Raw genomic sequence first — 72,089 nt, forward strand, 5'->3', positions numbered from 1 at the left:
CACAACTCATATTTTAATATCAGTAGTCTTACCTTTCTAAGGCAATAGATGTGCCCTCTCTCCCCTGCCACAGCAACCCCCAAGCTGGGGCTGGAAAGGAGGTCATCTCTCCCCGGCACTGCAGCCCTGGAGCTGGGGAAAGTCACCTTCTTCTCTGGCCACTCCTGCCATGCATGTCCCAAATTCCCCCCACCCCATCTTTTCACCCCTCTGCCCCCTCCCACCTAAGGCCACCACCTCACCTTACATGTACGTCTTCTCCAGGGTCCAGGAACCTACTTAGTGACTCCACTAATTAGGTGGGTGGCCCTTCATTCTCTTGTGTGCAGCTGCCCAGGTGCACACCTTAGGGGGAACAATCCGCGGACCACCTGAATGGAGCTCGCAGACCACTGGTTTGAGAACCTCTAGTTTAATGAATAAATCTGAAGCTATTTTGCTCTGACGTACATTCTTTCTCCAGATAGCTGAAAAATCCTTTCTATTACTTTACAAAGAGATACAAGTTATAAGGGGCAGCAAGGAAGGGAACCTTGAAGAAATAACACCATAGAGGAAAGTTTTTACATTGTCAAATGTAAAATAATGTAATGTAATGCCATCCTGATAGTCTAATTATTATCTTCTGTCCCTTTCTATATGTAACCTTGCTTATTTATTTATTTATTTATTTTACCATGACTCTGCACTAAGCAGAGGTTTTCATTGAACTGTCCACAGTGAAGATCTGGTCTTTCTTCCTAAGTGATTACAGTTAATGTGGAACCTAGCAACGTGTATAAATAGTTTACATTATTCCTTTATGTGCATTATTTTACATTTGTCAATGCTGAATTTCATCAGCATCATGCTGTCCGTTCACCTAATGTTGTTAGGTCTCTTTGGAGTTCTCCACAATCTTTTCTAGTAATGGCCATACTAAAAAATGTCATATGCTCTGCAGATTTTGCCATCTCACTCTTCACCGCTATTCCAGAACCTCACTGAATATATAAATCAATACTGAACCTAATATGGAGTTTTGGGGGACCCAGGCCAACACTGTAGTCCAACTCTTTGTTTCTGTCTCTCAGCCAGTTTCTAATTCAGGACATAACTTCACCTCTTCTCACAGAACTACTCAGTTTCCATTTATGAGGGAGGTTGTTAAGGATTTTTTGAAAGTCCATGTGCATTGAATCAATCAGTTATCTTTTTTTCCCCCTCAAAGGCTATGAGGATTTTGAGCAATCCCAAGATACACCAAGCTGTTACAGAGAAGTAGAAAAATATGCAGTTATGCTCATGAAATATGGACAGTGTAGAGGCTTGAACACAATGTAACGCTGTACCCTTGTCTATTTGTATTATGTAGTATTGTAGTGTTGTTACGAAGAATATGTAAAAGTAACCTGTTTGTAAAAGTAATATATAGCTGCTTTCAGCAGCATTTCAAAAGTAATTTCAGTTTATGTGGGTTATATGGCATGCTGGTAAAGTTTCAAGGCCTTGCTTCAGCAAAATATTTAAGCTTCTGCTTAAATGTTTTGCTGAATCAGAGCCCATAACAATGTAATTATGTGCAGTTTACTGTAAGTTACTTTCACAAAATCAAAGGTTATGTCCGTTAAATAATGCAGCTGTCTCTGAATTTCACAGGACAACAACGTGTTTCTGTGACCAGTCTGCTGGTGTGCCATGGGTTATTGTTAGTTGGAACAAATCTGGGTATTATAGTAGCACTACCAGTGCCTCGTTTGCAAGGAATTCCAAAAGTAACGGGTGAGTAAAATTTTTCATATATTTTTGTAAGATAGTATGCTGAAGATTGGCTTTTCAGTACATTATTTAGTCAATAAATCAAGTAAATATGTAAAATGTTGTGTATTGTATAGACATGGGTTGAGCTTTTTTATGAGTATTTGTTGATCCAACTTAGTTTTATAGTACATCTGTAACATATTTCTATTGTCTTCTGTTGTTTTTGCTTTATTAAATCAGCATCCATGACTACAACTGTTGTTCTTTTGAGGCAGAGTGGGACAGAGGTTAGCTCTTCAAACCATGTATTATGGAGGGAAAAAACCTCTGTGTTTAAGATTGGAACAGCCTTTCCACTGTAAAGAGAAATGATGTGCTCCTCTACAGTTTTTTTGGCAATGTTATATCAGAATGCAAATTGGCATGTCGGAGGAGAGTCAAGGGGGTGTTTATTTCCAAATCTGGAGAGAAACGGCATACTTGATTTGGAGAGATGAGTATTGAAAGTTCAGTGTTTTTCCTGATTGGTTACTTTTGTGACATGATCGCTCCATAACATTGAGGCCTTGAAATGTAAAATTTGACTTATTGATTAGCTTTTGACAACTATAGCATTTGGGGGCCTGCTGAAGTGATAAGGCATCTTATTTTTGTAGTTATTCGTTTTTGAGATAGGAACATCAAAACTCTGCCAACATTTTGAAAACATTTCAATTCTGCTTTTAACTACCATAATAAAGCATGGTTCAAAAAGGTGTGCTGGATGTGGCATATGTGAAGCTACAGTTTAGTTTCAGAACTTCACCTAGAATTTCTGAGTTGTGGATGGGTTTTCAGCATGGGAGTCCCTATGCTGAACATGGGACCCCCACCAGAGTGCAGAATTTATAACAGACAGGGGTATTTTTCTCTGCTGCTCCAAGGGCTGGTTGACCACTGTGGCAGGTGTACAGACATAAATGAAGGGTGGTCTGAAAGGGTCCATGATATGAGGATCTTTCGGAACTCAGTTCTGTTTACATTAACAGAGAAAGGACTATTTGCTCCGAGGAGCACTATGGACATTAATGGTGTGGAGATTGATCAGGTATTCTGGGAGATCCAGCTGACCCTCTGATGCCCTGGCTAATGAAGCCACACAGGCCACTTAGACAGAAAGAGAGAACATTTCAGCTCTTGCCTGAGTAGTTGCAGAATGGTGGTCGAGCATGGATTTGGCTGTTTGAAAGGCAGATGGTGCTACTTATGGAATTGTTTGAAAGCATCAGATTAAAAAGTCCCAACTGTTATAGCTGGGTGCTGTGTTCTGCACAGCAGGAAAGCCTTAGTGATGGGTGGGAGATTGAGGTGCAGAGACTTACTCAGTGGTTTGAGCAGCTAGTAAAGCATCCCATAGAGAATGTTAACCTCTGGGGGAATATTGTCAGGGATGCCTATTGTTCATGTTTTGAGTGTCATTCTTGTACATGTGTAGCTGGACATCCAGCTGCTAATCCATAGAGGTGGGGTTGGGATAGTCTGTGAGCATTGCAGTAGTGTTTATGGATGGTGGAAGTGAGGCATTGCCCATATACCTTTTGTAAAACTGAATGAATTATTTTAGTTTTATTTAGCTAATTGTATGTATTACTTGCAGTGATGAGTCATAATGGACCAAAATGGATTTTAAATTGTTTTTATTATGAAACAACAATAACAAAGCCAAAAATCAAGTTTTCATTGAACTGGTGGATAAATAACCATACATTTAATCTGAAAATACAGTTATCAAAATAATCTACTGACTCACCAGCAAAAAGCGACCCTTTAAATAAACCATCAGTGCAAACCAAACTGAAAGTGCAACAGTGCAAAGAGTTTAGAAATAACAAGGCTGGAGGTGGGGGGTCTTAAAGTTACAGGTGCATATAGGGACCCTTTGCTTCTTCATGTACATGGAGATATTACGGTTGAGTACGATGGCTCAAAATTGTCAACTGCATTGGAGGGCTCAAAAGTGCTGGGCTCCCAGAAGCCAATGTTCTTGGTAAGCAGATGTTGTGCCTGAGAGAGGAATGGTCTCTAGTACATGCACTGTGTGGGCACAGAGGAGAGGAGTTGCTTCTAGTTCCAGTCGCCAGTATTGTCCAGAGACTGAAGGATCCAGCAGGGTCCTGGTTTGTGGAACTGCAGGACCTGCTGACCTAGCAGGAGCATGTTTTGTAGGAGAGGCCTCTGGCTCAGGATAGCATCCATGAGTTGTCTGTGCATCTCCCTGTCTTTTTCCGTGCTGTCCCTGGTCATGGCAATGCTATTCTTGTCCCGTGTCACACTTCTCTTGGTCACTGCCACACCCTGCTGGGAGACCTCCATTTCTTTCTCCCTCAGGATCCTCATGTACTGCCTCCACCTCTCAGCCAGTGTGGTTTTCCTCTAAGAGTCTGCCATAAGATCTCCAAACATCTCCTCCCAAGTCTGCCTGTTTCACCCCCTTAGGTTGGCCAGCCTCGCAGCAGTACATGAAGGCCCTTTCCCTGACAGTCTGGCTGTTGCAAGCACTGTGGATATGGGAGTATGAACAAAAATCTGTGGCTTATAGTTCCTATTCCAGACAAGCCATGATAGTTTTTATTTTTTTTAGTATGCATATGTGACTTCACCTCCCTGAGACTCTCCCAGTCTTGGGGGATCCTCAGAGATGGTTAATGGTCTGTCGTACAGTGACCAGATACCCTGATATTAGGGGCTTTGTCTTATATATGCAACTATACCCGCCCCTGGAGAAAAAAAAGGTCCCAATTGTTCATACTTGCTATGTGGTCCCTCTGTCTGTGTATGAGGAGGCACTTTGAGATATCTGCACTGAGATATCTGTCTGCTGTATGTGTTGTTTGCCACTGTGCTTTAACAAGTTGGGGTGTAAGATGGGTTGGAATTATGCTGCTGTTTTTGTTTTACAGTTTTGTTTGTGTATTTGAGGCACTTCTATGGGGTCAGAGGGATTGGGCAATAGTGGGGACCAAACCGGATAGTGATTCACATTAGACTGTCCTGATTCATAATAATGTCACATGCGGGCGGCTGGCACAAAGGCAGAGAATAGTCTTATTCAAAAAGGCAAAGGGCAAACAAGTGAGAGATACTCTGTGAAGTTATTCACCAGGATGACCCCCACCGAGAAGTGCGGCAGGAGTGGAAGGGGCTTGTCAGCTATAATGGGGTGTGCAAACTGTTCCCTATAATGTGCAAACCAAAACTGAGGAATTCCTCACTCTTAAGTTCTGCTTTATGTCCCCTGCAGAGAAAAACAGATAAATTCCTGCAATGATTGTCTGCTAGAATGCATGTTACAGGACATTTAAATGTCAGTAGGAAACAGGACTGTTTGTACCTTTACTGGTCATGCAGTATCCATGTCTACCTCATGTAAACTATGAACATTAACCAAACTTCTTTTCCTGTAACCACTGTCTCAATAAACTGTTGCATTTTTCACAAAAGAATGTTGTTTATTATTTGAATGTGCCACAGGAGAGGAGTGGGCTAGAGGTGGATTCTGCACAGGGGCGGCTCTGTTTTTTGCTGCCCCAAGCACCGCAGTCAGGCAGCCTTTGGTGGCATCCCTGCAGGCAGTCCACTGGGAACAAGAATTCGGCAGCGTTTCTGCAGGTGATCTGCCGGTCCCATGCCTTTGTCACAGATTCACATAATCTGTCTATCTTTGGGTATCTCGCAACATTCTCGCATTCCAAATTATGCCTCATTCTTCCTGGGGCCGATGATCTTGTCTGACATATAGACACATCTCAGGACCACATCCCCCCACCCAGGTGGGAGTATGTATGGCAGAATGTTGCATCTTTTCTCCACTCTGTAGAAAGATCCACATATTTTCAAGTTTTTGAAGATCTTGTGAATTTAGCCCTAGCAATTTGCTTTTGGTGCCATCTTTTGACTGACAGTTTAAATCCTTCTTTTCTCCAATGTCCCACAACCTAAATCCTTTTAAAAAAAAATTAAATTGAGATTGTTCATTCACCATTTGTCCTATGAATGCACCACTGCAACTAGAGATCAACACTTAAGGTCAAATCCAACCCCCTCCTCTGTGGGTGTGGAGTGCACTCCTGCACTGGAATTGATGTGTTTATACTATTCAAGAGGGGAGGAGTAGGATTAACTGAAAACCTTTCATTTTGTTGTGGAGTCTTGGAGAAAGCAGGTAATGTTAAGGTAGTGACAATGCCAGTTAAAACAAGTCATCTGAGGATTTCTTTACTCTTGCTGTTGTGAAAACAGAGTACAAAAGTATGAACTAAATGTCAGCTTGCTCGGTATGCCCTACTTTTAGCAGATTTCTGTTCCAGCCCTAATGCATCTTCAATGTACTGTAGATTTTTTTCTAAATTATGCTGCGTTTAATTTCAGTGAATATATGAAGAAACTGTTATGTGCTGTGTTTCTTTTGACAGGGTTATGCAAGTCTAACTGAAATGATTTGTTGTGAGAATGAACTAGTTGTGGTGTAAAATAGTGGTCCAAAATGAATGAGATTAATATTACATAACCTTTTCTTTTTTCTTTGGCTTCAGGAAGGGGAATGGTATCCTATCATGCACATAATGGCCCAGTCAAATTCCTTGTAATGGTTACAGCTGTAAACAAGAAAAACAAAAGCAAATCAAGAAACAGTCTACCTCCTAACTCTGAATCTAAAGAAGATGACCAAAAAAATGTCCTGCACAATGACAGACCAAGCTCTTCCCTAAGTAACACTCATGACACTGCAGTGTGGCTAGGTGGTTCAGTAGGATCCATTGCACAAAGAAGTGACATGTCTTCATCTTCTGGGTCCCTAACATTGTCTCATGGGTCAAATTCCCTAGAACGTAGGCCAGAGGACAGCACCATTTATGAGCTCTTGAAGGATCAAAACATCTCACTTAAAAATAAAAGACAGCGATCCAGGAAAATGAAAGCAAGTTCAGTATTAGTCATCTCTGGAGGACAAGGACATAGAAGGGTGAACAAGAAGTCCAAGCAGCAGCGACAGGATGAACTGGTGTCTTCTGTGATGGTTTGGCAGATTCCGCTATTAAACATCTAAGTGACTAAAACCATGTTAAATGGTGACTTTTTACAAAGTCATTTGATTTCATTTCTAAACTCTACACGTGTTATGATGCTTTGTCTTTTAAAGGGATTTCTGATGTAATCTTACTACAATGAATACCAAGGACCAAACCCTGCAACCATTACTCATGTGAGTAGTCCTGTTGAAGTCAATTGGATTGATCACCTGGGTAAGGGCTGCAAGATAAATTCCTAACCTAGTTAGAACATCCTACCTTATTATGGTATTGAAAATATTTAGCTGCTGCTGAGGGCTCTGCTACTTAAAATATTGGGGATATATCAGACCCTTTTAAATGGTTTTAGAATCTCCACTTTATTTATATTCAAGTTTATATCTGTCATTATTATGATTCATAGCACTTAGGAGAGGCAGGGAAGATATACCATTTCACATGCTGTTTTTTCCTTTCTTAAGTCAGCACTTTTTTCAAAAGTGATTCTTGCATATACTGTACATTTTAACAAAGTAGCAAATATTTTGAGCAATAAATATACTAATAAAGGGTAACAGATTAATTCAGTAATCATTATATACTATAATTCCACAAGAAAGTGTCTGGGTTCGACCAAAAAAATTAACAGTCAGATAGGTTCATTGTTTTGTATCTTTCACAGCAAAAATACATTGTTATTTTCTAATGCTCAATATTATTAAAAAAACAAGGCTGGTGTGTTAACAGCATTGGAAGATGTGATATCTATCTATGTGGAGGCCCTTGCACATGATGATTTGGGACAAACAGAAAATACAATACAGGTTGAAGTTACAAAATAGATGTGCATTCTGACTAACTTCTTGGTGCCAGTACTGGCAGTGCATTCTGTTTCTGGCAGTGGAGTGTACTTCTAGCATCACGGGTATGTAGAAAATCTGTTTGCTGTTTTTAACAATACATAAATTTTCATTCTGTGATGGCAGTGAAACAATTAAAACATGAAGAGGTACATGGTTACACAATGAATAAATGCAGGGAATTAATACTAAGTATAAGACCATCTGAATATATCAATATCTACAGGAAGCGCACATAGTAATGCATGCATTCATCTGAAATCAATTAATGTGCACTTTAGGCATGACTACAGGCTAAAATCCCCTACGTAATGTCAGTACATAGAAGTGTGCTCTATTGCTCATCTGCAAGCAGCAGGGACATGGCCATCTCTCAGCAGTAGTCACCCCTCCTAAGCCAGAATTTCAGATGAACAGCTTCTTTTCCTAAAGTGAATACCGAACTATAAAGACAGAGCCAGATTCTCTGCTGCACCCAGTCTTTACTGATGGTTGTGGGGGGGGGGGTTCAAATGAATTAACTGGGGGCTTCACTAGACTACATCAGCTGGTAACTAACCCCAAGGGGCTGTCCACCAGCTGAGAATGTCTGGATCTTGGGTCACCTGCCAATCCACCTTTCTGGCAAATCCTGTCTCACTCCCCTTCCATGTCCAGGGCCAGCGTGGAAGAGAACTATTCTGGGGGAATTCTCAGCTAGAAAGATCCAGGCATTTCTAGCCAGTTTATGCCACTCCATAGTGCTAAGGGGCCAAACTGCAAGAGAGAATGTGGCCATATATTCTCATTTAACAAATAGAATTGTATGTTGCCCCATTAAGTTAGAGTGCAGAGGGAATTTTATTAGAATTTAGGGTGCTATAGGTCAAATTACTTTATGGGAGGGAGTAGCCACCTCATTGGGTGTGAGAACAAAACAAAGCTTTCAGTTCAGAAAAGGACTGTACTGAAGCATGTTTGTCTTGAACATGGATGCTTTCCTGAACTGGGGTCTAACTAGGGGATAGCCTGAGTATTAGAAAACATAAAAGAGGCCAGTAAATCTATGCCTATCAAGCTTCATTTGGATGTGGTAAACTCTACAGCGCATGACCATCAACAGAATGTAAGAGCATAAAATATGAGTAAAACATTTCCTAAAGCAGAATAAATACAAATGTTTGCATTGGCTAGAATCAAGTAAACAACATAAAGTTTTGATTACCTAAATAAAGTGCATATCCTTTGGGACATTTTTATTCCAGCTTGGGAAAAAGGGTTTCCACATATTTTAAATGATGTCAGTCACCTCTGATATAAACTGCTTAATCTCACCAAGCAGTCAGATCTGGGTGGGCAGACCCTTGTGGCAGCACAGAATCCCACTGACTTCAATGGAATTCTCCACAAGCGTAAAAATCCACCTGTGCAGATCTGACTGCAGGGTCAGGGCCTAAATTCTTATCTCATACCCATTGCCAAGGTATTTGATTGTTTCGGTTGGGTGTTGTCCATTGCTTACTTTAATAAAGTATTGTGATTAAAATTTAACTTCAGGATAAAAAACAAATGTTGACAGGCTTTTATTCATAAACTATATGTAACCAGCCATACCATCACTGGTTCATTCACCTGCACGTCCACCAATGTAATATACGCCATCATATGCCAGCAATGCCCCTCTGCTATGTACATCGGCCAAACTGGACAGTCACTAACGGAAAAGGATAAATGGACACAAAATCAGATATCAGGAATGGCAATATACAAAAACCTGTAGGAGAGCACTTCAACCTCCCTGGCCACACTATAGCAGACCTTAAGGTGGCTATCTGCAGCAAAAAACTTCAGGACCAGATTCAAAGAGAAATGCTGAGCTTCAGTTCATTTGCAAATTTGACACTATCAGCTCTGGACTCAACAAGGACTGTGAATGGCTTGCAATTAAAGAACCAGTTCTCCTCCCTTGGTGTTTCACACCTACTGCTAGAACAGGGCCTCACCCTCCCTGACTGAACTAACCTCGTTATCCTTAGCTTGCTTGCTAGCATATATAACTCGCCCTGGAAATTTCACTACCTGCGTCTGACGAAGTGGGTATTCACCCACGAAAGCTCACGCTCCAAAACGTCTGTTAGTCTATAAGGTGCCACAGGATTCTCTGCTGCTTTTACAGATCCAGACTAACATGGCTACCCCTCTGATATATGTAACCTTTGTCCTTCTGCTTCTTTGCAAAGAGAAGAAACCAGTTCTGATTCTGCATGGTGCCCACGTTTGGAATTCTATTGCCAGGCATGTCTGGTATGAAGGATTGCACCCACTCTTACACCGCTCTTTATTATTGGTTACAGTGGGCTGAGTCCACAAGCCCCCGCCATGTTGAACTGGAATTCCATGCATGGAAGATTTGCAGGATCCACTACAACTACACAACTATCTATTTTAACATTTTAGGAGACAACCTCCTTATATTCTAGCCAAAATATACTTTTCTTTTGTTTATAAATAGTAGAAAACACAGCACAGTCGTGCTCCTATGAAAGACAATGGGAGTTTTGCTGCTGACTTCAATAGTAACAGGACTGGGCCCATTATTTATTTTTCTTTAATTATAACTTTTTGCAACTAAGCACTATGTAAGTATTACTAGGCTATGAGTCAAAGAGAAGCTTTACAGCATGTTATAAAACTATACATCAAAGTTCTAGCCAGTGGTCATACTCAATGTCCAATGTGTGCTTTGTGATATACTGCTAACTTGTATTACATTAACACCAAACGCAAGGCAAAGGTACTTTTACAGTCGATAAGAAAACTTGATAGATACAGTTGACTGTGTTGCGAGGTAGGTCAGATTTGGATTCTAATGTCACTTTAAGATGTGGAAAAAACTTAAGAGGAAAGGGGAAATAGTGTAACCACTACAATACATTACATGTTATGTTTTTAACAAATAATATCTATGCTATAGTGTGAGCCATAACTATGTATTTATGTTCAAAGTAAACTCAGCAAAATGTTTGTTTAAAAAAAACTGTGAATAAAAAAATTAAACTTCAAAAATATATTTCTTTGTTAATCATTTTACCAGTGGAAAACCTGAGGGCTACAATTTGTGGTGTACAGAAGTATATACCAAGAATGTGCATTCTTTTCAAATGGATATGTGGAGGGGAAAGTAAGACACATACCTACGAGACCAAAGAGAGATATTTTTGAATTTATTCCAGCTCTAGGGACCTAGTAACCACCAAATACACTTTCTGTGGGTGCCAGATACTGAAGGCGCCATGGGCTTTCAAAACTTGGCACAGTGTGTCTGGACCTTAATGCTGATCCACAGTAAAATTTCCACCACGCTGTCCCCATGGAATAGAATGTCCAAGTCTGCAGAGCATTTATGACAATGCATAAAAAGTGAAATCCATTAATGAGGGAAATAAGCATGGAGAGGGAGTCAATTCATGTTAACACAGGAAATTAGTTTTCAGAGGCTGCCTGATAATTCTATTGCAGTTAATCAGCCCTAAATGGTAAGTAGAGGAGTTCATGGTCAGGGCTGGATTAATGCAGGGGCTTTAGGGGCTACAGCCCAGGGCCTCAGGCTAAGGGGTGCCCCAGCACAGGAGGGCTCAGGCAGGCTGCTTGCATGCCGTGGCCCCACACCACTCCCGGAAGCGGCCAGCTGCTGGCACGCTTCCCCCACCCCACTACCATCCCTGCAGCTCCCCCATTGGCCAGGAACCAGACAATGGGAACTGCAGGGGCAGTGCTTGTGGTCATGGGCAGCAGCACATGGAGACACGCTGTCCCCCTCCCCTCCCCTCAGGGGCACGCAGAGATGTGCCAGCAGGGGGCTGCTTCTGTGAGCGGTGTGGAGCCATGGCATGCAGGCAGGCAACCTGCCTGAGCCCTACTGCACCGCTGGCCGGGAGCCGCCTGTGGTAAGTTCCTCCAGGCCAGAGGCTGCACCTGCCATACCCCCTGCGCCCCAACCTCCCCGCCCCAGATCAGAATCTCCTCCTGCATCAAACTCCCTCCCAGATCCCGCACGCCCTCCTGCACTCCAACCCCCTGCCACAGGGCAGAATCCACTTCTGCATCAAACCCCCTCCCAGAGGCTGTACCCCACACCCCCTCCTGCAACCGAACCCCTACCCCGGTCAGAATCCACTCCTGCATCAAATTCCCTCCCAGAGCCCGCAGCCACCACCCTCTCCTGCACCCCAACACTCTGCCCCAGTCTGGAGCCCCCTTCTGCACCTAAACTGCCTCCCAAACTCTGCACCCGCTCCTGCACTCCAATCCTGTGCCCCAGGGCAGAATCCACTCCTGCACCTAAACTTCCTCCCAGACCCGGCACCTCCTCCTGTATCCCATCCCCCTTCCCCAGAGCAGAATCCACTCCTGCAACTAAACTCCCTCCCAGAAAGAAACTAATATAGCAGCTGTTCTAAGGTAAGAAGTAGGCTATTTTGAATTAACTTAACTATATTCTACATATTTTAAGACTGAAATGTAACCATAGGATGGCTTTATGTTACTTAAAAGTCAAGTTTAGTATAGCATTAATAGCCCCGAGGCCAAATTGTGATCATTTTGTTTTAAATTAGGAAAAAGACTTGTGTACAGGGGCCCCACAAAATCTAATAGCCCCAGGCCCACAGGAGAGTTAATCTGGCCCTGTTCATGATTACAGTATTTAGATTCAGCCATGAGGCTTGCATCTAGCATGCATAACTTTGTGGTACCTGGGACTGAGCCTAAGAGACTTAGTCCCTTTTGTCTGTATGTGCACTACCATAAACAAATAATAAATAATACTAAGATGAGCTATTGATTCTTTGCCACAATTAATTACTACTAAAGCTCATCTTTTTAATACTGTTACCTTATTCTCTTTGCAGTTCTGATCAGTGCTGCACTTTTTTCTTACTTGCTTTTCCCACCTCTCTCTCCAAGGGTAGTAGGTATCACTGATAGTTTTCTTGTACATTTTCCTATCGTTGCTATTATTACAGCAGGAATTTGAGGACTTCAATAACTCAGACATTGGTTAGGGGTTTGTTACAGGAGTAGGTGGGTGAGATTCTGTGGCCTGCATTGTGCAGGAGGTCAGACTAGATGATCATAATGGTCCCTTCTGATCTTAAGCTCTATGATTCTAATAGAGACCCCATACAAAATCAGGGCCAAGTAGTGCTAGGCACCATAGATACACATAGTAAGAGACAGATTCTGCCCCTAAGAGTTTACAACCGTAGACATATGTGACCGTGAGCAAGTCCCTTATTCTTTCTTCGTCTCAGTGCCCCCATCTATAATATGTCTACAGTTGTAAACTCATTGTAGATGGGACACTGGGACACAGAAAGAATCAGGGATTTCCCCCTGGTCACATATGAAGTCGGTGGCAGAGCACAAAATTGAACCAGATCTTCTGAGCCCTATTCACAAGACCATTGTTCCATTCTTCCTGTCCAATCTGGTTTTCTTTTCTTAAATGAACACACTACTGTGAGCAAAGTGCATTTGGATGTATGCAAAATACAGCTAGGTTTGAAATGGACAGTTAATGCAAATGCTGTACAGGAGTTAGTTTGAATTGCAGCACACGACTTTGTGTATGGAATTGATTCAGTGTTATATGGAGCTTTACATCTTCAGTACATTTGTATAATAATACCCCAGTGAGGGAGATATGTTAGTATTATCCTTGTTTTACAGATGAAGAACCTGAGTTACCAAGAACTTAAATTACTTGTTCAAAGCTACACAGTGTGTCAGACAATGAATGCAGATTAAAACTCAGGCCTGGTTCCCAGGCCCATGCTTAGTCCTCTAGACCAAGCTGCCTATATGGCTGTAAAAGTACCTCAGCAACATGTAGATTCTGTTTCCAAAACTTGACCTGACTGTTGATAGGGCCTTAAGATAATGCACATCAACTAGGGTCTGAGGAACCTGGATATTTTATGCCATAGCACAAAATGGTAGCATTAAGTCATTTCATCATCCAGGTTTAGGAATTTTCAGCAGCTGTATTGGTTAATCCTGCCTCCCTCAAACATGAAACGTGTATCTGTGATCAGTTTGTCTGCTATTTGATGCGAGAGAACTAGCTCAAGATCTTCAGGAGGTTTCAGTTTCTTCTGCTCTCTCTTACTTAGACTCACTGAATACAGCATTTTCTTCAAAGGCATGCTTAGAAACCAGAGAACTGCCTCTGCCAGCAATATCCTCCTTTCACCTCGTGTCTTGTCCCTTGGAAGCTAGCTAGCTTGTGTTGGTACCCAACAGGAGGAGAAAATCAAAATGCTGTAATGATGGCAATGAAACTTAGGCCTCAGATTAAGGCATCTCAGTACTGACTACCCATCTGAAGTCCTAAAAACGGACTCCATTCGAAATCAACAAGGTGGAGACACACACACGATACCCAAGAGGGATTGGAATTGCTCATTTCTGAGCATAAATTCAATCTAGTTGGCATTACTGAAACCTGGTGGGATGATCCCCAAGCTTAGAATGTTAAAATTAATGGTTGGAACCTATTTAGGAAGGATTGAGTGAGCAAAAGCGGAGGCCTCTCTCTCTGTCAAAAATGGCATTACCTGTTTCTGAATCACTGATGGTTAAGAATGAAATTATCTTGAAAGCATATGGGTCAATATCCTAACAGATAAAGCACAAGATAGGGTGTTGGTGCCTACTACAGACCACCAAATCACACTAGGGAACAGGATGAACATATCTATAAAGTGTAGGGGAAAAAAGCTCTGCAGTCATGGGGAACATCAGTTTGGGTGACCTATGCTGGAGACCTCTTGCTGCTGTTACTAAAACATCCTTCGACTTTCAAAATATTATAGATGATTAATTCCTAGCTCAAAAAGTTGCATCCAACACAGGGGAATTCAATATTAGCTCTTGTCTTGACAGATAAAATGGAACTGATCACAGAACTAAAAGTTAATGATCATTTAGGTACAAGTGTTCATGGCTTGATCACATTTATAATATGAAAACACAGTCAAGTCCAGACCAGTAATATATATACTTGGTGCCTTAAAAGGGCCAATTTCACAAAGTTGAAAACGATTATGAGCCAAAACACCTGAGAGGAAGAATTTAATCAGAAGAATGTGAGTAATAACTGGAAAATTGTTAAGAACATTTTATTAGATGCTGTGATGGACTGCTGGGCAACAGTAGCTGTACCAGCACTCTGATCACTGGACCACCAATTAAATCAGCCCAAAGTTAACCAGAGGGGCAAAGATGTGCCTGACTGATAGACTGGGGACAGGCTGAAAAGATACAAGGCTAACTAATCCATTACCCCAGAAAGTTGACAGGCACAGGGGAAAAGTGCTTGCGGGAGGCAAGCTTTTGTGAGTTAGAGCCAGAACCAGGAGAGACTTCTCAGGGAGAACATATGGGCTGTCTTCCCGCCTCCTTGGCAGAGTGAGATAGGAAGTGTATGCTATTGTAAATACTGAGCAGCAAAAGATTGTAAGGGTGGTGGGGAGAATACTATAAATAAATTACATAAGGTGTTTGACAAGGAGAAGGTCTCCGTGGGGTCTAAGGCTAGAAAAGAGACAGGAGTTGAATGCAACCCTGTCACAGATGTCCTAAAAGTCACAATCCAGAAAGAAGGCCATAGTGGTTTAAAAACTGGCCTTGTTTAGAGAGGATGTGATGGCACCTATAAAAAACCCACCATAACAAATCAAAGAAAGGGGAAGTTGATAATAATGAATATAAATCAGAAGTTAGGAATTGCAGAACACTGATAGGGGAAGCAAAGGAACATATGGAGAAATCTCTCTGACCAATAGAGTTAAGGACAATAAGTAAGCATTTTAAAGTATATTAGGAACAAATAAACAAACCAAAAGTCCCAATGGCATTGGTCCATTACTAAATAGAAATTGCAGAATTATAGATAATAATGCAGAAAAGGTATAAGTGTTCCATAAATATTTGTGGGAAAAAGATGATGTGATATGACTTTCTACTGTACTAGTATCTCAGGAGGCTGTTAAATAGCAACTAATAAAGTTAAACATTTTAAAATCAGCAAGTCTGGATAACTCTTGTATCCAACAGTTTGAAAAAAGCTGGCCAGAGCTCATTAGACTGTTGATTTTCAATAAATCTTGGAAGACTGGGGAAGTTCCGGAAGACTGGGGAATTTCCAGAAGACTGGGAAAAAGCTAGTGCTGTGCCAATATTTTAAAAGGGTAAATGGGGTGAATTATAGGTCTGTTTATTATAGGTCTGTTAGCCTGATGTTGATCCCAGACAAGATAATGAAGCTGCTGATATGAGATTTGTTAATAAAGAATTATAGGAGGATAATATAATAATTACATATCAACATGGGTGTATGGAAAATAGCTCTTGACAAACTAACCCGATATCTTTTTTGATGAGTTTACAGGTTTGGTTGATGTAGGGGACTACGGAAGACTGTGTCACGGCCTAGCTAGGGTGTCTCCGCTTTCTCGGCGGCCTTGTGAAGAGCCCCTGCTTGCTAAGTGGCCGGTCATTGTAGGACACAGCATGCCAGTTATAACTTGCTTTTAACTGGTTGAAACCAGTTTGTATGGCCTTAGGCCAAAGGGCGGACATAGCCTGTGGGAAGTCCCTTTTTGCATATGTATGAGTTGCTTTTGTATTGTGTATATATAGCTGTATGCTCCCGGTCCGCCTTTGGACTCCGACCCAGGCCGAGCTGAGCTTCGGTGCTGGGTTCCCCGCCTAAGTGACAGCAACGCCCAGGGTCCCCGTTGCGGATGTCTCACTTTACCTTCATTAAAGCCAAATAACTCACTGTGTGTGTGGGCCTCGTCCTTGCAGAGCACTCAGGCACGTAACAGTTGATAAAGGTAATAATGTTGGTGTAATATACTTGGACTTTTGTAAGGCATTTGACTTGGTGCCATGTGACATTTTGATTAAAAAACTAGAACAATATAAAATTAACATGGCACACATTATATGGATTAAAAGTTGGCTAACTGATCAATCTTAAAATTGTAAATGGAGAATCATCACTGAATGGTTGTTTCTAGTGGGATCCTGCAGAGATCATTTCTTGGCCCTATGCTAGTTAACATTTTAACAATGATGTGGGAGAAAACATAAAATTATCAATGGTAAAGTTTGCAGATGACACAAAAATTGGAGAGTGGTGAATAATGAGGACAGGTCACTGATTCAAAGCAATTTGGATTGCTTGGTAAACTGGGTGCAAGCGAACAATATGCATTTTAATACAGTTAAATGTACCTATCTAGGAACAGAGAAAGTAGGCAATACTTATAGAATAGGGGACTCTATCCTGGAAAGCAGTGACTGAAAAAGATTTCAGGGTTATGGTGGATAATCAGATGAACATGAGCTCCTAGTCCAACATCATGGCCAAAAGGGTTCATGTGATCTTTGAATACATAGGCAGGGGAATCTTGAGTAAGAGCAGAGGTTATTTTACCTATGTGTTGGCACTGGTGCAACCACTGCTGGAAGGCTGTGTCGAGTTTTGGTATCCACAATTCAAGAAGGATGTTGATGAATTAGACAGGGTTCAGAGAAGCACCAGGAGAATAATTAAAGGATTAGAAAACATGCTTTGTAGTTGTAGACTCAAGGAGCTCAATCTATTTAACTTAACAAAGAGAAGGTTCGGGGTTTTTTTGATCAGTCTACAAGTACCTACATGGGGAACAAATGATTGATAATGGACTCTTCAGTCTAACAGACAAAGATATAATACGATCCAATGGCTGGAAGTTGAAGTTGAACAAACTCAGACTCGAAATGCATACATTTTTGACAGTGAGGAATAATTTACCAACGGTTGTGGTCTAGTCTCCATCACTTTTATGATGGGTCGATTCTCCATCAATTTTAAAACCAAGATTGGATGTTTTTCTAAAAGATATGCTCTAGGAATTGTTTGGGGAAGTTCTATGGCCTATGTTATACAGGAGGTCAGACTAGATTATCACAATGATTCCTTCTGGCCTTGGAATCTATGAATAAAACCTGAGGGAATGTCTACACTACCCGCTGGATTGGCAGGTAGTGATCAGTTTATTGGGGATCGATATATTGTGTCTCATCTAGACGCAATACATAGATCCCCAAACGCGCCCGTCGACTCCGGAACTCCACCAGAGCAAGTGGTGGTAGTGGAGTAGACAGGGGGAGCCGCGGCCATCGATCCCGCGCCATGAGGATGGGAGGTAAGTCGAAATAAGATACTTTGACTCCAGCTACACTATTCCCGTAGCTGAAGTTGCATATTTTACATCGACCCCGCCCCCTAGTGTAGACCAGGCCTGAGGCACTGTTAAGTGCCTTGGCCTGACTCCATGAACTACTCTGTGAAGGAGCTTAGGCATACATGGCATGGCCTTCAAAAGGTGTATCTAAAGAGAACCCATTCTCAAAGGGTTCTCTTTATATTCAAAAGGTGCCTCAATTGCAGAGCTGCAGGACTACATTCCTATGGAATGCAGCCTCTGATATCCCAGAGGTAATCATGACCTTTTTTAATACATCTGCTAGCCCTAAAGATGAGGAAGAAGACATTAAGGTAAACTCAACCTTTGAGGTGAAGAGAATTGTGAGATAATTCATTAGGGGGGCAGAATTTTAAGGTATTTAGACTAGTAGACACCTCCTGGGATTTTCAAACGTGCCTAGGTGCCTAACCCCCATTTGGGTCTGCATCTTTAAGTGCATAAATACTTTTTAAAATCTGACCCTACATGTTTAAATCCTTCTCAAGATACAACTTAGTTATAGGGTTAAATAACTTACACTCTGTCTTTCAGAGAACTGTCACTGGGGATCCTGACTCTAGGAGTCCTATTCCTTTGCACCTTGAGTATCTGAGCCATTTTAAATGTCAGTACATGTGGGGTGAATGCACTTTGACCCACAAATCCAAACCTCCCAGTGGTAGCTGTAAAAGACCTTACCATTGATTCTCACTGTTCCCATTTTTCTGCCTGCACTGCAAGTCACAGGACAGTCCTTACAATCCAACTCAGAAGCATTTTTAAGGTAATTTTTTCATGTTTTCTTTCTGAAAAGACTTTTGCACAGGCTGGTGTGTACCATTGAGGATGATTCCTCATCATGGACTGACCAAGACTGGTAAGTACAACAACTTTGCCATTAACACTCTTGGGGGCAGATTCCAAAACCCTTACTTCCAATGAAGAGCAATTTACACCATGAGTTGCTGCCACCGAAATAACGAGGAGTCCAGTGGCACCTTAAAGACTAACAGATTTATTTGGGCATAAGCTTTTATGGGTAAAAAAACCACTTCTTCAGATGCAACAAAGCTTATGCCCAAATAAATCTGTTAGTCTTTAAGATGGCACTGGACTCCTCGTTTTTGTGGATACAAACCAACATGGCTACCCCCTGATACTTGTCACTGAAATGAGTCTGAGTGAGGATCTCTCAGTCTGGCCCTTGGTGATTACCTACTAAGCTATTAATGAAGAGGAAGTTTCATTAATTAACTTTTTAAGAGAAGCATATTCACCACCAGGTTGGTTTTCTTGGAGAAGGAAATTATAGTTATGGATTTTTGTGGGAGAAATTAGTAGAAAAAGACTTCCAGGGACAGTTATGATTGGGGAGGAATCTTGGATAGATAATTTCATATTGAAAAGTGGGAAAGAGGAAGAAAGGAGGGAGGTGGTTATTTTTAATTTTTTAAATAAGCTTTGGAATGATTTGAAAATAAAAGCTGGCAGGTTGGGTTTGAGTTTTATTTTTCCTGATTCAATCAACTGTAGAAAATAATACCCTCCACTTGTCTTTTGCCTGGCAATTTATATCTCAAAGGTTTTAATTGTATTAATTAAAATATGTTCTACCTGTTTTATTTTTAAGGTTAATGAAGGGTGGTAATTATATAACCTAATATGACATTTCAGTCTCATGTCATGCATGTTTTTCTTAAATCAATATTAATGTCCATGTCTGTAGCATTCTATGGTCTCGGCTTCACAAAAAATATGAAACCCAACATTGGAAAAAATCTTTCTTGAGCTGCGTTTCCCGTCCATCTGCTATAGTTAGATCTGTCACAAAATGCTAACCCTAGTACCCACACCACTAGCCCTTGTCTTTTCATTCTGCTAATTTAGGTCTGTCACATGGCTGCATGAAATTCAGTAAACGAGAAGGCTAAAAAGCAGATCGGCTGAGGTGGGTATGAGGTGTAGACTTCTGAAAATATAACCCCGTCACTTACCTCTATGGCCTGTCTAGAAGATGTGTGAGTTTTGCAAAGAGATTTAAGATTTTAATTTAGGGTTGGCATCTTTAGCTGTGCAACAGAAATATAACAAGCTGATTCTTTGTGTCTGACAACATTGCACTTGTGATGGTCAGTAATGGAAAAAAGCATGGCAAACCCTGGATGCTGTTGTGTTAAAACAACTTGGAGCTTTCCAAACAAGGGTCTACAGTATGGGTGGGCACACTATGGCCTGGGGGCCACATCTGGCCCTCCACATGTTTCAATCCAATCCTCAAGCTCCTGCCAGGAAGTGGGGTCCAGGGCTTGCCCCGCTCCAGCTGGGGAGCAGGGTCAGGGTCTTGCCCCACTCGACATGGCTCCCAGAAGCAGTGGAATGTCCCTCCTCCAGCTCCTATGCATAAGGACAGCCAGGGGGCTCCACACACTGCCCCCATCCCAAGCACTGCCCCTGCAACTCCCATTGGCCGGGAACTACAGCCAATGGGAGCTGCAGGGGCAGCACTTGTGGACAGGGCAGCGTGTAGAGCTGCCTGGCCGCACCTCCATGTAGGAGCTGGAGAGGGAACATGCCGCTGTTTCTGGGAGCTGCTTGAGGTAAGCGCTGCCTGGAGCTTGACTCCTTGACCCCCTCTCGCACTCCAACCCACTACCCCAGCCCTGATTCCCCTTTTGCCCTCTGAAGCCCTCGATCCCAGAGCAGAGTACCCTCTTGCACCCCCACCTCCTCATCCCCAGCCCCATCCCAGAGCCCACACCCCCAGATGGAGCCCTCCTGCCCCACCCAATGCCCAATTTTGTGAGCATTAATGGCCCACCATACAATTTCCATACCCGGATGTGGCCCTCAGGCCAAAAAGTTTGCCCACCCCGGTCTACAGCTTTCAAATTGGAAGATGAACAGAAAGAGTAAGGAATTGTTTATTTTAACTTGCACTTTGGCTCCTGGCACTGGAGCAGACACCTCAGAGGCCAGCACTGTCAAATCTTGTCACCCTTATCCTGCGCCTACTCCTATAGGTATGTACAAGGAAAATGCGTTTGATTCACCTCTGTCGGTTCCAGAATTATGAAGCATGAAGAGGGACAAAATGCTGACATGTTAATGTAGGTTGTACATTTAAGTACCTGAAATACAAAAGAGCAGCCTACAACTGCTGTAAGTCTGTCTGATAAGCGATAAATGTCTAATATTTAGATACATCAGCTAACAACTGTGCTTAGCAGCAGTTTTGTATGAGTTCTCTTGCTCCTTTGTTACACAGGTGTTAACTTGTATCTCCCAGGAAACACAAGTTTGAGAATTTTATCTCACAAATAGAGGAGATAATACCTCTTAAGCTGGATCCTGGCACAAGGGGCTTATAAGGCTGAGAGGAGACTTTTGGTGAGAAACTGCCTTAGACAAGGATTTTAGCCTGTTAAGTTCTAGTCACTAGGATGTGTGTTGTACTTTATTTTATTTCCATTTCTATTCTATTTCCTTGCTTTGTATCACTTGAATTTCTGTTCTTTATTAATAAGCTCATTCTTGGGTTTGCTATGAATTCCTTGGCAGTGCAATATATTAAAGCATGCATCCTCAGCTGAGCTAACAGGCTGGCGTGAGCACTGTCTCTCTGACACACCGTTTAGCAACAGCAAAGCTGTCTCTTGCTGAGGCCAAGGGGTGAACAAGGTGACTCTCGGTTCTGGATGTCCCAAGAAAGCACCACAAGGCAGACACATTTCCTTCCATTTCTCACCTGAAATGTGTCTTTATTCTAGGAATGTGTCTGACAATAAGGGTTTTCTGAGCCCATTGTATACACTCATTTATTTTTCAAGGCTTGATCTGGCTATGTACAGAGGCCTAGATCCTCAAAAATATTTAGATATGTAACTCCCAGTAATGTCAACAGGAGTTTGGTTGCATAAATACTTGTGAGCATCTGGGACTGGTGCCTCTGGGAGATGCTATGTGGGAGTTTAAGATTCCAAGTTACTCACCTAGTACCTTGCAGAACTGGGCCCAAAGTAACTTGGTTCCCCTATATATGATCCTCATGCAGAGGTGCCAGATTTTGCACTGCTCTGTGTGTGACATGAGCATAGATATCAACTTATGGTCAATACAAGGAGTGGTGGACATAGGTATGAAACTTGGCAGCTATGGAGCCTGGGTGCATGCTGCAGGGTGTCAGGATAGATGAGTGAGTGTTTGGAAGGTGGTAGTGTGTCTGGGATCACAGGAATAAACTTTCTGATTTCCCCAGGGGTGTTTGACCCCCATGTCACTGAGGGCCCAGCCCCCCCCACTTCCCCCCCAAGAACCCACCACTGCCCCAACTCTGTCCATCTCTGCTCTGCAAATATCAGCTGCTCTGAAATATCAGCTTCTGTTTGGGCAAATAACCTTAATCAGTGCTAATATGTTGGAAAAGTGCAGCTGCAATGCAGTAGCTTCTCAGCAGCAGCTGGAAACCCTCATGACCTCAGTGGTAGGCTTCCAATACATTTATCTATCTACTGTGTTATCCTCAGTTTCCTTCTGGTGCAAGGATACTGATCCTGGAAGTGTGTCAATACACTGGTTGCCCAAGGTCTCTAACATTACCCCCAGTTCTATTGAAAATAAAAGGTTAGTTAGTGGGTCAGCCTCTCCCTCTGAGGTAACCTTCCACAAGGCAGAACTGGGACCTGTTTCCTAATTCACATAAGGTGATATTCTCCCCTGTGCAGAGGGGCAGGACAGTCTATTCCTGATGTCAGATTTGTGTACATTTATTCTTTTGCATAGAGACTGTCCGGTTTGATATATGCCATCATGTGCCAGCAATGCCCCTCTGCCATGTACATTGGCCAAACCAGACAGTCTCTACGCAAAAGAATATACGGACACAAATCTGACATCAGGAATCATAACATTCAAAAACCAGTTGGAGAACACTTAAAACTCTCTAACCACTCAGTGACAGACTTGAATGTGGCAATTTTGCAACAAAAAACCTTCAAAAACAGACTCCAAAGAGAGACTGCTGAACTCAAATTAATATGCAAATTAGATACAATTAACTCAGGCTTAAACAGAGACTGGGAATGGTTGGGTCATTACACTAATTGAATCTATTCCCCTATGTTAAGTTCTCTTCACACCTTCTATGGGTCATCTTAATTATCACTTCAAAAGGGTTTTTTTCTCCTGCTGATGATAGCTCATCTCAGTTGATTAGACTCTTCCTGTTGGTATGCATACTTCCACCTTTTCATGTTCTCTGTATGTATAAATATCTCCTGTCTGTGTGTTCCATTCTATGCATCCGAAGAAGTGAGCCGTAGTTCATGAAAGCTCATGCTGAAATAAATGTGTTAGTCTTTAAGGTTCCACAAGTACTCCTGTTCTTTTTGCAGATACAGACTAACACGGCTGTTACTCTGAAACCTGACATATGTAAGTGTTTTTCTGGACTAGGGCCTGATATCAGATATGACACAATAAAGGTTGTAAAAGACAGTGGGTAGTGCAGAGGTAGGGAAGATGGGGCAACATCACTAAGAGGATATTGCTATGAAGCCACCAGATTGTGCAGCATGATGGAGCTAAAAAAATTATATAAGCCAGATAGAATTAATAAGTAGCTACCATGGAGGAAGTGAGTCTTCAGGAAGGATTTAAGAGATGGGAATATAGTAGCTTTGAAAATCAGCTCCAGAAGGGCCTTCCAGGGGAAAGGAACAGCATCATAGGCTGTCTTGGGAGAAGCAGACAAAGCAGGGTAGTGTCACTTGTGGAGCTGAGTGGGTGAGAAGCAAAGTGATAAGAGAGAAGGCCAGCAGGATACATGATAGTAATGGTATTATTCTAAAATATCTAGACATCATTAATGGATCAGATGGTTTCTGAAAACGAAATCATTGTAGTCTTGCGCGTAGCACTGTGCACTGTCTTGATAGGAGTCACGTTAGCTCTTGCAGTAGGGTGCCATCTAGGTAAGTAACACACATACACTTCATTAGGAGGAGGCTGAGGCTCAATGTCTAAGTACTTCAATATGGATTTAGCAGGAAATAGGAAAAAGTTAGAGATGAGCCATATCTGAAGCTCTGATTACTAGTTTCAACTATGGTGACTTGGTGACTTGGAGAAAATTGGACCCAGATCCAAATCAGAGCAAAATCAAAAACACCAGGCTTTTGCCAAGCTCTTATGTAAATACATTCTCAACTGGCCTAAGTTGGAGTAGCCTAAAAGATCAGGCTTGAAGACTTTTGTATTTGTTTTTTGTAGAAAGGGGGGAATGGTACCACAGAGGTGGCTGTCCTCCCTACCAACCTGGGAGTGAGTAGATCTAGGGACACTATCTGGCACAAATTTAAGACATTTCTCCAATGCTGAGACACCTTGGGCTCGTAGACACAACCAACACACCCAAAGGATGTTTCCTTCTATTTTTATATAACATAGATATATTATGTCCAGGTCAGAATATAGACAAAATGTTGATGTTAAAAGAAATGAAAAATGGAGATGACTAAACAGGGGTATGTGGAGAATCCATTTTGCACTTTGATTTCAGGATGCCATTTTCTCTCCCCATTGATATATTCACAGAGGGCTAAATCCCATATTTTATCCACAAAGCTATCTGTTGTGTCATGTAATCTCAAACATTATCTTTCATAGAATGTATCATCCACCAGAGATAGAGGCTATGTAAATAGATTAGGCCCTTTGTTAATTCTCTCATCACCCCCACTTACCTTCTCCTTGATTCTGTCACTTTCAGATAAATGGGAGATCACTTACATGTCTTTCAGAAGAAGTTTTGCAAGTAGCACATTTGTGTACTGAATATCTAAGCTAAAGTTTTACAGGAAGTTTGCAGGACAGGTTGCCTGTATAAAATTTTATTTTTTATACTTTAAGGTAGTATAGTTGTGAAAATCTGAGGATCCATAGTAGTATATTTGTATGAGTACTGGAGGATCCATACAACTCCTCCAAGGGCAAATCTACACTACAAAATTAAGTCAATCTAAGTTATGTCAACATACAGCCACCCCAGTAATGAAATTGCTTTTGCAAGTACATACTAAGTGTCTTGTGTTGATGGTGTGCGTCCTCACTAGGAGCATGTGCAGGGATTTAACTGTCAGTGTAGGGCATTGTGGGACAGCTTTTGAAAGACAGCAACAGTCAATGTAAGCAACACCTTCTACTATCACACTGTGTTGACCTAACTACATCAACCTAAGGGCTACTCCTCTCATGGAGGTGGAGTTATTAAGTAGGTGTGGTGGACAAGACACATTGGTGGGAGCTGTGTTTTAGTGTAGATGCTAATGGTTAGGTTGACTTAAGCTGCCTTTTGTCAACCTAACTCTATAGTGTAGACCAGCGCTAACTATTTTTGGATAAGTGCAGTCCAAACTTATTAGAAGCACAAGTTGGCCATGAAGCAAGGTCACTCAACACTTCCAGGATCAGTATCCTTGCACCAGAAGGAAACTGAGGATAATACAGTAGTTTGATAAATGCATCCAAAGCCTACCACTGGGCCGTGAGGGTGTCCAGCTGCTGCTGAGAAGCTACTGCATTGCAGCTTCACTTTTCCAACCTGATCTAATTCTTAGCAGCCACTAAGGTTACATACCGAAAGAACAGTTGCCACTTGAATCATTCCACTCCGCAGCAACAAGTTAGTTTGTTTTCTGACCACTAATGAGAACAAATATGTGCAGGGCAAAGGTCACTTGTAACCATTAGATTTTAAATGTAAATTGGCCTCAATGCCGGGGTTATAGGCCACTGAAGATGAATGAGCCCTGATTTAGCAGGACGGACACTGGAAATGTTAGCAAAAGCCGAATCGCTCCCTAGGAAAGCAAACCTGTCCAGCGGGGCAGCTGAACAAAGGCGTATAAAGAAGATAAATACGCCGAAGCAGGGGGCTGCAGCGCGGGGCCCCGAGCGCCGTTCTTTGTGTGTGCACAATGCGTGTAGGTGGCTCACACAAAGGAATTCCCAGCCAAACCTCTGACCCTCCAGCGAATTGAGCGATCGTGCCGGCTGGTGGCCGTTCAGGTATTTGCATGGCGCGCATCGCACCGGGCGCTCCCGCCCCGCGCACACACTCCCGGACGCGGGCAGCGGCGCGCGCACAGGCAGCCCCAGCCGGGCGCAGCCGTGCAGATCGCGGGTTGTGTGCACACGGGGACGGAGTGGGAGCGGCACCTAACCCACCGGCGCTGCCACAGAGCCGCTTCCCGCCCTGCCAGCGGCTAGCTCCAGAGCAAAGCAGGCTCAGCGGAGAGCGGGCTGCCGTATATATTCCCTAGGCATTTGCAAATTCGACCCCTCGCCTCCCAAGCCATGGCCGGAGCAGGACACCGCAGGGAGGGCGAAGGGATGCCTCCTGCCACGGCCTGGCACTTGGCTGGCCCGCCGCGCTGTCTGGCGCACTAGAGCGAGGGGAGATTGAGACTGACCCGCGCAGGGCCTCAGGAAGCGCCTTATCCCGCCGCTCAGAGCTGAAACTGACCGGATCCGCTGCGGAAGCTGGGGCCGGATCCAGGCAGGGGCTCCCCAGGGCACTGGATACACGGAACCAACCCTCCCGAAGAGCCGAGGCGCTGACGTGACACTGTCCCCGCTGCCCAGAGGTAAGCGCTTGGCTCGCCCTGTGTTGCACAGCCCCACCATGCAAAAGTGTCCGGTTCCCAATCCATGGCAGCTGCCCCGTTCAGGTGTAGAGCTCAAGCGGTCCTTGCTGGCGAGTCAAACCTAATGGTCGTAATAGGGAATGGAAATGCATTCCCACGGGGCTGGGTTTGGCAGCTCCTCGGCCCTTTTTCTTTCCCCACGTCCAGCGGATTTCTTGAGGCTGGATGGAAAACTTAATTCCGCGCGAAATGTCAATAATACACTTGCTCGAAGGATCTCAAGCAGGAGCAAATTGTTCACCGAGTGTGAATTAAAGCATGTCCTCTATGGCTGCTGTGCAGGATCCTCTGAGACTTTCTATTTAAAAAGTCCACCACAATGCAACAGTTAATTAAGAAACAACCTTGTGAATTTGTTCCTAAATTTGTTTTTTTAAAAGGACCTGACAACAAGCTAAATGTGTTTATTAGTGGAGATTTAGAACTCTATCAGTTTTAATCATGCTTTTCCCTTCTGTCAATCCTGATTAATCCAGTTCACTGCCTACCCCATATAGTACGGCCGCAGCAGCACTGAGCATGCTCCCATATGGAGTGGCATGTTTTCTTGTCTTTTCTCCTGCTCTCACATAGTAAGCCACGTTAAGATCCGCCCCCCCCTTCGCTTTTTCTTTTTGCCTTTACTCCTGCTGACCTATTAGAAATCTGAAAGACTCAGCACCTTTACAGTCATGTTTAAGCCTGTTTAACAGCAGCATAATAGTAGATTCCATCATTCATTTTTATTGAACACTTGCCCAACCTACTAAAATCACATGAATGGTACAAGCCTTCAGTATGCATACACATTACTTAACATCATGGCAGGTAACGCCTCAGGAAGAATTCTACAGAATTTAATAGAGTTGAAACCAATAGGGTTTTATAAATCTTACTCTAAAAACCTATAGAACAGAACAAAAAGCAATAAATTTTAATTTAATTTAAAACTACCAAAAGTTTATGATTTTAACTTAATTGACTAGGGCTTTTCCACAGTGGCATGCAAAGGCAATAATATAGATCAGTGTACATATCCTTTTCTCTGTCTCATCTGTCTACAAAGCTAAAGAACTCTTGCTATTTCACAAATTGACAATGTCCTAAAAGAAATAAGTGAAATATTTACTGTGAGTAACACAATCTTCATTGGCATTTATTAAGACATATTTATTCCATGGTTTAGGTGGCCAGCATATCCCTCTTCCTGCCAGTAAAATTCTTCCAGTTCTTCCCTTGCCTTCTCTGTGCCCCTCAGATAGCATTTATTCATTCTTTAATTAGGAAATCCTAATGAATGTCAGTGGGCTCCTCCAGCTATCCAATACTAATGGTGTCCTATGATGGGAAGCCCTCATAAGACCAAGGGTATTGGGACCCCATCTTGCTAGCCCTTTCTGATGTAAGTAAATGGTCCTACTGTGAATAGTGCCATTGAAGGCAATGATTACACTTGTGAGTTAATGGGTACAGTTGGTGGAACTGAGTCTTGGCATTGCGAAAAGATGGGTTTCTTTAACAAATGCTTTTCTTCTGCAAGTGTGTTTTTCACGTGACTTTCCCTTATAAAAACAACAACAAAAACCAAATAAAAAATAGCCATTTTTTCTACAATCCAAAACCTTTTAAGCTTTTAATGTAGATAGATTTAAAACTTGCATAAACATTAGGTCACAAGTATTTGGCAGGCATATTTAATGAAAGCCATTAACAATCCCCATAATAAAGTAAGATTATAGTGTTTAGAACTGTCCTCGGTTTATAGAGAAAGAGATCCAGTTAAAGTAGAGAGCCCAAATCCATGAAAGCTGTTGAGCATGCTCAGTGGAGTATCTAACATTTCTGTTGAATTCAGAAAGAAGATGGGTGAGGTAATCTTTCGTTGGGCCAACTTCTGTTGGTGAGCGAGACAAGATTTCAGGCTTGCACAGAGCTTTTCTGCAGGCCTTGGAAAGGTACTTATTAAAGCATCACAGATAAATACAAGGGGGAACAGATTGTTTAGCATAAGGAGTTAATACATAAGAGACCTTTCAAGGTGAAGTGGATCGTTAACACCTCTGCAGTCACAGGACAAAAGAGGATTAGTGAGTTATAGATCATTGTAATGAGCCTTAAATCCAGTGTCTTTATTGAGTCCATGATTTTTAGTGTCTAACGAAGTTATGAATTTAAGCTCCCAGGCTTGTCTTTTGCAGTAGGGCATTTCATTAGTGGTAGCTGGCTCCTAAGAATTGGGGTAAGAGGCCAAGACTGGGGCCAGTCCTACTTCCATAGAAATCAGTGTATTTTTTTTTTTTTTTTCATATAGAGCACCGTCAAGCTAATTTTTTCTTATGATATTGAATCAGAAACTGATTCATGCTGTCATGTCATTTATGCCAATGGAGATTCTGCAGCAGTGCAATCAAGAAAACGATCTCTTTTCAATAAACCCAAATGGATATGCCTAGATCCATCAGCTAATTTTTCATTATTATTTTTTTTTTTAGTCTGATTAGCCATAGTGAAACATCACAGTTCCAATGTCTTTTTTTTTTCAGTACCATCAACACCCATGTTTAGGGTTCCCTGAATGAATTTTTATCATAATTTGTTCTTGTCAGAGAACATTCCTAATTCTCTTTTTTGAAAAATAATTATTTTCACAGTCCATGGTGCATTTTTTCCTTAGTTCTGATAGTTAGAAACAGAAAATCAAAATGCCAGTTCAAAACTGACTTACAAACAGTGTAATGACAAGACCAGCATTAAGCTTTGGCACAAGCAGAGCAACGGGTGTGGGGAAGAGGCTAACATTAGAAATGTAAATGCTGCTTTTTGTCACTTTAAGGTGCATGAAAAAGATTTGAAAATGTTTTTAATAACTTAAATCGAAGAAAATTTGCAACATATAAGGCAACGTCTGCCCTTGCACAACTCCCATTGACGTGCATATCTGAGAGCAGAATTTGGTTCTAGTGCTTAATTTAAAGAGACAATAGCAAGGGACAAATTTTCACTGTTGGCTAGTTGTCACATGTACATAAAACTCTCCTATATGTGGGACTACTTTGTATCTACCAAATGTCCCATTGTGACTGACCAATTCAAAATAGATTTTTTATGCACCAATCCTACAAAGACATAAGGAAATGTGTAACTGTACATGTGTGAGTAGTTCAGTTCTATTGAAATTAAGAGGACTGTGCATGTGTGCAAAGTTATACATGTGTTTATCTTTGCAGGATTAGATCCTTAGTAATTTTTTTGTAGACATAATGGATGATCCTGCAGTCCTTTTTTAGGCCTTACTGAGGAATAGTCCTTGGATATTATGGGTAGTTTTGCCTTTGTAAGAACTACAGGATGGGGCCAGTACAATATGGTAATTACCAAACAATTATTGTAGAAAAATCTTGTCCAAATATCTTATACAACATACACATAACTTTATACATTATATATTCAAAATGTTCATACCCTAATGATCACAATTAAGTTTATAACATTGCCCATCAGTACAAAACACATAACTAATATTGCACAGACTGCAAAAAAAATGCTGTAGAGTTACAAATTTTGCCTCTGTGAGAAACAAAAGGACAGTCATGTGTTAGTTTTTTGGGTGTGACATTCCACAAGCTCATAGTTTTAGTCAAAGGGACAGCATCTGTCAAGCCTTTCACAAAGAAACATGCCACATTCAGCAACTTCCTCTCATATATACACACCTACTTTGTACAAGCAATTTCTATTCTGTTATGTTAACTCACACATAGTGATTAGTCACAAAGAACATTGTCAATATTATTTTATAAATACAAATCTATGTATTTTCAGATTAGTTTAATCTATGTATTGGTTTCTGGTCACCAAATCCTCCAGGGAGTGTCTCAAATCCACATCATGTAGCTGACTGCTAGACTTTGTATTTGGATTCATGAAATAGGTAAAACTACTGGAACTTGATGGGTTCTTGAACTGTTTCAGCATATCAGTCTTCTCAGACAAGCAATTCTAGCAAAGGTCTGAAATGAAGTTCCTCAATAAATTGCCTTGAGAGTTGTCTTCCTCCACTGTGCCCTCCCCTTGCTCCACCCAATGGAACAACAAGGATTAACCATTGGCGCTAAGCTATTCCTCTTTTTGTGATCTGTATTATTAATGTGAAGGATACTAAAAACTGAGGGCCAACTTTTTGGCATTAAGAGAGCATGAAGCAGTATAACTATTTTCAACAATATCTCACAATCACTGAAAGTTAACAATTTGTTCCAAACCTACCAGAATGTTCACACTTTGGTCCAGTGGTTCTCAACCTTTACAGACTGCTGTACCCCTTTTAGGAGTCTGATGTGTCTTGTGTACTCCAAGTTTCACCTCACTTAAAAACAACTTGCTTAGAAAATTCAAAAGTGTTCCAGCACACTATTACTGAAAAATTGTGTACTTTCTCATTTTACCATCTAATTATAATATAAATTAATTGGAATATAAATATTGTGCTCAATTTCAGTGTACAGTATATAGAACAATATAATACAAGTCGTCTGTATGAAATTTTAGTTTGTGACAACTTCACTAGTGCTTTTTATGTATCCTGTTGTAAAACTAGGCAAATATCTAGATGAGTTGATGTACTCCCTGGAAGATCTCTGTGTACCCCCAGGGGTATGTGTCCCCTTGGTTAAGAACCACTGCTTTAGTTCCACAGCCAGACAGAATTCTTCACTAGGGTGTTGTGGAAACTCACTAGATACATGAGTCATTTGGGATATTCTACCAAAGACAGAGGGGACTGTCTGAAAGCTATAACTTCCTCTGCTTTAAGGAAGTGCTAAGAGTGGGAAAGGAGAGTGACTGCTATGTACCGACAGTCTATGTATAAGTTTGATGTGTGTTTGGGTCCAAACCAGAGACAATTCCAGGGTAGCTCTGAATGACGTTAGATCCCTTGAAAATACATTGAATACAAGATTGCCAAGGTAATGAATCTTAACAACAGCTAGCTCTTAGATGGCACTTCATCAGTAGATGTCAAAGTGCTTTACCACAGAGGTCAGTGTCATTATCTCCATTTTTACAGCTGGGGAAACTGAGGCAGAAAGAGGGGAAGCCCAAGGTCACCAGGCAGGCCAGAGCCAGGAATAGGACCCATGTTTCCTGAATCACTATCTAGTGCTCCAGCCACTAGGCAATGCTGCCTCTTGATAACCCATGGACTGGATTTGACAGAAAGTTCATTAGCTCAGCTAGGAATCAAGAGAGATGGCCTGTACACCACCAGATAAAGAGAGAATTTTTTCAGTTAGTTCATCCAGAAGTGACTGGCTTGATATAGGAATTACGGAGTGAAATTCTATGGCCTGTGTCATGCAGGGATCAGATTAGATGATCACAGTGGTCTCTTCTGACCTTTAAACCTGTATATTCATGAGTCTTTGGTGCTGTCAATCTGGCCCCTTGCATGAACATTGTGTGTGTGTGTGTGTGTGTGTTTTTTTTAATCAGGCAAGCAGTTAAATAAGTAGCAGTAAATCATAATCTAAACAGGGATTAAAATCATTTAAAAAGAAAAATAAGAGGCAATATAGGCAAAATACCCTTTTCTCGACCATCCATATTCAGCATATGGAATTCCCATTAAAGTCAGTGGGAATGATCCTCATCAAGGCCCGGCTCCTCAAAGGTATTTCTGCATCTAACTCTAGGTGCCTAAATACCTTTGAGGACCTTGTCCCAAGTACTCACAGGATCAGCCCCTGTAAATATTAGTATTTTCATGGAAGACTCCATTTTCCACCTCATCCCAGCCTATGACTGTCGTCTTAGTATGTGGTAAACTTTCACTGTAATGCAAACAACATAGATTTCAGTACAATGTTTATGATGTTTTTTCCCCCACTCCTGCAGTTGTGTTGGCCAGATGGACTAGGTTCATATTTTGTTAAATCTCACTTATATAGTTGCTGTTGAATACAGTCCCATCTCCTGTTGAGCGCAGAGCTGACAGCCAGCAGGTTTCTCTGACACCATTGAATTTGGCCATCAAACTGCCTCTGACTTCACCATGTGTTGCTATTCTGAGGTCAACAAATGTGATTTTTTTCCCCATCCTAGCACAAGATGTGATGGGCCAGACCCTCAGCTGGTGTAAATCGGCATAACTCCCCTGAAGTCAATGGAGTGATGCCAATATACTGCAGCTTTGGATCTGGCCCAGCGTCTTCAGAACACACTCCCTGCAGCTGGGGAGTGCAGTGGACAAGAACAATAAACCGTTAAGCTGCTTTGGCGCTATTTTTTCTTAAAAGTTGCATACACATTAAGCACATTGTTGTTTTTACTACCTGTGGGTTCGGCCAAAGGAAACTGAAGAGCATTTTGGAAATCACAATGCTGCAAACTCAGCAGAAAGAAAAATCCAAACAAAGCAAATGACCCAGTAGTGTCTTGAACATTAAAGAATTACAAAAATAACAGACCTCCCCCACCCCCACTCAGTAAGACACTTATGGCTGTTGGGAATGTAACTGAAGTGCTATGTCAGAAGCAAATTATTAGTTTAATTTAGGTTTGTACATTAAGGAATTTTATATATACAGTATTTCCCATTTATGTCTTTTAAAAAATATTGACTTTTCCTGTATATTTTTTGTTTGTTTAATACATTGATACTCAGACCTCAGTGGTTCAAGAGCCAAATTAGCAATCAACATTATCCAAAAGAGTGACAGTAGTATGAATTTATATATATAATTTTCACAGCAAAATGACTGACCAAGTGTTATTATTTTATCAACTACAATTGGTTAACAATGTAGTAAAAGCCTCCTGCTTGGTTAATGACTTAGACTGGTTAATAGTTAAATCACACAGTGTTTTAATATCATGTGCTGCTAAGAACTACCAGAGACACAGTGAAGAGCCGCTGGGAGCTTGTGAGCCGCAGTCTGAGTATTACTGGTTTAGTACATATATAACAAAATACAGTTATGCTCTGTGTTCATAAGGCAAGAAAAAATGGACAGATTGTAGCATTTCATATTGGTAAATTTCCTGATTTTTATTGTTTAATGTTGTTACTTATTGTTTGTATTGCGGTAGGACCTATAGGACTCAATTAGGATCAGAACACTATTGTGCTAGACACTGAACAAACACCTAAGAAGTCCTTGGCCTAGATATGAGGCTCCTAGTAGTGCAAAATGTACTACGTGCTGGGAGACTATGTATATTCTCATGCATAGCATATCTCGCTATGGGAAGGTATTAAATACAGATCTAGAATTTCTAAGGCTCAGGATGACGAGTAAACTCAGGGGTTCTGTTAGTCATAAGTTTTTTTTTTTCTATACAAGATAATTAATTTTCCAAGTGTGAGATTGGTCCCTTAGGCCCAGATTCATCTCTGAACTAGAACTAAGGCTAACACAGGTATTTGAGAGCAGTTGGCTTTGGGGGGCTAGTTAGGCACCTAGTGCAATTAGGCCAGCTTAATTTACACGCTTTTTGCAATGGTCCCTATAAATGCACTAACCACTGCCCAATTTACCTATGGCCCACCTAAGAATGTGTCCTGCACTAATACCTCCTGTGGAGGTGTGTTGAGACAATACACTGAAACAACTGAAAAGAGTTGGAAGTTTTTCAAAGTTTTTCTTGTGCCTTATTAACGGCATAAGAGGAACCTATCCCACTGCATAGGAAAGATAGGAAGCATGGCAAGAGACCACCCTGGCTTAACCAGCAGATCTTCAATGATCTGAAGCTCAAAAAAGGTTCATACAAAAAGTAGAAACTAGGTCCAATTACCAAGAATGAATATAAACAAATAACACGGTATGTAGGGACAAAATTAGAAAGGCCAAGACACACGACAAGATCAAACTAGCTAGAGACATAAAGGGTAACAAGGAAACATTCTCCAAATCCATTAGAAACAAGACGAAAACCAAGGATAGGCCCGTTATTCAATAAAGGGGGAAAAACAATCACAGCAAATGTGGAAATGGCAGAGATTCTTAATAACTTCTTTGTTTCGGTTTTCACCAAGAAGGTTGGTGGTGATTGGACTGTTAACATAGTGAATGCCAGTGAAAATTAATTAGGATCAGCTGACTGAGGAGATATCTGAGCCATTAGCAATTGTCTTTGAAAAGTCATGGAAGACAGGAGACATTCCAGAAGAATGGAAAATGGTACTATATTTGCCCATCTATAAAAAGAGAAATAAAGACAACCCGGGGAATTACAGACCATTCAGCTTAACTTCTGTACCCGGAAAGATAATGGAGCAAATAATAAAGCAATCAGTTTGCAATCGTGAAGATAATAATGAGATAAGTAACAGTCAGCATGAATTTGTCAAGAACAAATCATGTCAAACCAATCTGATAGCTTTCTTTGACAGGGTAACAAGCCTTGTGGATGGGGGGAAGCGGTAGACATGGTATATCTTGACTTTAGTAAAACTTTTGATACTGTCTCGCGTGACCTTCTCATAAACAAACTAAGGAAATACAACCTAGATGAAGCTACTATAAAGTGGGTGCATAACTGCATGGAAAACCATTCCCAGAGAATAGTTATCAGTGGTTCATGCTGGAAGGGCATAATGAGTGGGGTCCTACTGGGATCAGTTCTGAGTCTGGTTCTGTTCAATATCTTCATCGGTGATTTAGATAATGGCATAGAGAGTACACTTATAAAGTTTGGAGATACCACCAAGCTGGGGAGGGCCGCCTGCAGGGTGCCTCAGGGCGGGGGGGGAGCTGCTACGGGGGGCAGGGGGACGCCTCAGGATGGGGGAGGGCGCAAGGTGGAAGTTTTGCCTAGGGTGCGAAACATGCTTGCACCGGCCCTGGCTGTGGGGTTCGAAAGTTATTGCATTACAGACAGAGAAAAGTCATCAAGTCGAGCATAAGACATCACTTCACTTGGCCAATCTCACTTCACTCAGCCAAACACCTTGTCCATAAGTCTCAGTCCTAGGATATGCTCTTCAATGGGAGTCAAAGGCACTTTGGTCCTTGCAAATCTGACTTCATTGCCAAGAAAACATATATGTGACCATATAAGACAGCACAAAGGCTGAAAAGTGAGAGATGTCCAGACTGAGCATTGACATGAAATGACTGCTGCCCCTTAGCTAAGATTTAAGAGAATATGCCTCAGCCACTCTAGCAAAGAGCAGGATTAACTCTGACAATCCAAAAATAGTTTCCAAGGCTTCAGGATTAATATTCATGAGGCGTATAGAAAGGTACAGTGCACTGATGAAGTCTCCAGCAGCTCACTGGATTTTCTGCAGAAGGTCCCCCAGCGGGTAATGAAAATAGCTAAAATACTGTTATCCTTCGTTGGTAGAGCAGCTTCCTGAATAGGTTACAAAGGGCAAAGGAACCCTTTTCTCCGGCCTTCTGGACGTAACAGTTTTCAAGTACATAAAAGGTGGTAACAAAGGGGGAGGAGAAAAAAATGTTTTTTTCTTAAACCTGCTGAGGAATAGGAACAGAAGCAACGGGCTGGGCTTAAATTGCAGCAAGAGAGGTTTAGGTTGGACATTTGGAAAAACTTCCTCTCAGGTTGGTTAAGCACTGGAATAAATTGACTACGGAGGTTGTGGAATCTCCATCATTGGCAATTTTTAAGAGCAGGTTAGACAAACACCTGTCAGGAATGGTCTAGATCAGTGCCACTCTGAGCTCTGGGCGGCTGTGCCTGTGGATGGTCAATGTAAACAAACTATCTTGCAGCCCACCAATGGATTACCCTGACGGGCCACAGGTTACCCACCACTGGTTTAGATAATACTTAGTCCTGCCATGAGTGCAGGAGACTGGACTAATGTCCTCTCGAGGTCCATTCCAGTCCTATGATTCTATGATTGCTGGTTTAGCTGCTCTGGGACACCAGTAGTGAGCCCCTTTGAGAAGCTCATGTCCTCTTTGTGGCTCCTTTACCATCACAAAGGGGTCAGCCCAACTAATTCTCCCCTCTCTGTGCAGCGTTAATGCTGGGCACTTATTTATTTTTATTTATTCATTTATTTAAAAAAATCCACATGTAAAGGTCTAGACACCCTAAGAATTATATTTATAGCACTTTAAAAAAAATCACTCAGAAAAAAATAATAATCTTATACAGGTAACAAGTTAGCTCATTCATTAAATCAAAGAGTAAATAAAACACTTTCACTCACCACCTCCATAGCCTACCCTTCTGTCTTCCCCAAAACTTTATTTACTGAATGCCTTTGTTTTTCTGTTTTCCATCTAAAGAAGTACAACTTTCTTCAGAGCTAAAATTCTTGGTGGGGAAATATCTGTAGAAATCTGGAATTATTATGTAAACCTAATAAGAACCCACAGACTATAGCTTGGAAACCTTGTGTTTGAAAAATATTTATGTAAAGATAGCACAGAAGGAACCCATGATCTCAGAGTAGGAGACAGAAGGTACAAGACTCTAGGTCTCTGTGATTTTCTGTCCTGGTTTGGCATCTCTTATTTTGTGTGCCCAGAAATCGGAGCCAACCAGTGTCTCATTAAAAAAAACAAGTTCCTTTTCTGAATCCCAGAGTTTGACTGGGAAGATTATTGCTGCTTCACTATCCCCTTCTTCAAAAGCTTTTGTGTTAGGAACAAAATCTTTCCTTTTAGTCTATGTTCCTGCTCTTAAGGCTGGGAAGCACCAGATTTTGTAGATTTTCTGGAGGAGTATCTTCTAGTTTCTTAGCACCTGCCCAGATCGTCTCTTTGTTATGCATTTCTGTTACAGTAAATATCATAGTTCGTCCTGTGCTTTGTCAGAGTTCTTAGATTCTGCTCACCTTTTTAATCTGTACTCTTGCCTTAACAGTAACTATGGAGCACACTTCTCTAGATCACTGGCTTATCTGCTGTATTAGGGCGTAGGGGGCCTACTTTTTCAAGAATGCAATAAGGTTGGTTGCTCCTGCAGTCCTAGGAAGCACAACCAATCCCGGCTCTTACTTGATTTTCCAGAATCTCTATTAATTATTTTTTATTTATTTTTTTTTAAAAGCTGCAAGAAATCTGTTGATTTGCTGGATTTCTCGTACACATTTTAGTGAAAAATTCTTCTCCTGCTGTATTGTATCTTAACTTTATCAAAATGGTGAAAAATTTAGTGAAAAATTCTTCTCCTGCTGTATTGTATCTTAACTTTATCAAAATGGCTCTCTTAGACCTTGTCTATACTGTGAAATTTTACCCTGTCTGAACACACTTGTAAGCAATTGTGTTGGGCATTAACATTGTTTAATGGACAGTGTTGACCAGAACTTTAAGTACTCATTTTCATGTTAGCTGTGATTTAAAACTCCAAAGTTGAAAGTTCCATCACAGTTAGCTGATATGTACACCAAATATAGACTGTTCTGATCTACATAGATTCACAGAGTTTAAGACCAGATGGAATCGCTAGCTCATCTAGTCTGATAGCACAGGCCATTAAATTTCACCATTACCCCTGGATTGAGCCTAATAGCATGTGTCTGCCTAAATCATTTATTCCAAAAAAGGCTCTGTCTTGATTTGAAGACGTCAAGAGATGAAGTCACCACTTCCCTTGGTAATTTGTTCCCTCACTGTTAGAATGTTGTGCCTAGTTTCTCATTTGGATTTGTTTTGGCTTCAGCTTGCAGCCATTGGTTCTTGTTAGGCCCAGATTAAAAAGTCCCTTAATGCCCAATATTTTCTACCCATTAAAGTACTTGTACAAGGTAATCAAGTCACCTCTGTCTTCTTTTTGATAAATTAAACAGATTGAGCACTAAGTCTATCACTGAAAAGCATTTTCTCCAGCACCTCGAATAATTTTTGAGGCTCTTTTCTGAACCCTTTTCAATATTTCAACTCCTTTTTTTAAAATGCAGTTACCAGAACTGGATGCAGTAGCCCATTATCAGTCTCACCAATGCTGTGTACAGAGGTAAAATCACCTCCGTACTCCTACTCACTATATCCTGTTTATACGTCCATAGCTCCCATTAGCCCTTTTTGCCACAGCATTGCACTGGGTGCCCAGCTGAGTTATTTTCCAGTAGACCCTTAACATCACTATAGTGCATCCAGCTTTGTATCATCTACATGATTTTTTGGTAACCACGTGCAGACATGGTTAAAAGTAATAGTTATCTAATGATGTGACCATGTCATAGTAATTCCTCAATCTGAACCTTAGAGTTCAAATATGAGGTACTAGCATTAAATGTCCTCTAGCTTACTTTACCCCCGCTTTTAAAGGATTCTGATAGCGCTGCCACCAGCCAAAAATTCCAGTGTTTGGCTCACTCTGGTCTTCCCAAACTTTCATCCTGGGGCCCAAACTCAATCCCTGAGTCTCAACAACAAAGAGAATAAACCCATTCCCTTCCCCTCTTACCTCCTCCAGGCTTCCCCTCGCTGCGTACCCTGAAGATTACTATTACTATTTAACTCCTTGAATTACAAACAGAGAAGACCAATTCACCTTCCCCCCTTCTTTTTCCCCTCCCAGTCTTTCCCTGAGAGAGCAGGAATCCTGGGACAGAGATTCCTATCCCTTGAGCCTCAACTAGAAAAGAAATCCAACAAGTGTTAAAGAAGAAAACTTTATATAAAAAGAAAGAAAAGACATAAAATGGTCTCTGTATCAAGGTGACAATATACATGGTTAATGGCTTAAAAGAAAAATGAATAAACAGCCTTATCCAAAAAGAATACAATTTAAAAACTTCCAGCAACTCTCACACATGTAAATACAAAAACAATATAAAAACCTATATTGTCTTATACCTCGTCTTACAACTGGAAACAGAAGATTAGGAAAGCCTGAAGGTAAGAGAGATCCTCTCTCAGAGCCGAGAGAGCACTAGAGACCCAGACAAAGGACATACACCCAAAAATTCCATCCCTGAGCTTTGAAAAATCCGGTTTCCTGATTGGTCCTCTGGTCAGGTGTTTGGTTCCCTTTGTTAACCCTTTACAGGTAAAAGAAACATTAACCCTTAGCTATCTATTTGTGACAGACCATATTGTACATGTAGAACTGCGAGATAGTCACTCCTGGAGCTTGCGATAATTTGGGTAAGAGGCTCTAACAGATTTAGTGTCCTATTGCTCTGCCTTTGTACTCTGCTCTGTATTACTTTTGTGACACAAATGGAAGCTCCAGGGTTTTCCCATCACACGCTGAAGTCTTAAAAAATCTTGTTTCTGCGTATGCTCTTTGTGTTAAGACATTTTTTCTTTTAAATTATATTTAGACAGTATTTGCATTTTTTAAAATGTTAGCTTTTCAGTTAGGTAGGTGTATTTCTTTTATGGTGTGAGAGAGCTTCCTTCTTATGCACTTTTTGAAAAGTTTATATGGAAAGGAACTCAGTAAAATATTTTCCTTGTAAAAATTTTCATCCCTATTAATACAGTATTCAGGAAAGCCTGTATTTTTTATGGCCACTATGACTAGTCTATTTTTTTCTTTCATAATGCAGCCATATGAGTGATTCTGTAGTTAAGGTTTTTGACTATTTCTATTATAAGACCAGTTTTTGACATAACCCCTTCCCTTTTCTCTTGAATTTCTGAGGAAGTGCTCCTAGCTGTATGAAATTGATCATTCACGGTCTTCTAGTCAGAGGAGAATTTTTTATGAAGGTTTATTTTCTTTATTATGGTTGTATGGAAAAAATGAGTTGTTAGATGAAAATGCGTTTTTATTAAATATAAAACTGGGAGAGATCATGAAGAAGCTTTATAAGCAACTTGGGAAAGGATACAATCCCATGAACTCTGTGAAACACATCCTGTAGTAAGGGCAAGGTGGTGAATTTCCATTACAAGTCCAATTTTGAGCATCCCAAATTTTCAGAAAAAAAGCTCCTTTAGTCCTGAAATTTCTCATAGGTCTGTTACTAAAGGAGAAGTTTGTTTGTTTTTGTTTTTGTTTTTGTTTTTTCCAAAAGTTTGAGGTTAATCAAACAAACAGTTTTTTAGGATATGGAACTTAAAAACAATAGTGGTTTTTCTTTTTTGTGTGTGTTTGTTTTTGTTAGCTCCTAACATTTATGCCCACTCAATTTGAAGTGGTTTGCATGGACAACTTCGTTTGTTTTATTTAGTAGCCCTCAATAAGCACTAATGCATAGGACTACTTTTAATAAGTCTGCATGGAAAATTCAGGAGTTATAAATTAGAGTCTAGAGTTGAACTTCTGGAAGCTAAACACAGAGGTTTGCAAATACTATAATGTCTCTGAGAGGACTGGTAGAAGTTAGTAATAATATGGAGCCTATCTGCAGAGCTTGTTAATTTCATGAGACGCAGTTCGCGGAACTTACAAGCCTGTCTACTGTAGTTAGCATAGCTCACAAGTTCCATGAAAAACTGGACAGGTGTACAATGGCCAAGCATTCTTTAGCTCTCCCTATGGCCACACTGACTTTCATTAGATTTCCTGCAAAACAGCTTGGGGAAGGCGATCGGCAAACCTCTTTGCCCTAGATCAGCCTTTCAAGCAGTCATTTTGCTCCTGACTCACCCTTCTCTTAGATTAGAATTAGGTTCCTTCTCTCCAAAGAGTCCCTATATTGGCTATCCCCAATTTAACAGTCTCCTTAATTAAATACAAGAGACAAATACTTGCCTCCTGTTCAGGACACTTTGGGTTGTTGAGGTGTCCCAAACTATCTTACTGAGAATTCCCCCAGCCTAGGACAGCATTCAGCTGGTGTAAAGCTGGCATAGCAAGATGTTATGCCAGTCACTCACTGTTACCCATCCTGGCATTAAAGACGTGTTGGGGCAGGGTAGACAGCATGTACACTCTGCCAATTCTCTGTATTGTCCATTGCGGACCACAGCCAACCAATGTAAAATAGAGCAGTTTAAGAAGCCCAAACGCTGCTCTAAGTTATTCTGGGGTATGGGCTGAAGCTGATTCAGGTTGTGACTCAGAAAACTGTAACCAGTTCCCTGGCATAGAGTGGATCTTGATGTAGGAGATAATCTGATTCAAAGTTTATTGGCACAGCTGGAAAAGTAGATAAAACAAAAGGTAATTGGAAACAGTCATCTAGTTGGATGCTATGAAAGAACAGCTACATGGGTTCAATGCAAAGAAATATTACCTATAATATGTTGTTAAAACATCTCTGTCTTAGAACAAGGCCTCTCCCACTATCTTGCAGTCTAAGTGTTGCTTTAATCAAGCTATCTTATGTCTGTTTGCTAGACTGATGGGTACATGTCCAGGGATGTCGCAAGTGTATCACTCCAACCATGTAGATGCAGCTCATGGTTGTTGGCAGTTACAGTGTCCATTAACATGCTGTCATTACATCACCCTAGGCCAAACCCAAGCTAATAAATACTGGCTTGAGTCCATTTAATATATTAGAGGCCCCAGCCTACTAGAGAGCTAGGGCTACTACTCCTGTGTCAGCCCACAGATCCCAAAATACTTTAAACAGCTTTCTTTCTTTTCCAGCACCTATCCCATTTGAAAGCTTTGACCAAACTAATTGAAAAGTGCTAAAAACACATTTCTTTTCTTTTAAAAGTTGACAAAATTATGAATTCAGCTATCTTCTATTATTTCCATAATTCTTGATGATTTTGTTGCAATGAAACCCCTCCTTCATCAGTTACGATTTGACATAAAAAGTTGGATTTCAAAGCTACATGCTGGAATACAAGGATGGAATACAGTTTTACATTCCATCAGCCACTTTTCAGCTTCCTCTTGTTCTATGCTTGACCTATGATTTTGGGATCCCTCATGCTGGCTAAGGGAAAAGTTCCATAGCTTCTCTGAATTGTTTTCCAATTTTATCTTTGTGTGATTCCAATTTTGTTATCAATTAGAACAGATTTCCACTGCAAGAGCCATCATCAGCCTAATCTGCCAAGTCCCTCCTTTGATATGTAGAATGTATGCTATGATTGATTAAATCTTCCTTATGCTCAGTACAAATTTCAGTATACTGATAGTCATTCGATTAAAATAAATCTAGAGACAATTTTTCTGAAAGTTTTACCGAGTGTCATTGGGAAGCTGGGGCATCAATCCTTTCAATTTGGTGACTGAAGGTTTTTTTTAAACTCTCACAATGTTTGCTAGGACTGTGTTAGGTTAACCTTTCTTAACAAGGTTTCAGTGGTGAGCTGAATATCCCAGCTAAATGTGTGTAAATATGTGAAAGGTCTTAGGGTTACTGTACCTGTGAAGGCTCATCTTTTTCATTCATTTTTTAATTGTCTCAACAAGTAACATTAGGCTTCTGTCATAATTTTTCTGAATGGCATCTTCTACAACTTGGGCACAATATTTGGTTTTTTCTTTTCGGATGTAGAATAAGTTGTATTAAGCAGGAACACATTTTTCCATATATAGATGCTTGTAACCATTATCAGGTCACTTCTCAAATTCAACCCATAATCTTGTATCAAAGTCAATATTAATTCTTTTAGTTCTTCCCGTAACTTCCCCTCTTTGTACTTACAACATCTAGTAGTAGACCTGTGACTGTAAAGCTGTTTGAAGGAGTTTGTTGTTTTGTTGTGATGAATCTAAGAAGTAATAGTATGAGGAATCTGCTAATGGTCAATCTTTGACTGCTTTTTCCATGATGGCAGATGTATGTCAAGAGGATGGGAAGTTAGGAGGAGTCTTCGACAAAGGCAGGGAGTCTGGGCTGCTAAGCAGATTGTGATATTGAAAGCAATTGGTAGAGTGTGTACTGGAACCCAGCAAGGTGTTAAGGCCATTGCATCCTTAGCAACTCAGGAACCTACTATGCATACCCAAGCCAAGGTGCACAAGGGCTGGTGTCACAGAGCCCTGCAGGGACCTATAAAGGGGCAGTATCGACAATGCATATCCAGGGCAAAATGTTCCACTCGTTTATTTAGAGTGTTCATTGTATTCCATTGACAGTTACGTTGTTAGCATAAAAAAAATCTCAAAACCTTCTTACATTCAAGACAATGTTTTTCAGAGTTTTTTAACAGCATAATCTGTATGATCTTTGCCATTTTTGGGGTGTAACTTGATTCAGCATCATAGCTATGTTGGGATGGATTAGAATGCAAAACAACTACCTAGGAAATTTAATATTGTGAAGACTGAAGAGTATATAGAAACATGTTATCAAATGTCCTCTTTGCAATGAATTACAAATGTGTAAACGTCTTACATTTATTCACCAATGTCATTTCTCCAGTGTGGAGAAAACCTGAGGAGAAACAGCAGCAGCCCAAGTCCACTGGAGTCTGTTGCTGCTCCCCAGATTTCTCAATGGATGAAGATGATCAGAGCAAATCTGCATTTGCACTCCCAGTTACAACGATGTGTAATGGATCAGCTGCTGCTTAGGGAAGTGAAGGGAAGCATCTAGTGTGTTGCTGAGCAGACAGGGAAAAGAAAAGACCTGCTTCTTTCCAGTGGAATTTAGGAATCAGCAGAAGCAGGCCCTCGGTTTCTCCTCTTCTTTAATTAAAACTACACAGAAGATGAGTTGCTTATATGAACTTCAGAAGGCAATAAAGTCCAGTCTACCAGTTTCAACTCTGGACTTTAAGAAATCTGCAAACTATATTCATAAGATGGGTCAGTCCAGCTCCAGACTTCAAAATATCCATTCTAGAAATGCAGATTCTGAAATCTGTAAATTCCATCAAAATGTACAAGTTACATTAAAACCTTGTGGAGTTCTCACAGGTTCAAATATTCATAGCAAATGATTCCAATATTAATCTCCCATCCTTCAAAGAAGCCTTCAATGGCAATACAAATCCTTGGTGAGGACAGAATAAAATGAAAGCCCAGTCCTTCAAGCCCTTATAAACATGATATTTATTTTAATGAGATGTGTTAATAAAAAACTGAGACTAGTCATGTAAACAAAGATTTTCCATGCCAGCCTGGGTTTGCCAGCTGTAGCTTCACATTTGGAGTTTCTAGGCAAAGTGGTGTTTGAGTTACTTTGATTTTCTTTCTTGAAAATGTCATAAGTTAGGCTTGTCTAACATTAGTTTTCAAACTCATGCTTCCAAAATGCCTTGTTTGAGTTACCTCAAATTTTACTAAATCCATACATAAATAATCTCTACTGGCAGGAGATATGGAACATTTTGAGCAAAAATGAGTGGGTATGAGGAAAGTAAAAAGTGGTCAAATTGAAATTTATAATGAATAATAGATAGTTACAAACTATGGAGTCAGTACTGTACCTCCATATCATATGAAATTAAACACAATTTATTGACAATATGATTATTATCAGTGATTGGAACTTAAACAAAACCTAGGAAAATCCTTTTTTTTTTTTTTTTAAAAAAAGTCTCAGTTGAGCAGTTACTAAAATTCTACATTTATGTAACAAAGATTTAAAAAAATCTCCTTGATTGTGGTTTGGAAATCTAATCTAACTTTCAACCATGGCCCACAGACCTCTGGGTTCCCAGTGAAAACTTCATGTACTGACCTATATACTGTGAACCTCCCACTTCTTATTTTTATGAGCAAGAAGCCTAAACGATCCCAAGATGCTTCATGTATCCACTTATGGGACTACACAGCAACCCACATCAGTCAGTGACACATTTGTCAGTTTACTTTTTGTTAGTTTTTTCATAACTGTATCAAGCAATGCTCTAATATGTATTTTGCAACAATTGTGGTTTGCATTAACCTCATTTTAGTCAATTTCATAATCAAATTTCAGGATGAAAAATCTACCATTAAAGAAAACTCAATTATACTAGTACAAAACTCCTCTGGAATAAACTCTAATAACAACCACAAACAGACAATTATTTTGTTTTAAACTGATCAACTTTTTTACATTTTCTTTTAAACAGGAACAAGAAATGCATTGGATCCCGCAAGAAACAGTGAACTGAAGAAACCTTCTTGAATCTCAAGAAGCCTATAATTTCCAAGGAAATCTTGACTTGTTTAAAAACTGTTCAGAACTGCAATTGGTTTCTGCAATTAAAGTAGTTGCTTAAGGTGAATAAATTATGGACGTAACTATATTTAAAACTCTAATCTTAAAGGATCACATTTCCTCAACACCGTCTATTGAACAAACAACACAAAAGGATGCTACCCACCACAACAGCTTCAGGGACTGGGGCATTAATCGCAGAATGTAATCACACATCCCCATGTTTAGTTGACCCTGTTGCTGCAAATTTCAGAGCAGAAAGTCTAAGGAAAACGTTTAGCTCCTCTTTGAGCTGAAATAAAACAGTGCAATTAGTGAAACTGATCTTGGGAGATGAATGCAGGCTGATATGAACATCTAGGTAAATTAAAACTGTTAAAGCTGAATGATCTTTGACTTGTTAAAGAACGTGTGTTGCTTACTTTGAAAAAAAATAGGAAAAAGGCTCATAGAAAATTAAATTGCGCCAGGAAAAAAAAAATCAAACTCCCCCAAGGTACAGGAAGTGAGATACTTTATTACTATACATTGATCTGTCAATGCCATTCAAGGAAACTCTGAGCAATCAAGCTGTAGGAAACACATTATCGTTACAGATATCTATACAATGTTGAAATTAGTCAAGTTCAAAAGTTAAGCTGCGAGTGGCTGCAGGGACCGCTGCCGCCACACCCCTTTCTGCTGTCAGCGTGTGAGAGGAGTCCAGGCTTGGAAACAAGGCTGAAATTGACCATGTGCCAAGAAGGAGAATTGAGCAAGAAAAACCCACAGTAACGTTCAACCTTAAACCACAAAGAGGAAAAAGGGACGGGGGGAGAAGACGAAGGGGTGGCTAACTGTGCTGCTGAGCTGGGATAGAGTGTGTGTGTGGGGACATTAGCCAGCTCCAGCCTCTGCTAGAGCCATGGAGAACTCAGTCCTCTCCTGTGTCCTTTATCCAGGCGATGGCAATATCAGTGAGGCAAAGACCTGTCCAAAAAGGCTCTGCGGAGAAGCGGAGCAGCAGCTAGGGCCTCCAGCAAAAGCTCTGGGGGAAGCCGAGCGCAGCAACGGCAGCCAGCCGCAGCCCGGCTCCACCGAAGGAAGCGCATCAGCGGGGGACGAGGAGAGCGGGGGTGGGGAAAGCGCCGCGCTCCCTTTGCAAGCCCCCTGCGGTTTCAGCTCCTCCTTGTGCTTCAGCTCGCCCGGGGCGGGGGACAAAGCCCCGCAGCAGGATCCCGGAGCAGCCTCCTCCTGCAGCCGGGTGGTGAAGAGCCAGTGGGAAATTAACAACGCGGCGTCCGAGGAGGAGGGGGAGGCGGGAGGAGCCGACATCGCCCGGCCGCCGCCTGGCACTTACTGCCTCCAGGTTGGAGCGCAGCCCAGCAGCCTGCAGCAGCCGGTCTCGGAGGAGCCGGACCTGGTGATCGAAGTGTCCGGCCGGCGGATCCGAGCCCACAAGTCGGTGCTGGCGGCCAAAAGCGACTATTTCCGCGCGCGCTCGTCCCGGGACATCCTGCGGGTGAAGGGGGTGAGCTACGGGGCGCTGCGCTTGCTCATCGACTACGTCTACACGGCCCACATGGGCGAGGTGCGCCACGACAACCTGGCCGAGGTGGTGAGCGGCGCCCGCGTGCTGCAGATGCCCTGCGCCCTGCACTGCGCGGCCGAGGCCATGCGGGCCCAGCTGCGCCTCGACAACTGCTACCAGCTGCTGTGCCTGGCCAAGAAGCAGCGGCTGGCGGAGCTGCGGGAGGCCGCCTACCGCTTCATGAGCGACCACTACCTGCAGGTGCTACGGGAGCCCGCAGTCTACGGGCGCCTGAGCGGCGCGGAGCGGGACCTCATCCTGCAGCGCCGCCTGGAGGCCGGCAAGCGGTGCCTGCTGGTGGCTGAGGTCAGCGACGCCTTCGAGAGGCTGAGCGCGGGCAGCAGGCCGCAGAGCCGAGAGAGCAGCCGCCCGCAGAGCCCCTCCTCCGTGGTGTCGCTGGAGGAGAGCAGCTACCTGATCTATTGCTACCAGGAGGCGGCCAAGGAGTGGAGGGTGCTGACCCGCCTGCCTGAGGAGGCCAACGTCAAGGGCTGTGCCATGTGCGTCCTCTACAACTACCTCTTCTTGGCTGGGGGCATCACGGCGGCGCCGGGCGAGCAGCGCCCCCGCCTCTCCGACAAAGTCTTCTGCTACAACCCACTCACCGACATGTGGAGCCAGGTGCGGCCGCTGGGCCAGCCCCGCTCGCAGCTCAAGCTGCTGGCCTTGGACGGCTACCTCTATGCCGTGGGGGGCGAGTGCCTCTTCACAGTGGAGAGGTATGATCCGCGGGCCGACCGCTGGAGCCCGGTGGCGCCGCTGCCCAAGGGTGCCTTTGCCGTGGCGCACGAAGCCACCACCTGCAACGGGGAGATCTACGTGTCAGGCGGCTCTCTCTTCTACCGCCTGCTCAAGTACGACCCCCGGCGGGACGAGTGGCAGGAGTGCCCCTATAACACTAGCCGCCGCCGCTCCGCCGATATGGTGGCCTTCAAGAGCTTCATCTACCGCTTTGACCTAAGCGGCAGCCGCGGCGAGCAGGGCCAGGCCGGCGGGGTCGAGGTCTTCCGCTACAACACTGTGGCCAAGCGCTGGAGCCAGTGCGCCTCCCTGAAGCCCAGCAGAGGCCCTCTGCAGCCCTTCCGCTGTGCCGCCCTGGGCAGCACCATCTACTGTGTCAACCGGGCTGGCACCCTACGCTTCAACCTGGCCCAGGACGGCGAGGTGGAGGCTGACGGGGGGCTGCCGGGCAGCTTTGATGCGGAGCTGCTCAAGGCCCCCTTCGAGGCCAAAGGTGTCCTCCTGCCCTTCGTGCTTACCCTGCCAGAGAAGCCAGACAAAGCTGGGGAGCGGGAGAGCCCCCTGGTGCTCTGAGTGGGCCTGGTGTGAGGGCAGCCAGATCAACTGCAGGAAGGGGCTGCAATTGATTTCTGCCTGGTGCCACCATCAGCTGGTCTGGGGTCCTTCCGCCACTGCATGGCAAACATCTAGCCAGGGGCCTACTCCAGCTGGCAGGATTAGAGGGAGCTGGACCTGCCCCTAGCTCAGCAGCCTGCCTGACAGCCACAGCGCCTGACTAGGGGCATCTTCAGAAGGTATGCATGCATTAGAGGGCTGGCGTGCCCCTCTTGAAATGTTGATCTAGGGCTGCTGCTGGTTATAACCACTCTAATCTTTACTTTGCTTCATGCGGGAAGAATTCACTCTTTGGCGTTGGTGAGCAGCCAAGCAAATTAAGAAAAGCTGCTAAAATAGGATAATCTTTGGGATAATGTGGGGCAGTTCCCACTCTGGAGAAGACCTTTCCTCCTGGAGTTATATAAATCCCTGAAAACAGAAGCTTATAAGGGAATATTTAATAATAGTGTTGCTCTTGTATATATACACAAGAGAGCTGCTTCTTCTGCCATTCATTTTCTCCTCTCTTTTGGATATTAGTTGTGAATACTGCTGGCTACATAAAGGAATTCAGTTTACTTCTGATGCTAAACTCAACAGTGCATATGTTAGAAAAGTGTAAGGAGATCATCTGAATTGCATCCTTTCATTTTTGGTTCAACAGATTCTTTAAGGAAGACATGGCACTGTAGCCCCAAGAGTCTGCAACCACAATGAATGATTTAACAGAGACCAGATTTAAAGTTTTTAAGCAACACAAATGCCTGCCACATGTTCATATTTAGAATACTGGGGAAAAGTCAATTTACCATAGCACAGCAGAATTGTGGGTGAAAGAAGTGATAATTTCTGTAAAAGACAATGCTTTACTTTTTTATCCGAAGTTTTAAATTATAATAAACAGAAAGCAAGGCTGTTCAGTTCATGGCAGATTGACGTGCCTGGATGCCACTGATTTTTGGGGAAAACATTTTGTATTTCACTGCTCTTTAATTAACTGCAAATCAATGAAAATGAACCTAAACCAAATGTGAATTCTTTCAAACTGATTGCATTCAGTTTACATATTACATTTTATGTCCAGTAGCTTGTGGTAAGAGACTGTTCCAGCATAGAACAAGGCTATCACTGGAGAGCAAGAAAAACAAGAGTTTGCTACGGGGCTGATTATACGTATGTACTAGCATAATGTTGAGATTTCCCTATCTTTTAATTGAGAGACTGATTTATTTATTTGAGGTAAATGAGTGTTGTAATTAATAATTCACTTGTCAATTATAGTTCATACTGATACCATATACTTTTGTTTGGATTCTGAATCTTTTGAGAATAATTGTTTATGGAGCAGCATATAAGGAAGAGAAAAATGATATAATGGGAAATTCAAGCATACTTTTTATCATGTTATTCAGTAAAACAAGTGTAGACCTTCTGGACAGGCATGCTGTATTAAAAAGCGCACTTGCATTTATTTTATACATTTTATATGTAGACATCCAATGGAAGGATACAGCAAATCTGTTTAGCTTTACAGTAATTAATGAGAAACCATTTTCTTAAAATAGACCCAGTGTTTTTGCTGCTGTTAATTCAGCCTGAAGTTGCCACTTTATTATGGAAAAGAATTGTTTATGAGTATTCAGCATTCTAGAAAGACATAGCAACTTCACATCAAAGAACTGCAGTAGAAGAATCCTTATGTTTTATTAAAATATCTTATGTTAGCAGGGTACTAACAGTAAAATTCTTATATCTCATTGCTACTTCTAAAGAAAGGCAGCAGATTCTACTATGAGACATCATTTTGACAGATAGAAGACACAGAGTTTATCTTTATGGTTTATTTGATGTTTTATACAGTTGATCTGATTAGAATGCTATTTAGAAACTAGTGGTGCAATCATGAAACCTTTAGTCAAATTATCTCCCCAATAAAGTCGCCGTAAGTGTTACCTGAACAAGGATTTTATGACTGGACTATATAAATTTTAGCCTAGTCAGCATGCTAGCTGGTTGAATGGGATTTAACACTGCAGTTTGAATTTATGTTGTGCATCCAAGTGAAAGTTAGATAGTGATCTTTTACTTGCTGATATACTTAACAGATTAGTTAATTCCTTAGTTGGACAAATACAATTTTGCGTTTTTCTCCTAATTATATTATTGCCTTCTAAGTATAAGAAGAGCTGTGAGGCTAAAGAAAAAATCATTTGTGTGCATTAGAATTTTTCATATAATTGTAGCACAGGTAATGCTTACAGTTCAGTAACTGCAAATACTTCTGCACATGCTTGAAGCTAAGCAGTGTGCAAGTATTGCTGGATCAGAGCCTGAACCAGTATAAGGAGCAGATGCACATATTGAAATGTCAGTTTATCTCATAGTACAGTTATACAATTGTTTATGTATTTGAATACCTTATCTAATACAGTATTTATACTATATTTCTAGTGAGGAAGCTAATCAGGTTTGTAACTTTTTCTCCCTTTGCATTTTAATTCGGTGGTATTTTATGAAAATGCTGCCTGATTAGTTTTGGGAAATCACTGTGACCTTAAATTTATAAAGATATTCCACAAACATCCAGCAAAGATTTGAAAGGTACCTTTATGATAATTAAGATATTTGTTGCTGTCTATGACTAGAAAACATATTTGCAAATACACTTTACAACAAAACCAACCAAAAGTAAACAAACAAGATTAAATCAAAAGTGCTACAAACACCATGAAGACATTTTCGCTATTTCATTCAGACTAGGAATGATAGTATTGGACCAAAATGTGCTCTCACTATTTACCCTGTGAAAAACAATCTGGTTTTAATTAGTAGTAGTCAGTCAAATAGACTTTTCTTTATATCCTAGTTGCATAATCACAGCCGGATGATTGATTTTTCTGGTAACATAAAGACATTTCTAGTTGATTTCCTATTCTCTGCCCCATGTTACCTAAGTAAGTCTCCTGTGACTTTTTTCCCATTATATCTTCAGTACTAAATTAAGTTATGAATGTACCAAGTGAAATGAAGATGCAAGCCTTACTAGCAAAGTTAGCAACAGACAGAGAGCCAAGCAATGACATGAGAAAGAACCTTAATTCTGCAACACTGTTACTCCTGTTTATCCCTTGAAACCAATTCAAAGGAATTATTGTCAAAAGAATATCCCTATTTGCTCAACACAAGAATTGCTAAACAATATGGGAATGATGCTAATCATAGCTGTTTAATGAATAAAACTGTTGTGCAGTAGCTAATGTGAATTCCATGCACAATGAAATCCTTTGTAAATAAATAGCGGATAGAATTTCAGCTGCTAAAAGAATAAATTATTCACACGAAAGCTGTACCTCTCCTATGCTGTTTGGTTAGGTGTCAAAATGATTGCTCTCAGTACCTTTGGTTATCTATTGTTCATGAGTAGCTTATTGCTTTTCATGCTTTAACAGCATTGATTCCAGTGACCGCTCCACAGATTCTTTCCATTTTGCAAGCACAGAGCTTAAACTCAGCACTGGGTTGATTTGCTTTGTGTCTCTATAGTGACACCTAGCATTTGTTACTTGAACAAACACCAGAAGTTCTATAGTGAGTTACTTTTTTCTTAGTTTGAGTTTTTCTCAATGACATTGATTTTGGTACAGTTATAAAAGCATAAGAAAAGAGGAGAAACTCTTATATCATATCCTAATGGTACCATTAAAGTAACTGTAGTGAGTCATTTAATGAATCTATCTGTAAAGGATAATATCCTGCCTTTGTTCTGTGCACTGAATTCACAGTGGATTGAAAGGCCTTTTATGTGTGCTGTGATAGCAGAATGTAGACTTAAGTAATTTCTAAAAAAATTTTAATCTAAGGCTGGGCAGATCCTGTTGGAGGGTGGTGAAGCACTGGAATGGGTTACCTAGGGAGGTGGTGGAATCTCCTTCCTTAGAGGTTTTTAAGGTCAGGTTTGACAAAGCCCCTGGTTGGGATGATTTAGTTGGGAATTGATCCTGCTTTGAGCAGGGGATTAGACTAGATGACCTGCTGAGGTCCCTTCCAAACCTGATATTCTATGATTCTGTGAATACCCAGAGGTAGGAGACTAGGGTAGTTTGTACACCTAGAGGGCCAAATTCTGCTCTCAGTTAAATCAGTGTAAATATGGAACAATTCCACTAATTTACACCAGTACAGCTGAGAATAGAATTTGGCTCACAAACTCTGAGTCAAATTCTGCCCTCAGAAATGTCCAATCCCACTGATGTCACACCATTCATTTTGGCTTAAGAAAAGTATTGTAGTAGGAGCCGCTGGAGTAAATTTACCAGAATTAGGAATCAGTATTCTATTTTGTATTTTAGAGGCTCTCTCAGTTTCACAAGTTACCAGCATTTACCAGATAGGAGAAAATGTCTCCTGCTCTGTTTATTTATTTTTAACTACCATATATTTAGCCAAAGCAAACAAATAATAGTTGGGGAGGGTATTGGGGAAGCTCAAAGTAGTATTTTAGCCAGTGTGGAATACATGGCCAGTCGTCTTAAAATATTTTAGTAAACACGTTTTCCTATTTATATTTTTTCCATAACTGGAGCACATTTCAAACAAATACAGTATTTTTCAGTGAGCTAGTTTATTGCAGCAACCTCATGCTTTGCTCTTAAGCGTTAATGTTAGTGGTGAATAAACCCTAGACAAATTCGTGAAACTATAAAATGACCACATTGATACTGTCATTTATCACAGACTAACTAATGCAAATGCTTCAGACACTGTGCACAATTCAGGTGAATTACATTTGTAACTGATGTATTTATTAACAGTTCAGTTTTAAATATCTAGGCAAAAATCACTGTAAAGCTTTTTATGTACTCTAATTTATGCTGTAATGGAATAAATACATGCAAAAGCTCCCCTTAGGGCTTTGCGGGTAGTCGGTGTCCTTTCTTTATTACATTTCTTTATTTTATATATAGTAATCTATATTGTTTACAATAAGTAAACAGTGTTGTGTACATTCTTAACATACAGCAGGGGATTGAAGTTCTAAGTACAGTATAATTGGCACATACATTTTAATAGCAGCAAAGAATCCTGTGGCACCTTATAGACTAACAGACGTTTTGGAGCATGAGCTTCGTGGGTGAATACCCACTTCGTCAGATGCATCTGGACGAATAGCTGGGTATTACCCACGAAAGCTCATGCTCCAAAACGTCTGTTAGTCATATAAGGTGCCATAGGATTCGCTGCTTTTCCAGATCCAGACTAACACGGCTACCCCTCTGACACTTGACATACATTTTAATGGTATTCATGCTCATGTTACAAAAGTTTGAAAAAAATGCACTGTGCTTTGAAAACAGTTGCTCGTCCAGCTGCAAGAGCACATTTTCTTTTTGTAATGTGTTTGTACTACAACGTTGAAATCCACTTTGCTATTAAAAAACCCGATTAATTGACTGCTGTGTAGGTGCAGTGGTGGTAGGTTGGGGAAGTGATACCAGCCCCGAACCTGGAGACAAGTTGTGGGGACTACAGCATGGTTTATTTCTACTTCCTGTTGCTTCAATAAAAAAGCTAAAATACATTAATTAACTGTATCTAAAGTTACAGTTAAGGTTGCCTGAGCATATTCTGATGTTATTTAAGATGTCAGATTCCTGACAGTTGGCAAATCTAAGGGAGGCATAGGGCCTGATTCTCCACTTACACCAGTTTATTGCCACTCCTTTGACTTCAGTTGAGTTACTGCAGATTGGCACAAGTGTGAGTACCATCAAGCCCCTAGTTCAAGTTTATGACTCTGTCTCCAGCTGCTGTTTTTCTTGTGAGTGAGTTGGAGTCCAGTTCTTTTGAAGTTAAAACACAGACAGACTGAAAGAGATCTAGGGGCCAAACTCATAGGCAAGATGAGATAGATTCAAAGTTGGTGTAAATTTAACTCTCTCCCAACTAGCCTGATGGGCAAACTATACCAGTTTAGACCCTTACGTTTACCTAATTAGGGCCAAATTCTGCTATCAGCTGCACCAGTATAAATATGGAATAACTCCACTGTCCTCACACACACCTTACCACTGTGCAGTTTGCCCTTTCTCTTGCATATACCTCACCACTGAATTTGACCCACTGTTTCATCTGGTGTAACTCACTGAGAGGCCAGAAGAGAAGAATGCAGCAAGAAAAGCACTTATCTGGATAGGGTAAGAATATGTAAGGTTCAGTGGACACCTTCCCCTCCTCCCCTGCAGTTTAAATGTACACCATTTCCAGTCCCCTGAGCATATAAATTCCTAGATTTCCACTCACACATCCTGTGTGGGTTTAAATAAGTTTGTTGGAGCCTAGTTAGGTATCACGGTCTGTAGTGCTGACATCAAGCCTCATCCTAGGAGATGTGCGCATGCAAATTACATTGAGTTTAGTAAGAAGAATAGGAGTACTTGTGGCACCTTAGAGACTAACAAGTTTATTTCAGCATGAGCTTTCGTGAGCTACAGCTCACTTCTTCAGATGCATAGAAATGAGCTGTAGCTCACAAAAGCTCATGCTGAAATAAATTTGTCAGTCTCTAAGGTGCCACAAGTACTCCTGTTCTTTTTGCGGATACAGACTAACACGGCTGCTACTCTGAAACCTGTCATTGAGTTTAGTGAAAATTGTGTTCACCCATCTCCCTGGATGATTAGGCTCATAGGGTCAAATTTCAGCTGTGTCTACAGCAAATTAGTGATGACTGGCTCCAAACCTATTTTTTATCCATAGACAACATGCTTAATTATCATATGAGAAAAGTAAAAGCACTGAAGCTACATGGTACAGCACATAGGCTATGTAGATCAGGGTTTCAAAGTCCTCCTTATTTGAGGGTATGGTTCTCTGTGGTATCAAGCACTGTCAAGGTTTTTTCCCCACTTTGAACTTTAGAGTACAAGAAGTGGGGACCTGCATGAACACTTCTTAACTTAATTACTAGCTTAGGTCTGGTACGCTGCCACCAGCCAGAATTTAGTGTCTGGCACACTTTCTGTTCCCCCAAACCCCTTGGGTTTTAAAACAAGGAGAAATTAGCCATCCCCCTCCTTTTCCCCCTAGACTTTCCTCTTCCTGGGTTGCCTTGAGAGGCTTCACACAAGATCCAAACCTCTTGGATTGTAAAACAAAGAGGAATTAACCTTCCCCCTCTATTCCCCACCAATCCTGGTGAGTTCAGACCCAATCCCTTGGATCATAAACGAAAGCTTTTAATTAAAGAAAGAAAAGGTAAAAATTATCTCTGTAAAATCAGGATGGAAAATGCTTTACAGGGTACTCAGATTCATATAGACTAGGGGACCACCCCCATCTTAGATTCAAAGTTACAGCAAACAGAGGTAAAATCCTTCCAGCAAAAAGAAACCTTTACAAGTTGAGAAAACAACATAAGACTAATCCACCTTGCCTGGCTATTACTTACATTTTTAACATGAAAGACTGATTCAGAAGATTGGGAAAGCTGGAATGATGTCCCGTCCCTCTCAGTCCTGAGAGCGAACAAACGAACAAAAAAAAACACAAACAAAGACTTCCCTCCGCCAAGATTTGAAAGTATCTTGTCCCCTATTGGTCTCTGGTCAGGTGTCAGCCAGGTTACTGAGCTTCTTAACCCTTTACAGGTAAAAGAGACATTAACCCTTACCCATCTGTTTATGACAAGCACAGTATACTTTTCAGTCTCCTCAAATGTCTGGCCTCTATGCTTTCACTGCTTGATGTGACTTGAGTATCTCAAGTTTCCTTGTAAAACACCTAGGTACCTATGTAATACCGGTCATTGGTGAGCAGGATCAAACCTGGGACCTTGAAGCTTAATACATGATCCTCTACTGGATGAGCTAAAAGCCATATGGCCCTTAGTGAAGGCTGTGGAGCAGGGATCAGCAACCTTCGGCCCACGGCCCACCAGGGTAAGTACCCTGACAGGCCAGGCTGGTTGTTTACCTGCCACGTCGCAGGTTTGGCCGATCACGGCTCCCACTGGCTGTGGTTTGCTGCTCCAGGCCATGGGGTGACGGGAAGCGACGGCCACCCATCTCTCAGCTCGCACTGCTTCCCGCCGGCCCCATTGGCCTTGAGATGCAAACGTGGCCAGTGAGACCGCGATCACAACCGAACTGCGGATGCAGCAGGTAAACAAACCATCCCGTGCCAAGGGTTGCCGATCTCTGCTGTAGAGCAGACTAATATCTCTTAAGTGGTCTTGGTGCCACTGATAGGACAGAGCAACACACCCAGGAGGGTGGTGGGTTACACTATAGTGTGCACTTCTTTGTCGCTTCAAGAGAGAAACTTTGCTAAGGTTGGCTACACTTGTGAGTTACAGCGCAATAAAGGAGCCCCACGCGCCCTAGCTCACTCACCGTCCCACCTGGCAAGGCATGTAGAGTGCTCTGTCTCCGTATCTACAGCGCTGCTGGTACTCCACCTTGGCAAGAGAATAACTTTTGCTGCAACTTGGCTACAATGCACAGGTGTCAGTATGAACGAGATGTTGGTTACTGGCTCTGATCGGCTTCCGAAATGTTCCATAATTCCATTAAGTCATGTGGCCACTCTTGTCATTGTTTTGAACTCTTGTAGGATGCGGAAATGCCCTTTCAAAGCTCAGTTCTGACAGCCGTTATGCAAGCCATTAGTGTGGAATGCTGTGTGTGTGAGAAAGAGAGGCGGGGGAGGAGGGGTCTGCTGCTGTCTGAATTTACAAGACAGCATGCTGACATGCTCTCAGCCCCCCAAAACCCACTGTCTCTCCCCCCACATACACATAATATACTCCCTGTCACACTCCACACACTCCCCATTTGAAAAGCACATTTCAGTCACTTGCATGCTGGGATAGCTGCCCACAATGCACCACTCCCAATGCTGCTGCAAGTGCTGCAAATGTGGCCATGGCAGTGTGCAAGCAGATGTCAGTGTGGACAGACTGCAGCGCTTTCCCTACTGCACTCTGCGAAGGCGGGTTTAACTCACAGCGCTTTACATCTGCAAGTGTAGCCATGCCCTTAGAACCAAAATAAGAGGATGTTGATCAGCTTCTTGGCAACAAGTGGTGTAAATTATTACATATTTCTGATTGCTCCGATGCCCTTCTGGGCACATGTCAAGCATATAAGAAGGCACAACCCTTTCCCCAAGGAGTTTATAATCTAAGGAGAGAAACAAAAAGCCTAGTGGGTGGGGAGAAAGGGAGCAACACGTTATTATTCTTGATTATTTATTTTGTACTGTGGTAAGGTCTACAAGGACCCCATTGTGGTAGGCACTCTATAAGCACAGAGGTAAAAGGTGGTCCCAACGAATTTACAGTCTAGTTAATCTGTTGTGTTTACAAATGCATATTATAAATAGGACATGACAATTATATCCATATTAGTCCATAAGCATGACACTGTCAGCTTGCAGGTTTCTTATAGGAATCACTGAATTGGAAGGGACCTCAAGAGGTCATTTAGTTCAGTCCCCTGCATCCGTGGCAGGACTAATTATCTAGACCATTCCTGTTTGTCTAACCTGCTCTTAAAAGTCTCCAGTGATGGAGATTCCACAACCTCCCTAGCCAATTTATTCCAGTTCTTAACTACGCTGACAGGAAGTTTTTCTAATGTCTAATCATGACCGACTAAAAGGTTTGTACAGTCTAGCATACTGTGGATGGCTACCAGAAACAGTTATTAATATTCTTAGCTTTTCAGAGGAGAATGAAATAGCTGTGGCTCAGAAGTGACACCTCCTTGCCAGTTAGGAGTGGAATTACAACCTATGGAAGATGCTGAGTTTTAAGTTAATCAACGTGGTTGTGGTGACAAACAGGCCATGGAAAGGAGGGGAAAAATATATATGTATAATGTTCTTAAATCCTTCTCCCTATGCAAACTTTGCCCTTTGAGTGTGCTAACAGCTACAATTCTGAATGTAGTACCCTATTGCACTGGCATACCCAGAGATATTTTTAAGATGACGTTTGTCTTTTCCTTTACAGGTTAGATTGTGTTTCTGTTTCTGCACAATTTGTCCAGTAGGTCACTGGGAAAGTGAAAGAACTCTGCTAACTCAGTAACATCCTTCAATCACCATAAGAATCCAGTGACTTTCCTTTTCTGCCAGGGACTTCCTCTTTTCCTCGCCTGTTTATACTTTTTTTGTTTTGCAGAAAAGGAATATATGCTAACCTACAAACAACAACAAAACTTTCTAGATGAGATGAAGAAGAGATTTGGTTTATCTTGTCCTCCAGCAGAAGGATAGGCTAAATAAAAACAAGGGCTGTTTACTGTGCTTGCTAGAAAAAAGCATTAAAGGAAATAAAATTGATCATAGTGCAGACTCAGGGCAGTGTTAACTAATGTCTTTTTTGATAATGCTATTTAGTGAACCTCTGCTTTTATTCATTAAAAAATGTGGTCACAGAGGACTTTGCAGGAAGGGGCAAGATAGCCACAGGTTGGCTGCAGTGACTATGCAGGAAGCTACTGGGGAGGGGAGGAAGGAAAAAGAACACATGGTCTCATAGTATTAGATTCTTTCCCACACACATTAGAAAGCATTAGCTCACTGTTCAAGAGCTTAGTGCGTATCAGCAGATTATCTATCTGCTCCGGATTTGATTCCCTTTAGCTTTGCAGCCATTTGCACATTTGAAAAGTAAGTGCAAAATGTGCAAGTGGAAAATTCTGTTCTGGTAGTGTTTTACATCCAGTCTGTACGTGTCAATGACTATTCCAGTACAGGGGTGGCTCAGATATCCCACCCAACCCTCTCTCCCTGATAGAGGAAGAAGGGGACTTTTTTACTTAGAATTAGAGACACTGAAGCTCAGATTCAAAACCTCCTGAACTTCAAGATGAGTGGATATGACAATGAATTTCACAGCTGCCTCCTATCTTTGTCATGGACCACATCAAGACTTAGGTCCAAACAAATCTGAACATTGTTTATGGAAGGTAGTGAAGGAATGGAGAAGGGTGACAGAGAGAGATCCACATTTTTCAGCTTGAGGACATCTATAGTTACAATGCATGTTTTATCATCCAGACCCATTAAAGTGAGTGGAGCTATGCCAATTTACACCAGCTGAGGCTCAGGAGTTTTTGTCTTGTGTTTATTGTATAATTAATGGTGGCAATTATGCTAGGTCAATAAACAGCACATGAAATACACATTGTAGGTGAGATCCCAATAAAATATAATTTAAAATCCTAAATTTCTGAGAACCCTGCAGAGTAATTTCAACAGGAGACACCATGGAAGTTGGGTGGTGCTTTATGCAAATCCAGACAGTCTCATTCAAAAGAAGAATTTCAAATCTGCCTGTGAATTGGTCATGCAGTTCTCAGATGCTGTTGTCTATTTTTTAATTAAATTGTGAGGTCTGAGTCAGCATTTAACTTCAATACTTGTTGCTCAGCTTAATAATCCATTCCAGAGGTGCTGCGCTTGAATTCCTGCCTCACGCCCATGTCTCCTTCCAAAGCAGTTAAAGTTGTCAGGGTTGTCTTGGCTCGCCACATCAAGGTGCCATTGGGAAAAGACCTTCACAATTTAAGTACCTCCTAACTGAGGAGATTTGCTTGAGTTCATCTGTTGCTGCCTTCACACATCTTACTATTCAGTTCAGTACATCTTTGATTAGTTATGCCCACACTTTGTTGTTTTTCTTTGAAAACTTGCCCCAGACTCTCAGGCCCTAGTGCTTGTTTACCTTGCATAGAGAGGTATACAGAGATCCGGACACACAAAGACCACAGAGCACTTATTTCACACATCTTGGCTGACATCAATCATAGAATCATAGATGATTAGATTTGGAAGAGACCTCAGGAGGTCAGCTAGTCCAACACCCTGCTCAAAGCAGGACTAACACCAACTAAATCATCCCAGCCAGGGTTTTGTCAAGGTGGGCCTTAAAAACCTCTAAGGGTGGAGATTCCACCATCTCCCCAGGTAACCAATTCCAGTGCTTGACCACCCTCCTAGTGAAATAGTGTTTCCTAATATCCAACCTAGACCTCCTCCACGGCAACTTGAGACCATTGCTCCTTGTTCTGTCATCTGCCACCACTGAGGACAGCTGAGCTCCATCCTCTTTGGAACCCCTCTTCAGGTAGTTGAAGGTTGCTATCAAATCCCCCCTCACTCTTCTCTTATGCAGACTAAACAAGCCCCAACCCCCTAATAATTTTCATTGACCTCCGCCGGACTCTTTCCAATTTGTTCACATCCCTTCTGAAGTGGGGGGGGGGCCAAAATGGACGCAGTATCCAGGTTGCCTCACTGGTGTTGAGTAGAGGGAAATATCATTTCCTTCAATCTGCTGCAATGCTCCTACTAATATAGCCAATATGCCGTTGGCCTTCTGCAATGGAGGCACACTGCTGACTCATATCCAGCTTCCCATCCACTGTAATCCCCGAGTCGCTTTTCTGCAGAACTGCTTGTAGCCAGTTGTCCCAGCCTGTAGAGGTGACGGGATTCTTTCTCCCTAAGTGCAGGACTCTGCATTTTGTCCTTGTTGACCTTTCAGATTCTCTTGGCCCAATCCTCTAATTTGTCTAGGTCACTCTGGACCCTATCCCTACCCTCAGTGTAATCTACTTTCCCCCCAGTTTAGTGTCATCTGCAGACTTGCTGAGGTGCAATTCTTCCATCATCCGATATTAATAAAGCTGTTGAAACAAACCACGCCAGGACTGAGCCCTGGGGCTTCCACTTGATACTGCTACCAACTAGACATCGAGCTGTGGATCACTACCCGTTGAGCCTGACATTCTCTGCCAGCTCTTTCTTCCACTGTATAGTCCATTCATCCAATCCATACTTTTTTAACTTTCTGGCAAGAATACTGTGGGAGACCATATCAAAATCTTTGCTATAGTCAAGATATAGCACATCCACCACTTTCTTCGTATCCATAGAGCCAGTTATCTCATCAGAGAAGGCAATCGGGTTTGCCCTTGGTGAATCCATGTTGACTGTTCCTGATCACTTTTCTCTCCTCCAGGGATCTGTTACATTGGTAGGAGTCTATGCTATGTCAACAGCAGCTTTCCTTATCATGGATCTGAAAGGAAACATATAAGGCCATATTATTCCCTTTATTGGCATTACCCATGTTGGAGAATGGCAAATGTGTGAGGTTCACCTGGAATCATTTGTCCCTCAGACCTGAGATCTGAAGAGGAAGAGGGTTCTCTGTGCCTCCATACTGACTCCCAGCTTCCGCTAGTCCCCTCCAACTTCTTGACAATGCAACTTCTGTGGAGAGAGAACCAAGTAATGCTAACACACACAAAAAACCTGGAAATAACCCAGGGATTTCTGGGAGTATACTTTATGTCCATGTCTTTGTTTCCTCTAACCATTCAGCCTGTACTCACAGAGGGTTTAGAAGGCTTTGGGGAAAAAGCAGAAGAATGAAGCTGAGTTGGCACTCTCTTTCTCTCTCTCTCTTTTTCCTTGGGCTGGGTTATGCTGGATACACTTGGAGAAGAAGAGATGGCAAATCATTTTTAGTATGAATGTTCATTTTCTGTTAAATACCTACCTTCTACAGTCCTTTTACAACACCCAGTGTCTGACACAGCTGTAGAAGTACCTATACTTCCATATAACTCACACAGCCAAATATATTAAACAAACTATATGCCTATGAAGGGTTCTTTAAAGATCACAAATAGTCAGGACCTCAGTTTTATCACTTCTGAAAAACTCTGATAGCCTTATACTCTTGATATGTGTTTTTTTGAACCATCTTCTGAAAGTTACTGGAGTTAAAAGCCTGATATATAACACTACAGGATGGTTTAAAAAACAAGAAAGCCAGCCAGACAACTCTCTATTCTTTATTACATTCTATGGGCCAGATTCCCAGCTGGCAAATCAGAATAGCTCCACTGAAGTCAGTGGATTCAACCCTAAAAATTATTTGGAATGTTTCCCACACAAAGCTGTTGAAAAAACACAGAGCCATATTCTGTAGGACCTCTCATCAAGATAATCTGAGAGCTGTTGTCTCTAGCATCCTCTCTTACCGTGCTAGGATACTGGTTCAATACTGAACCCAGAAGAAAGACTGTCATCTCATGAATCCCCATCACTGCTGTCTCAGTGAAGACTGACCCATCTAAGCTTTTGATACCTGATGCAATCTCAGCGCAAAGTGAGATGGGTGCTTGACTCAATGTTGCTATAAATTCATGAGATTACAACTTTTAAGGGATGGGTTTCCTTCTCCTAAATATAAATCTTATTTCTTAAAGTGTCACTAATATGATAATGTTAATTCTTGTAATTAGCTTTTATTTAAGTCCATTAAAGGTAGCTTTGATGCCAAGGGACAGATTCTCAGCTGCATAAATTGGAAATTAATACCAGCTGAAGATCTGCCCCCCTCTCCCCAACTTTAAATGTTCATTATCAACAGCTCCTTCCATGTGGAACAGGAGTTGCCATTGTAAAGACAGCCAAACCTTACTACTTAATTTTCTACCCACCCATCCATCTTCTTTCTGTATAATTTACAACCACAAGTTGTCTGAAAAAAATATAGTATAAAGTGTGTGTGTGGGGAGTGTAGAAAAAAAATCACATTGATTTCTTTTATTATGCCCCATTTTCCAGTTATTTCTCCTGAGTCAGAAGGATTATGCAAAAACTGGAGCAACAAATATCCATGCTAAGGCACATTCTTTCAGAAGTTATGCAGCAAACAATCTATTTTTCTGCTGGGATAGAATATAAGAGATACAGAAAAGAACCTATTGATCCAGGGTTGTGATTGTAACAGTGTTTACCATAGACTCATTTCCATTGACCTAATTCTATTCTCATTTACACATATGTAACAATACAAAATCAGGTAACTGACAACAGCATTTGGTGCAGTATCTTCAGTTTTGCACTTGTAAATAGAAGAGGCATCTGGTCCTGATTGTGGTTTTCCTAGTGTATTTTACTGAGGAAAAAGAGACTTTATTATTTCCCTTTCACCCTCTCTGCTATGAGTTTGTCTTCCTCATTGGCTCCTTTTTGATCTAGGAAAACTGGAGGAATTCTCCTTGTCAGGTGCAAAGTACAAAGGTTGGTCTACAGAGCAGTGATTTATATCAACATTGACACATATCAAACAGAAGTGAAACTTTAAGGGGTCCCTGCTTCTCTGGGTTTCTTTCTGCCATTTGAAAAGGACACTATGTATTTTTAAATAAAATAATACATTCCCTACTTTATACATGGATGATAGTTGTGAGGCAAACCTGTAACCAGACCGGGGCTGCTCAATCAGGTGTCATGACTCCCCCCTCCAACAGAGCCTGCAGTGACTCAGGCATGCTGCGGCAGCCTATCCCTGAGCAGGCCTTGGTCAGATGACCTCCCGGCACAGGCAAGTTAGTCTGTGTAATAGCACTGCGTAGCCTGCAGGGGCGGCTCTAGGCATCAGCATGCCAAGCTCATGCTTGGGGCGGCATGCTATGGGGGACGCTCTGCCAGTCACCGTGAGAATGGCAGGCAGGCTGCCTTCGGCAGCTTGCCAGTGGAGGGTCCGCAGGTCCCGCGGCTTGGTGGACCTCCCGCAGGCGTGCCGGGACCAGCGGACCCTCTGCAGGCAAGCCACTGAAGGCAGTCTGACTGCTGTGCTTGGGGCAGCAAAATGCCTAGAGCTGCCCCTGGTGGCCAGGACCCTCCTGCTGCCTTGCACTGTAACAGACACTCTAGGCCAGTGGTCTCAACCAGGGTATAGCAAGTCATTTAGATTTTTGTCTAGTTTTACAGCAGGCTACATAAAAAGCATTAGCGAAATCAGTACAAACTAAAATGTCATACAGACAATGACTTGTTTATCCTGCTCTATATACTATACACTGAAATGTAAGTACAATAGTTATATTGCAATTGATTTATTTGATAAGTATATGGTAAAAATGGGAAAGTCAGCCATTTTTCAGTAATAGTGTGCTGTGACAGTTTTGTATTTTGATGTCTGATTTGTAAGCAAGACATCTTTAAGTGAGGTTTAATGTGGAGATACGCAAGATAAAGCAGACTCCTGAAAGGCTACAGTAGCCTGGAAAGGTTCAGACCCATTGATCTAGGCTTCCAACCTGCCTTTGATCTGCTTCCCATTCTTGCTCCAGCCTTGCTTGAGCCTTATTACAGCCCACTTCAGCCTTTTCCATCTCCTACTCTGACCTTGTTCCAGCCCTGCGTCTGCTCCTACCCTTAGACTAACTTCAACCTGGCTTTGACCTATGACCTGCAACTGGACTTTGACTATGGTACTAATTTGACTTGCCTACAGACTCTCACCTCAGTTCTGACTCAGAGCTGTCACTGGACTCTGGTTTCAGCATTACCATTGGCCCAGTCCTGATTCTATGTTCAGCTTCGACCACTGCTCAAACCGCCAGGCCTGACAACCTGAACCAGAGCCTGACAATAGTACTCGATTATTCAAGTGCTATCTTCTGTGTTGCCTATCTAGATGCACATACAGGCTTGATTCTCCAGCCCTAGGTAGGTGTGATACCCAGTAATTTTCTATGATCTCTTGGAATTTCCCCTCACTTTCAAATTGTCCACATCAACTCCTATTATTTATAAAGCACAAGCTAAACCAGAATTATGAACATGAAATATATTACTAATGTTCAATATTGCAAAAAGCACACTAACAAGGGAAGCTCCTCTCACTCTTTAGTGGATTCATGCTACAAAATATGATGTGTCAAAAAATTCTACTGTTCCACCCACACATACTCCCAATCTCCCAGGAAACAAAAGCTGCATCTATGCTTGGATTTTTGTTGCTAAAATGTTTCCGTATTACTGCCAGTGGTTCACCTACACCAGCTGTTGCAACACTGGTGGCTAGATAAGGCTGCAGGCCACTGCTGGCATTTTAAGCAGTGTGTTCTCTAACCATGCTCAGAAAAGGTGCACAAGGCAACTGTGCAAAATGTAGGTCCCTTCTCTGCACTAGCACTGATGGAGCAGGATGGACAGTAGCAAAAATTTCCGAGTACAGAGAAAACCAACAGTACCCAGGGTCTTCTGACAGATGGTCCCATCACTGCAAAGAGAACTAGACCTTCTGTCCCTCATTCTCTTTTTTTCAAAATGAAATGAATTATTAAAGCAAACAACAACATGGGTATTGCCATACTGATACCCTGTGGGCTGTAAAACTCAATCAAACAATCAAGCAATAACAAACTTTTTATGAAAAGGCAGCAGAGATGTGCATAAACCTATCAGCCTATAAACGAGACAACCAAAAAAAATTAAGTGATGCTGTTAGTGCAGAAGTGGATTTGAGTGCTATCAGGGGATAACTGAATCTCCTGTTGCAGTAGTGGAAATATTAATAGAACCTAACATCCAAGGGAAGGCAACTGTGTTTAGAGTGGACTGTTCCCATTTACAATGTTCAATTTCCTTCTTCAGTACTGCTATCTGCTACATCGACTGGCTAATTCTTACCAAGTAAATAAAGCAGAGAAATGAAATGACTTGACAGACTACATAAACGCCCTAAGGTCATTGTGTGTTGTACTTCAAAGCTGCATTCAGAAGTCATGTCTGAAAACTGAAACAGCTTGGAGGTCATGTGTTGGTTAGCTATCCCTAGCACTGTTTCCTTAAAATGTTTTGTTACATCAAAACAAGGCAAAACATTTTTCTTCTATGGTTTCAGATCCGGAAACAACAATAACTGAAATGCACTAAATACAAATCCCTTGGAAATGTTTTGAAGGATTTTTTTTTAACATTTTCTTTTATCATCAATGTTTGGCTGAAGCAGACTCAAATAGCTCTGGGCAGAACTGGAAAGTCTTAGGCCCTGTTTATACTTAATAAGTTTTGCCAGCATAGCTATGTCAGCTAGGAGTGTGAAAAGACTCACTCGCTTAACCAACAGAGCTATGCCCATGAAAGTCCTGGTGAGGATACAATTATTCTGGCCAAAGAGTCCTTTTGCCTATATAGCTTCTTTTGTTCAGGGAACTGGGATTCTGGTAAAATTTTTGATGTAAGCAGAATCTCCACTAGAAGGGTTTGCTGGTATAGTTACACCAGTATAGCATTGCTAGCAAACTATTTCCAGCATAGACAAGGACTTAGTCTCTTTTCCAAAGCCGCTTAAGTCAACAGAAAGACTCCCACTAACTGCATCAAGCCTTGGATCGAGACCTTAAAAAGGTCACTTGATGGGGAATCACAACGATCCTGATCCAGCATTCCTTATGCACCAAAGCATCCCTTGAAGAGAACAGGAGTTTGGAGTGTTCAGGGATTGTAAACTTAGCCCCAGGGTGTTGAGTTAAGATTAATTCCTACAGGACCAGTTAAGATGGGCCATTGGAGCTTACTTCCAGTCATACTTGCCCAACACCTGTGTGTGAACAGCCCAACGTTCAGACTAGATGCTGAAAGCTTAATTTAGTGCTAGCAAAAGATATCAGAGTGACAGCCCTGAATAGTGCTATCTTTTATTTGTCCCTAAAATAGGTATAACACAAGCAGCATAAGCATGGGCTGCACCTCACTATGCCACCAAGCTGCTTTACCCTTGATCTTCTAGATGGCCTTCCTCAAGAGGTGAGAGGGTAGTTCATTTTCCAAGTCCATTCAGCCTATGGCCACTCCAAGAATGGTGCTAATGGATTCAGATTGTGGAGGTGCTACATTTGTTTGGCCTTTCTCTAACTGAATATGTACAGCCTGAGTCTCTCTCGGGGTATGTCTTCACTGCACAGTTAACCCAGGCTCTTACCTAGGTTTTAGCCCAACCTCCCTCCCCCACCATCCACACAGGAAAACCTCTGAAACAGGTTTGGAGTTGCTTTAAGCCTAGGCTAGTTTACCCAGCTGTGGGTATAGGTTAGCACCCAGATTATCTCAGACTGGAACATGCTAACTTTGCACTGAGGATGCAGACAAAATCACTTGAGTGTTGACAGTCCGTCAATGCCTTTCCCACAATCCCCCCAAAGGACAGCCACATTTTCCTACAACTGATGCAACTAACTGGGAAAGCAATCTAGAACAACTCAGCACAACCCACCATGGACTATGCCCCCAGACACACATAGGCAAGTGCAGAAACAGTGAGGACACAGTAACAGGGGTACGGCTTTGCTGTGGGGATGCTCAGATCCAAGTGCCAATCATCTGGGTAACTTGTGCAGTGAAGACACACTCTCACTTAATAAGTGTAAACCCAGAGTAACTCCAGTGAAGTCTAGGGTCAAATCAGAGTAAAAGTAGAGCAAGTGAAAGAAGGCTCAGGCCCATATTTAACTTTGTTACACCAAATTTGCACTGTTGTTTCCCCATAGACTACAGAGGAGCTACACAGGTTTTAGGATGGATTAACAGGATGGGGAATCAGGCCCCTAGTTAGTTACTTAACAAATACATTTATTAGCTCCCTTCAGTGTGGGTACCGTTTGCTTGTCCTATTCTCATGCTTCCTCTTCCACTGTGTCTTTCTCAGATGCATTTCTCTTGCTATGGTAGTGTTGCGGTAAATGATATCACTAATTTCTCAGCAGAGATTCTGTACACCAAATGCTTTCTCCTTGCTGACAACTTGTTTGTGAGAGATTTTGTGCTGCAGACCTTGAAAAAAGAGGAAAACAGAAGTGATAAGTGCTCCTTTTCCTCCTTTGTGTGTGTGAAAATGTGTGTGGAGTTTCATCTATTCAGCTTGACAAAAGGCTCTTTCTCTTTGGTAGTCCTTGAAGCTGAATTTCCTCACTGTGCCCAATGTTTTTCTCTCTGGATGCCATTCAAGGAACAAATTGGGATAACTAAGTGTCCTCTGCTGTGACCTCAGAGAAGTCACTGCAACTTACATAAAGTACATTAACTCTTCAAACCCATGTTTGATTCATCGGTGATTATTGTCCCTTTAACCACGTCTAGGCTCCCTACACCCAGGTCGAATAGTTCTAACCATTGGGAATACCTTTACACTTATTATTTATACAGTGCCAGACATGTGCATTATCTTTTTCACAAATAGATACAAATATTTCTTGACTGACATAAGCTCTGATCCTGTAAACACACCTGCTTAACTTTGTGTCCATAAATATTCCCATGGGGTGAAATCTTGGTCTAAGGGAAGTCAATAGCAAAATTCTCTGTACTCCAACAGAGCCAAGATTTCACTAGATGAGTTCAGTGGGAATACTTTCATGTGTAAAGCTAAATATGGATATAAATGTTTGCAGGCTTGGCACCATATTGGCTAACAGTTATTACCTTAGGCTCAGATAGAAAGAAATATCACAGGAAGACTGGCTAGTTCAAATGGCTGGTAATATTTTAAAGACTCTTCTCTTTTGGAGTACTCATTTGGTTCATTAACAGATTAGGAGAGAGTGAATCAGCTTTGTGTCTTTTGCTTGTTTCCTTAGCCCACATCCTGTCCCCTATCACCTGCACTTACTAACAGGCAGTGGCTCTACAGAAACAAGGTGGAGATGATGTTTTGTAGGATGGATGGAAAAAGTGGAAGAACTAGGGGATGCCCTGAATGAGTCAGTATGACCAACCTTTGTGACATAGATTTATTTCCAACATAAAGGTCTTGTTACATTCAAGCCTACTATTGGATTTGCAGGTAGTTGCTGCTGTAGCAACTTTTTACCATCTGTGCCTAACGAGACAGGTGTGGCCATTTTTGTAGATAAACAGATTGTGCTTTTTCCACATTAAGATCAAACTTCTGTATTCATTATTCACCAGGCTTCATCTTGAGACCACCTAGGAGTTGAAGCTGATGCAGAATGCAGCTGCCTGCTTGTTCAGCAGAGTTTCACTCTGAGAGCATGTAGTGCTCTGTGACCTGCTTGGGCTGCCTGTGGGCTTCCAAGTGGAGTTCCAGGTATCTGCTGTTGATGTTACAGCAGTTGTAATCATCAGTCGTACTGAGGACGCCCTCTCTCTGGTTTAAATAGGAGGGAACTGCCAGGAGAGCATTTCCATGAAAATTCCTCAGGTTTGGAGTTTTCTTTCCCTGCTGGTCCACCACAACAGAAGAATTGTTTATCTCAAAAATGTGCTATAAAGTCCATCTTCCCCACCACTCCCCAAAGACTTGGGGAGGAGATAACGTGAGCACTTTAAACCATACAGGAAATAAATGAACTTATTTTGGGGAAATAATATTGAGTAAACCCTCTTATTTTTTAAACCACACAGTCATTTTCACATTAGTTTCTTCACAGCAATCAAGATATTGATCATGTTAAGTTTGCTTGCTTAACTATTTATTTGCATCTCATTCCTATCCATGTAATAATACGCACAACAGCTTTCCATTATTTGCTTTCCAGGATTTATCTTATGCTTTATCCACATGGTGGGTGTGAATGTCTCTTTTCGCTATGCCATGGCTGGCAGGATACATGTCCTTCATGAGAGCAGGAAGGAATTTGCTGTTCAGAACAGTATTCTCACCTCTAACGCACTTCATGAGGTCTTGGGTCTTATCTTCACCTCTTCTTCCTGGACTGGAATAATGGATGGGTTGGGTAAAAAATAAGTAACCTGAAATAAACTTTGAAAACTATAGGTATAACCCACACAGGGCAAGAAGGAGAGAAAATTAATGAAGGACCCTGAGTCCCAAATCCAATAATGTTCTGAAGGGAAGAGATAGAGGAGAGGTTTGAGGACATTGCTGCAGCATTAGGAGGCACAGATGGCTAACATATCCAACTCTGAAAGGTGATGGCTGGTCTGCGCCAGGTCTTTTTAAGCAGACCTGGAGTAGGGTAGCCAACCATAAAGTCCCTTGCCCCAGATTAATTTTGCTGGGATGCCAATATATTTCAGTGCACAGGAAATTACTTCAGTTTCTCCCACCTTAAAACTAACAAAATTATATCAATTGTATTATGTCTTTGCACAAAGTCAAATGTACCTTCCAGGAATGACAATGACATGGCAAACTTTGTTGGCTTGGATGAATTAAACCAGTTCTGCCCCTCTTTCCTCTACAGAAAGTAGGTAGCTTTCCTTGGATCAGCTTAGTGCAGCTCGTCAGCCTTCAGACCTGACTGTTGCAAGTTCCTTGCACTGAGGGGAGTTAAGTGACTGCCAGGGGTGTATGCTTTTAAAAACCTTCTTTATAAGGGGGAAAAGGTATCCTGAGAGGTTCATTTTTCTTTTTCAATTTTTTCTGTTTTTTTGTTTTTTGTTTTTTTTTTACTTTAGAAATTCAGAGTCTCTCTTAACTGTAAGACTCTATGATGATTTGAGAATCAGTTCAGTGGTGAGTTCACATTTGCTAAGAGATTGACCATTAAGTCCTGGAGACTGAAAGGGATTTTTATTCAGATGCTTACAAAATATTTTAAAATATCGATTACAGTAACATAAGTAATGAAACATTTTGAATAATGGAAGTGTAAGCAGAGTCAGGATGAGCTCTACCCTGTCATCTGGTGGTGAATTATGAGGAGTGTGGAAAGAATTTCAGGGAGTGTGGAAAGGAATTTCAGGTATTTGCATTGGCACACCCACCTCACCTAGCATAGCCCACGGCAGCCTGGGATGGTTATTTTGACAGCTCTGGGATCCTCAATTTCTTTGTTATTGGGGCAGGAAGAATAAAGTGCTGTCACCCTGATTATGTGAATGAGGAACTATGAGACTGCTTTATGACAGAAAAGACTCAATCTCAATTAAGGAGTACTTGCTAGACAAGGGACATGGGTTCCAAAACCCAGTGAACTGAGAGAGGTTGGGGACTGGTGTGTGTACCTGATGGTATGGGCCTGTTTTGAGGGCCTGGAACACCAATTGCACATCCACCTATCTCCACTGTTAAAGAGTAGAGCTAATTTTGATTCTATTAGGAGTCCATCTAAAGGCTGCTGAGCTGAATTCATGCTGGGCCAATGGTGCACCAGCACCTGGGCTCCCCTACTACGAGCTGAAATCACTGAATGCTGTGTTAACTAGTGGGGGAGCCTGAAGATCTATCGCTAAGCGGTTGGCAGAGCGGAGCAGTTTGCAGCATGATGGAGCAGCCCATGGAACAGTGAGTGGAGTGGAGTGGAGTAGTTTGTGGGGACGGCTGGAGTGGCTCGCGGGTTGGCTGGAGGAGCGCCAGCTGGTGCAGTGGAGCTGGTCGTGGTGAAGGCTGCAGCAGAACTCCACGAAGAGGTGGAGCAGTTGGCCTTGGCCCATGTAAGGTCCCCCTTACCACCCTGTGTGCCCCCCCCCCCATTTCCACCCAGGCTGAGGGGGTTAAAACTCTGCAGATAAACTTTTGAACTCTGGGGTGGCACTGACCAGAGACTTTTGGGTTGTTGGACTTTGGGGTGATTGAACTTAAGACCCTAAGGGGGAAAGGACATTGCCAAACGTACTTAGAGGTGGGTTTTTTGCTGATGGTTTGTGTTATAATCCTGTTTGTGGTGTTTCTCCAATGTGATGCTGCATTGTTTCCCTCCTTTATTAAAAGGATTTTGCTACACTCAGACTCCATGCTTGCGAGAGGGGAAGTATTGCCTCCTACAGGCGCCCGGGGGGGTGGTATGTAAGTGTCCCAGGTCACTGGGTGGGGGCTCGAGCCGGTTATGCA

General features: G+C 41.9%; 2 protein-coding genes across 4 annotated transcripts in view; both read left to right on the plus strand.

The window, feature by feature from the left end:
* ARHGEF10 (Rho guanine nucleotide exchange factor 10) overlaps window positions 1-7,518 on the plus strand; it is a 217,006-nt gene extending 209,488 nt beyond the window's left edge. For both annotated transcript variants that reach the window (XM_075063709.1, XM_075063710.1), the window contains 2 exons: window positions 1,639-1,761; window positions 6,312-7,518. In XM_075063709.1, the coding sequence (XP_074919810.1) occupies window positions 1,639-1,761; window positions 6,312-6,826 (638 nt within the window). In that variant the 3' untranslated portion in view covers window positions 6,827-7,518. The remainder of the gene's footprint in view (window positions 1-1,638; window positions 1,762-6,311) is intronic.
* An 18,479-nt stretch (window positions 7,519-25,997) lies between these two features.
* On the plus strand, window positions 25,998-53,370 carry KBTBD11 (kelch repeat and BTB domain containing 11). Of its 2 annotated transcripts, XM_075063711.1 has the most exons (3): window positions 25,998-26,570; window positions 28,465-28,564; window positions 45,461-53,370. In XM_075063711.1, exon 3 carries the CDS (start codon window positions 46,454-46,456, stop codon window positions 48,431-48,433), a length of 1,980 nt encoding a protein of 659 aa, XP_074919812.1. In that variant the 5' UTR covers window positions 25,998-26,570; window positions 28,465-28,564; window positions 45,461-46,453; the 3' UTR covers window positions 48,434-53,370. The 2 variants fall into 2 exon arrangements, with proteins under 2 accessions (XP_074919812.1, XP_032632944.1); XM_032777053.2 differs by lacking the exon at window positions 28,465-28,564 and having other exon boundaries at window positions 25,999-26,570.
* Window positions 53,371-72,089: the final 18,719 nt, after the last annotated feature.

This window comes from Chelonoidis abingdonii, chromosome 3 (assembly GCF_003597395.2).
Source record: "Chelonoidis abingdonii isolate Lonesome George chromosome 3, CheloAbing_2.0, whole genome shotgun sequence".
NCBI lineage: Eukaryota > Metazoa > Chordata > Testudines > Testudinidae > Chelonoidis > Chelonoidis abingdonii.

Bases quoted from the DNA above. Each gene is read 5' to 3' on its own strand.
- KBTBD11 (XM_075063711.1), top strand. From the start codon at position 46,454: ATGGAGAACTCAGTCCTCTCCTGTGTCCTTTATCCAGGCGATGGCAAT.